General features: G+C 47.0%; 1 protein-coding gene and 1 pseudogene across 1 annotated transcript; one reads left to right on the top strand and one right to left on the bottom strand.

Annotated features, from left to right (window-relative positions):
• The first annotated feature begins 553 nt into the window (after positions 1-553).
• Positions 554-12,085, top strand: KCNH2 (potassium voltage-gated channel subfamily H member 2). Its single transcript, XM_075550788.1, has 11 exons — positions 554-661; positions 3,777-4,205; positions 5,616-6,003; positions 6,280-6,479; positions 6,929-7,181; positions 8,436-8,629; positions 8,824-8,920; positions 9,302-9,574; positions 9,659-9,845; positions 10,182-10,359; positions 11,608-12,085. The coding sequence occupies exons 1-11, from the start codon at positions 554-556 to the stop codon at positions 11,755-11,757; spliced, it is 2,457 nt and encodes an 818-aa protein (XP_075406903.1). The 3' UTR covers positions 11,758-12,085.
• Positions 12,086-26,899: 14,814 nt separating this feature from the next.
• LOC142449313 (ATP-binding cassette sub-family F member 2 pseudogene) lies at positions 26,900-27,399 on the bottom strand (annotated as a pseudogene).
• Between the last annotated feature and the right edge of the window lie 44,690 nt (positions 27,400-72,089).

The raw sequence follows: 72,089 nt of genomic DNA on the forward strand, positions 1-72,089 counted from the left end.
CTCCATCTGACTCTGGCTCAGCTCTCACTCAGACCAGTAAGGCGGGTGTCGGGGAGACCATTAATCTGCGGTGACAGGCCAGCTGCGGGGGGGGGGGGAGTTAGAGGGGGAGCAGGGCTGCAGGAATGGCTGCAGCAGCGCCCTGGAGCAAGCCGTGGGGGAGGGGGCCATGGTCCTGGCACAGGGCTCAAGGGCGGGCATGACGGGCTGGCGGCGGGGGCGGCGGGAGGAAGCCTGGGCGGCGGGTGGGGGTAGGGAACCGTGGAGGAGGAGGGGCTGGCTGCTGGAGCGGAGGTTCCGACTGAGGACTGTGGCCGCCGCAGCTGGGCTGGTGGTGGGGCCAGATCCCAGCACCCTGGCAGTGAGGCCCACACAAGGGGCCCATGAAAAGAGTGAGCTGGGTGGGCTACTGCCCACTCATTCGGGCAGGGTGACCCCAGCTCTAGGGGCCCACCCCCAGCCAACCTGGCTTTATGCCAGAGGCTGCCCCGGGGGCTTCTGGGGGGCAGCCTGGCCTGGGACTGCTGAGCGGGCTCTGGGGGCCAAATCCCCCATGGCAGCCACAGCAGGGAAGGCCAGTGGGACAGGGACTCTGCCAGCCCGGTCTCAGAAAGGCCGAGTGAGGCGGGCTGTACGCATCTCCAGCCTCTTGGCCCAGGAGGTAGGTGACCCCCTCTCTTCTTCCTACCTGGGTCAGGTTCCTGAGCCAGGAGGCCCATAGTTGGGCAGAGGGTGGAAGCAGGCTCGGAGAGGGCTTCTGAGAAGCAGGCTGTTCAGGGGCTTGGGGTCTGCGGTCACTCTTGGCTTGCCTTGGACTTTCTCCAGGCCCGGTGGCTTCCGGGGGGGCAGCCTTCCAGGGCTTCACTGTGTCGTGGTGTTCATGACCCCTAGCCCCCTAGCTCAGACAGCGAAGGGAGGGGAGGACAGGAACGGAATGGGCACAAAGTGGTGCAGGGAGACTGAGGGAGGGCTGGCAGGTCAGGAGAGGTTTGCGGCAGCAGACATGGGGGGGTGCTTGAGCCCCGGCTACTCCTCATGCCATAGTGGCAGGTGGGCCCGGGCACAGGGGGCATGAGGGTCCAAGGTTTGGAGCTGGAGCCCAGAAGGGTTGGGTCAGAGGCCTCTGGGTGAGGGCATGCTAAACCAAAACCCTTCTGGACCTCTTCTAAGGAGTCCGGGAGTGGGGGTGGGGGGCTGGTAGCTGGGTTGTGTTCCCCAGTCTGATGACTCTGAGCACGTATGGGGAGGCCCCTCTGCCTCCAGCTGCTCTCCAGGAACCTTTGGCAGAGAGAAGAAGTAGCAATACTCCCACCTCCCCCCCCATCACTACCACCTCCACACCCCAACTCTTACACCTGAGCAGGCCCCGGTGCAGGTGTTCCTCCCTGTTGGGAGACAAGTACAGGCAGGGGTTGGAAGGAGTCTTGCGCCTCTCAGGTGAGGATCCAGGATGTGACTGTATTCTATAGGGAAGTGGGTCAGGAGGGGTTAAGTGCCTGATCCAAGGCCATATGGGCAGCAGGTGTCGCAGAGCTGGGACAACGCCTGTGAGATTGGGGTCAGTGGGCCTATGCTGGGCTTGTGGGCCCATGCTGGCCTCTGTGTGTGTGTATGCGTGTGTGTACCTGTGCAGGCGTGTGTGTGCTGATGTGCGCTGCCGGTCAACTTGGAGGTGGGTCCCTGATATATTTGCTCTGGCATATCTCCCAGGGAGCCTGGGCTCTTGGGAGAAATTCTGTTCTAAGGGCCAGGACCATGGTCTACTCCTTTAGCTGCAAGGGTCTTGGCTGATTCTTACTCTTTAACTCTCACTGAACTCCCAAAGACCACACACCACCTGTGAAAATGTTTCCTGCCTTAAGGTGGGGCAGCTTGGGCTGCAGGCAGGTTAGGGGGAGGAGCCTGTGAGCCTTCCCACAGGCTTTTCCTGCCCAGTGGCTTCCTCATGCCTTGTCTCCAGCATCCATTGCTCGAGGTGGCAGGTCCCTGATATAGTCCATCTCAATGTATTTCTTCCTTTAGGGAGTGTCCTCCAAGTCACTCTCTTTGGTGAAGCCGTGTCCAGAGATCCCTGGCATGTGTGTTCGTGGGCGAGCCCAAGGCTGGGTCCCTGCCAGGTGGGGCTCTGGAGCAGTGCTGGCCTCTGTGGCTCTTGAGGGGGCTAGGTGAGGGTGAGATTCCAGCTCAGACCCGAGGAGTTTGGAGCAGAGGGTTCTTGGGTCAAGTCACAGGTCATGAGAGAGCTGCTGAGGGGCAGGCAACTGCGCTAGGGGCCAAGTGGGGGCGTCAGCCTCGCGGCTCATTGTCACACTGTTGTGCCCATCTGTGTGAACTGTGCAGGCTGTGCCTGCCTGGCTCCTTAGAGCTGGCATGAGTCCCTGTCCCTTAGCTGGGTTAGGTCTTCTTGTATCCTTCTGTGGGGCTGGCCAAAGTCTGCTCTGGGTCAGGGTGGGCTGGGAGGTCAGAGAGCAGTTCGTATCTTGCTCTCTCCTACTCTGGGAGGCTAAGGGGTCTGAGCAGGGAGCTGATACCGTGGGGCCAGATGGGCCTCCCATCATCATACATGCTGAGATACTGGCAGTTGTGTAGGCTAGGAGCCTCTGTTCTCCAGTCACTTGCTAGGCTGTGGCAATCATCTTGGATGGGGAAGGTCGCATGGGAGAGCTGTAGCCTGTGAGCACGGACTTGCCTTGCTTGTGGGGACATTTGCTTTTGGGTGTTATTGCTTAGTGTTCTGAACTTGTGTGCTGGCACTGCCAGTCTGGCTGGGACCAGCTGGGGTCTTCAGGTTGTATGGCTTTCTGGGAAGTGTACTCCACATTTGGCGGAGAGGTAGACATTCAGATTGAACCTCCCCCCACATTTTTTTTTGGCTCCCTGCCATGCTTGCCCTCTTCTCCAGAGGACTCAGCAGAGATATCACCCTTTCTGACATCCCATGGCCTAGCCGCCTTCTGGGGTACCAGCCCCCACAATGAATGGGTCCAAGGGGGTGGTTGTATAATTGAGGGGTAAAATTAGAGACATCAGACAAGATAAGGCATGCAAGTGCTTACCTTTGCAGTCTTGACTTCATGAGCCAGGTCTGCACAGAGAGAGCGAGCAATGCAATTTCATGAATCTATGTAATTGGGGGACGCTCAGGCCACGCTAAGCACATATGTAAGAGGAAGGGGTTGTACAATAGGCATACGCATAACAGTGGGGGGACAAGCTAGGGACATACATGCAACAGCAAGGGGAGGCACTAGAGGCACACATGTGACAGGAAGGCGGACATTAGAAGCAAGATGGCAGCCTAACCTTGGTCGACTGTCTGAGTTGGCTTGACCTTAGGTGTCTTTGGGCTCTCCTTCAGGGGCACCCTCCATTATCCTTCTCAGAAAGGAGTGGGCCCTACTTCGGGTGGGGCAGACAGTAAGGTCTGTTTGCTCTGGATGGCTGACAACCTTCAGGCAGATAACCTTCAAGCAGTTGACCCTCCGAGTGTGTAGTCAGGGACCATGAGTTTGCAAACAGCACCTTAGATTTGGCATGATTATTGGGGGACATCGTGGGGGGTAACTTTTACTTAGGAGAATGTGAGTGGGGTGTAACTCCAACCCATGGACATGAAGGAAGGTTTCCTCCATGGGAGTCTTGGCCTCTCAGGCTCCTTAACATATCAATGTCGAGAGTTTGTCCACATACATTCTCTTCCCGGGTCTGTTTCCCACACCGACTCAGTCCTGCAGTCTGTGGGATAGCACCCCTCGATGCCCTTTCCCTGCACGCAGGTGCTGTCCCTGGGTGCAGACGTGCTGCCGGAATACAAACTGCAGGCGCCGCGTATCCACCGCTGGACCATCCTGCACTACAGCCCCTTCAAGGCCGTGTGGGACTGGCTCATCCTGCTGTTGGTCATCTACACAGCCGTCTTCACGCCCTACTCTGCCGCCTTCCTGCTGAAGGAGACGGAGGAGGGTCCCCCGGCCCCTGACTGTGGCTATGCCTGCCAGCCTCTGGCTGTTGTGGACCTCATTGTGGACATCATGTTCATCGTAGACATCCTTATCAACTTCCGCACCACCTACGTCAACGCCAACGAGGAGGTGGTCAGCCACCCTGGCCGCATCGCCGTCCACTACTTCAAGGGCTGGTTCCTCATTGACATGGTGGCCGCCATCCCCTTCGACCTGCTCATCTTCGGCTCTGGCTCTGAGGAGGTGGGGCTGGCAGGGAGGCAGAGAGGGACCAGAGCACATGGTGACAGTTGGGAAGGTGGTAGGAGGGAGTTGGAGGGCGAGGGCAGAGAGAGATGGGGAGCTGAAGGGGCCAGGCAGTGCACTACTCAATCTCGCTTCTTTCTTGACTCCACCCTCAAAGACCCATCATGTCTCCCCGCCATCTACCGTGCCACCCGGTATTCCTGATAGCCCCTTGAATCAGTTATTCTCTCTATGCATCCACTCCTCCTGTGCTTCATGGATGGGCCACCCAACAGAGAGCAATAAAAAACTCACGCTAAGGTGGTAAGGATAAAAACATAAAGATACAAATAATGTGTAAGAAGGGACAGACCCCAACAACATTAAAAAAAACCTGGGAAGAAATTTTCGTCATGGAACCAGTAAGAGATACTTGTACCCAGAACAAATTCAGGTCCTGTCAATTGGGTAGTCAATTAGCCAAGTGTTGAGTTTGACCCCCGTATAATCCAGATTACAATGGTCTCTGCCTGATCGTAAGGCTGATAAAGACTTGCTGTTGGGCTCTCACCATCCCCCACAGCCCTCCACAAATTGGGCGTTCCTAATTTCTCTGATGCTTCTCTCCTCACCATATTAGAATGTTTCAATTGTCATCTCTGGATCCCACAAGCTGGTGTGCTTTTTCTGCGTGGACTTAGTTGGCTCTTCGCTTAGACAGCCGCGTGTGCGAATATAATCCCTTAAGACCCCACACACTATTCTGACTGATAGTTGGGCACAATCAGCTTTCTTCACTACACTTTGCTATAGCACCCTTATCTTCAGTGAAGACCCATCAAGTCACACAAAGGACCCCGTAAGCTATTAGGTGTGCCTGTGACCACCCTACGATCCTGTCCTCACCCTGTCCCTCTATCACAGTGCTTCTCAACCTTCTCAGGCAATATATCTGATGCAGATCACATCTGCATCCTTAGCCTGGAGTTCAAGGCTGTTATCAGTCTAGAGCAGTGTGTCTCAACCTTCCTAATGCCACGACCCTTTAATACAGTTCATGTTGTGGTGACCCCCACCATAAAATAACTTTTGTTGCTACTTCATAATGGTCATTTTACTACTGTTATGAATCGGACAACCTCTGTGAAAGGGTCGTTTGACCCCCCCAAAGGGGTCGCGACCCACAGGTTGAGAACCCCGGCTCTATCAGACACTAGCACAGACCTGTAACACCACCTCTGCCCTGGCCTCCTTTGCTTCGTAAAAGGTCGTAGAAGTAGGTTTTGGGAGGAGATTTGTGGGCTCTTACCTCAATTCTCTCCCCCTTCCCCCCTCACCCCCCCACCCCCACCCCCCGCGGATGAGGATAGTAGAGCTACTTAGCCCACTGTCAGTGTGCCCTCACACTGGCGGTCCCTCTCCCTCCAGCTGATCGGGCTGCTGAAGACCGCCCGGCTGCTGCGGCTGGTGCGCGTGGCGCGGAAGCTGGACCGCTACTCGGAGTACGGCGCCGCGGTGCTCTTCCTGCTCATGTGCACCTTCGCGCTCATCGCCCACTGGCTGGCCTGCATCTGGTACGCCATCGGCAACATGGAGCAGCCGCACATGGACTCGCACATCGGCTGGCTGCACAACCTGGGCGACCAGATCGGCAAACCCTATAACAGCAGCGGCCTGGGGGGCCCCTCCATCAAGGACAAGTACGTCACGGCCCTGTACTTCACCTTCAGCAGCCTCACCAGCGTGGGCTTCGGCAATGTCTCTCCGAATACCAACTCGGAGAAGATCTTCTCCATCTGCGTCATGCTCATTGGCTGTGAGTGCGCCTGCGGGGAGAGGAGGCTGGGGTGCGCGGTGGCTGCCTGGAGGGTGGGGAGAGGGAAGGGGGTGTGTGTGTCATGGGGCAGCCAGGCGGGAAAGTGAGGTAGGGCAGGAAGAGAGATGAGCGTGCTTGGTATGTTTGTGTGCATCCTCGCGCTTCTGTGTTGCCACCCTGCGCATATGCCACGAGCGAGCGGTGGGTCAGCGCAGGGGCTGAGGGCGGGCCCTGCAGGTACCGACAGGCCTGTCCCTCCCCGCTCCCTGTCCCCAGCGCTTATGTACGCCAGCATCTTCGGCAACGTGTCGGCTATCATCCAGCGGCTATACTCAGGTACTGCGCGCTACCACACGCAGATGCTGCGCGTGCGGGAGTTCATCCGCTTCCACCAGATCCCCAACCCGCTGCGGCAGCGCCTGGAGGAATACTTCCAGCACGCCTGGTCCTACACCAACGGCATCGACATGAACGCGGTGGGCCACTGGTGGGGGCTGGGGCGCGAGTGGGGCAGGGAGGGCGCCCCTTGGCCGAGCCAACTTGCCATACCTGGCGGTCTAGGCGGCCTCTTAGGAGCAAGGACATCCTGAGAGGTGTGATGCCCACTTGCCCATTGGGCACGACAAGGAGCAGAAGGGCTCCCGTAGGCAGGCACTTCCTGAGTCACAGCTTTTACATTTAATCCTCATCACCTTAACCCAGAGTGGGTGCAAGTGGACAGGGAAAGGGCGACCTAGGGTGGTAAGAGGTGGCACGGCTCAAAGAGAAGGAGCCAGAATCCTGTCTAGCTCATCCGGCATGGAGTCTGGGAAGGGCCTGGGCCCTCGGAGTTTCCCAGAGGAGTAGGCTGGGGAAGGGGGTGGGGTTCCAGGGCTGTGCTCCAAGAACTGCAAGTGGATGCTGCGTTTCCTCCCCCTCCCCCCAGGTGCTGAAGGGCTTCCCGGAGTGCCTGCAAGCAGACATCTGCCTGCACCTGAACCGCTCCCTGCTGCAGCACTGCAAGCCCTTCCGGGGGGCCACCAAGGGCTGCCTGCGGGCCCTGGCCATGAAGTTCAAGACCACCCACGCACCACCTGGGGACACGCTAGTGCATGCGGGGGACCTGCTCACTGCCCTCTACTTTATTTCCCGGGGCTCCATTGAGATCCTGCGGGGCGACGTCGTGGTGGCCATCCTAGGTATGGAGGGGAGGGAAAGTGCTAAGGCAGAGGCATTAGGAATGTCCCAAGGCAGGCAGCGAAGAGAAGCTCCATCTTGGTGTGTGTGTATGCGTGTCTGTATGTGTGTGTGTCTCTGTGTGCATATGTGCATGCATGTGTATGTGTATTTGTGTGTGAATGTGTGTATATGTGTATGTATACATGTGCATGTATATGTATGTATATATGTGTGTATGTGTGTGCTGACCTCTGCCTCATTCTCCTTCCCAACAGTCTCCCCACCAGCAGTGAGCCCCCTCCCCGACTGCTTCTTTAAATCAGGGTGAAACCAACCCTCTCACGGGGGTAGTTGGTGGCAGGAGAGAGGCCCATTTGGGGATGTGAATTGGGTCTGTGAAAGGAGAGCTGGTGGTGCTGTGAGTTAGACTTTGGACCGCTCACTGCAAGGTCAGCTGTTCAAACCCAGAAGCTGCTCTGTAGGAAAAAGATGAGGCAAGGTGCCACCCGATGTCCGGTCAAGGTGCTGTGACTTGTAATGGGCCCATTGGCTGGCCTTTGGGCATTGAGTCTGTTGGGGGCTATGGGTGCCACACCTCATGCTGCAGCCCTGTCACCCTCCAAGACCAAGTGCTCTGCCCCTTGCCTCTCACCGCTTCCACCTCCCCCATATCTGTGGACAGGTGGGCCTTCTCCCCGGGGAGACCCTCCTTTGCCGGCCTTAGTCCTTAGGGAAGGTTCATCCCCTCTCTTGTCTGCATGGTCAGATCCCATAGAATTTCATATCGCAGGCAGCAGAGACGCACTTCCTCTACGAATGTACCCCCCCCGCCCCCCGTCCCTGAAACGGAAGAGTCCCAGCAGTCCTTGGCCCTGTTCTGTTAGAGCCAGTGGGCCCGACACATGCTGACACTTTCTGCCTGGCTCGCTAAGCTATGCCACCCTGTCTCCTTTCACTCAGCTGATGTGGTCTGTCGTTCGGGAAGTACAGCTGGTGGCTGGGAAGGAGGGTGTTTCTGATGCGGGGTCTTGGGGGTAGGAATCCAAGTAGACTGGAACCCTTGCGGGGAGCGAGCCCTGTGGGCAGGCCCCGGTCACCAGGAAAGCCCTGACTGCCCAAGGCTCCCGCCTGGCCTCCTGAAAGCTGAGAAGGACCCAATAGGTTGGGTGCCTGATTGGGTTGGGGATGGACCCAGGAGGGAACACTGGGGGAGGGGAGTGGTGGGGCAAGCTGTCTGCCATCCTCCCCTTGAGCACACCCCACTTTTGCGGCAGGGAAGAACGACATCTTTGGGGAGCCCCTGAACCTGTACGCGCGGCCTGGCAAGTCCAACGGGGACGTGCGGGCCCTCACCTATTGCGACCTGCACAAGATCCATCGGGACGACTTGCTCGAGGTGCTGGACATGTACCCCGAGTTCTCTGACCACTTCTGGTCCAGCCTGGAGATCACCTTCAACCTTAGAGATGTGAGTGGCTCCCTGCTGGGCTCTTGGTCCGCTCCCAGCAGGGTGGCCCCTTAGCCTCCTTCCTTGTCCCACCGTCCTGAGGCCAGACCCAGCCAACTGCCAGCCGCACCCCTGGCTGCCCTGCGTGAATGAGGGCCTGGGCTTGCCTGGCCGGGTCCAGATGTAACAGGTGCTGAGCCTACTTTTGGTTGCAGACCAACATGATCCCTGGTTCTCCGGGCAGCGCAGAGCTCGATGGCTTCAGCAGGCAACGCAGGCGCAAGCTGTCCTTCCGCCGGCGGTTAGACAAGGGTGAGGCAAGGAAAGGAAGGGCTGCTGCCCTGCTCATGCCCGCCCTGCAACCGTACCCCCTCTTGTGTCCCCTTCCCCTCCTCCTATCCGTATCAGTCCAGCTCAACTTCACCTCCTCTGGCCGGCCAGTTCCCAGGCCTCTCTAGTCCTCATGGGGCGGGTCTGTGGATGCTGCATGGCAGAGAGGTGGTGGTCTGGGCAGTGGGCCCGCAGGCCCTGGGGTAGCCATGCTACTATGAGTGGAAGAAGTCCCACCTATCCACTCTGGTTCTGGGGCTCAGTCAGCTTGGGGTGGGTGGGTGGGGTAGGTCACAGAGGAAGCACCCTGCGCTCTCCCACGTCACCTACTCAGAGGCCCTTCTTGTTCTTTGTTTCTTGCAGATATGGAGCAGCAAGGGGAGGTGGCATCCCTGGGGCCTGGCCAGGCAGGGGCAGGGTCCAGTGGCCAGGGCCAGCCAGGGGGAATGTGGGGGGAGACCCCATCGAGCGGTCCCTCCAGCCCTGAGAGCAGTGAGGATGAGGGCCAGGGCCGGAGGTCCAGCCCACTCCGCCTGGTGCCCTTCTCCAGCCCCAGGCCCCCTGGAGGGCTGACCAGTGGGGAGCCCCCGAGTGAGGACGGTGAGAAGCACAGCGACACCTGCAACCCGCTGTCAGGTATGGGGCCATCCAGGCTGGGCAGGGAGCCGGGCTGGGGAAGGTAGGGATTGACCTAGGGTCATCTCCACTCTCTGGCTCCAGGTGCCTTCTCCGGAGTGTCCAACATCTTCAGCTTCTGGGGGGACAGCCGGGGCCACCAGTACCAGGAGTTGCCTCGCTGCCCTGCTACCACCCCCAGCCTCCTCAATATCCCCCTTTCCAGCCCAAGTCGCCGGCCTCGAGGCGATGTGGAGAGCAAGCTGGATGCCCTCCAGCGGCAACTCAACAGGTGAGGCCAGGAAGCCGTGCAACCTGGTCTCTCTCTTTCTGTGTGTACAGGTGTAAGAGGGACTGAAGTAGGGCCTGAGTGGGATCTTGGTGTCCTGGTGTGGGTTGCTGGCAGGGTTTAGGCCCGTATGTGTGTTCGGAAGCTGGGTCTTCTTCTTCCATCGGAGCTGAACGGCAGCAGCCACCACAGTGGTTACAGGGAGCTTAGGGTGGCCAGCTGGCTCCTCAGGAGAGTGGCCTCGAAGTTACAGAGAACAGTCTCCTTTTCTGTTCAGACTCAGAACACCTCCTTCCACCTGGCCGGCGCGTCTATCTGCCCTGTTCCTTCCACCCTCAGACTAGAGACCCGGCTGAGTGCGGACATGGCTACTGTGCTGCAGCTGCTACAGAGACAGATGACACTGGTTCCGCCCGCCTACAGTGCTGTGACCTCCCCGGGACCCGGTCCCACCTCCACCTCCCCTCTGCTGCCTCTCAGTCCCATTCCTATCCTCACTCTGGACTCGCTTTCTCAGGTACGAGTCAAGGCTCTAGCCCAGCCTCTCCTGGCCCGAGCCCGCCCCCCATGGCGTCTGCCTGGCCTCTTGCCTCTGCTGTCAGCCCCCCCCCCCCACCCGCCCCTTGCCTTGGGCTCTATCCCTGAGGAGGCTTCCAGCTCTGTTTGCATGCTTGCAGAATGGACCACGGTCTAAGGACCACAGTTCCTAGTCAGACATGGTATGGGGGTGGGGTGCTGCCTGCCCGTGTAGCTTTGGGACAGGACTTGGCTACACAGGGTCTGGCCTGCCTTGCTTGTTGAGGCCAAACTCACAGGGGTGCTTCCTGGGCCCTCCTCTCCACCTTCCTGTTGGAAAAGGGGCCTCAATTGTGTGTGGGGGCACCTCTGACTCATTGCCCAGGGGCCCCGAGAAAGGACTTCTCCAGCTTTCTGCTTTCCCTTCCTCCTTCCCTCCCTCTCTCCCTCCCTCCCTGCCTCCTCTGGCATCTGCTCCCCCTCCCATATGCTGCCTGCTCCTGTTTTCAGACACCAGGGCCCACGTCAGCCAATGTGCCAGTCTCCCCTCACAGCCTCCCTCACTGAGATCACACCAGCATGCTCACAGCACACACGTACCCTCTGCCTGCGTCTCTTCTTGGCCTTCGCAGCCCCGGCCCTTTCTAGGTCTCTGGTTCTTGCTCGACTGTAGGAAGGAGCCTTGTTGCTTTTTCTGCCCCAACTCAGGGCTGTGTATCCTGGGCTGAATTTGACCTCAGTCGTGTTCATGTATGTGTGTTCAATTAAATCTTTAATTTGGAAAATGTTTTTTGTTCCAAATACCCAAAGGGTTTTTTTTCCCCAAAAAAACTTTTTGGAAAGACCATTTTTTCCCTTTTTCCAAAACCATTTTGTTGGGAGCTAATGCAGATATCATATCAGTTCCATAATTCAACCAAGCAGTATTGTACAATGGCTCCCACAATCCATTTCTCAGTTGTGTTCTCTAGGGAAGGAGGAGGAGGCCAGGGTCTGGAATGTTCCTGGGTCCCAGGCAGGGTATTTTGAGTCAGACTGCAATGCTCTCTGCTCCCCTTCTTGGCTCTTGCCAACTGGAAACGAATGTCTCTCATCCAATCTTAACACCTTTCTTGGGGTGGAGGGTGGGGGGTCTCATCTGTCTGCCTTGAACTTTCTCTGTCCCAGATTTAAGACCGCCTCTGTGTCCCACCCTTCCTGTCCTGTCCTCTGTGGGTCCTTGCTCACTAACACTCAGTGTTCTTTTCAGGTTTCCCAGTTCATGGCGTGTGAGGAACTCCCCCCAGGACGCCCAGAGCTCCCCCAAGAGGGACCCACCCGACGCCTTTCCCTACCGGGCCAATTGGGGGCCCTTACCTCTCAGCCTCTGCACAGACATGGCTCCGATCCAGGCAGTTAGTGGGGCTGCCCAGTGTGGACATGTGGCACATCCAGGCACTGGGTCTGGCCCGGGGCCCCTTCCCTCCAGTGCCCAAGTGCTGGTGGCCGTGGCTATAGCCCAGCTCCTCCCAGCCCTCAGGACCATCTCCTTCTGCAGTCTCCTGGGCCTCAGTGGGAGGAGCAGGGGCAGGGCCGGGCAGTGGAAAGGGGGCCTGTGGTCCCACCCTGTCCTGGGGGCATTAGCTGGTCTAACTGCCCAGAGGCACCGGCCTGGACCGTAGGCACCTCAAGGACTTTTCTCCTATTTACTGCTCTTATTGTTAAGGATCATAATTAAGGATCATATGAATAATTAATGAAGTTGCTAATGACTATGAGTAATAAATAATTATCCTGAGGAAACTCCAGTGGTACTGGGTGGGAGGGAAGGTACAGCCTTTATCATGCTGGGCTGAGTGTCTGCAGTCAGGATATACTCTATGTGTGCAAGCGCATATGTGTATACATACCTGTGCACTGGCCATCTGTGCTGGAAACCAGTGCACATGGCATGGGCTCCCTGTAGGCCTTCCCAATGCTGGTTCTGCATTGACTGCAAGAGTCCACTATATAGTTGTCCCCTTACCCAACTCAGAACCCCACCCCACACTGACCTTGACCTGGTGGAGCTGAAGCCCTGATCTACATGCCGCCTCTCAAACTTGGCTTGATTTTGATCTTATTCCAGATGCATTTTGACCCTGGATGATTGGGTCTCGGTGCGGAGTCACCTTTGGGCACACTGGTTTTCCTTATTATGATCACACTTTGGCAGATGCCTGGCTGTATACACTGGATCACTGGAAGATTTACACTAAAGAGGGAAGGGATTTCCTATTAGTGGAGAAACAAGTCTCACAGATGGCCCGGGGGGTAGTGAAAGGGTTTGTGTTGTGTGTGGTTGTGTGTGATGGGTATGTATGTGGTATGGTATGTGGATGGAGTGTGTGGATGTAGTGGTGTGTGGTGTGTGTGTGTGTGATGGTTTGTGTGCATGTGTATTGTAAATATAAACAAATATGCTGGGTTTGCATAGCTGGTCCTGTGAGGACACAGTTCCGGGGAAGAGTAGTATGTGCAGTGGATGCCCTGGGGCCAGCGGATGGCCACTGGGAGGAGTCTGCAGGCTCCATGTGGGCAGGCTAGGTGTAAGTGAGGGTAGGACCTAAAGGCTTTCAGGGTCCGCAGGGCTGTGTCTGTCTCACATGACCCTCACAATCACTGACTCTTCCAGGTATGTTTTGGTAACTTAGCTCTAAGGACAAATGGAATATTTCGGGGAGTAGAGGGAGCTGGTGCCTGAGTAACCTGGAGTAGTCTCTGCAGCCCAGAGAAGGTAAGAGAGATGGGGGCATCTTTTCCCTTAGCTCAGGTGGTTCAGCCTTAGAATCCAGCTCCCTTACCCTGTGGGTCTGAGCTTGGAGGCCTCTGCTGGAGCTCCTCAGGTGTCTTGGGGAGCAGGGGAGAGTTGGGATTAAGGAGGCCACAGGGGGCTGACAGAAGAGCAGCTTTGCATGAGAGAATACTTGTGTGAATGCCATCTTCTCATGGATGTGGGGCTCACCACATGGGCCTCTTTTGGCAGTTGATGTGGGCTACATGGGGCAGACTGTGCTCATGGACGATGGAGGGCAGGAATAGCAAGAGGCTGACAGACATGAAGGTATAGCCAGACTTCAAGCTCACTTGGCACTCTGGGGATATGTGAGCAAGGTCAAAATCTTCACTCTCTGGTCTTGGCTCTGTCTTTGTTACCATATGTACTTAAAATGCCTTCATTCTGTGAGCTGCAGCCTGAACTTCACACACAGTCGTGTCTAGGAGCAGAGTGCGGCTGTAGAAGCCAGACTCTGTGGGTGGGGGTGGGGGAACCACATGAGAGAACCAGGACTGGGTGTAAGTTGGGCCATGAAGGGAATAGAGAGACCTTTTTCTGCACCATCTATGTTTTAGATTAGCCACAAAGCTGCTCAGTTCTTTTTGGGCCCCAGGCCCCAAACCTTCCTCTTGCTGTCCCTTTATCAAGCATGATGTCCTTCTCCAGGGACTGGTCTCTCCTGGTAATGTGTCTGAGTACATGAGATGTAGTCTCACCTTGTTTTGCTTTTTATAAATACCTTTATTGGGGCTCTTACATCTCTCACCACAATCCATACATTCCTCCAATGTGTCAAGCATATTTGCACATATGCTGCCATCATCATTTTCTTTTTTTTAGGGAAGAGGCATTTTTATTTTTTTATTTTATTTTTTAAATTTTAACAATTTATTGGGGCTCATACAATTCTTTTCACAGTTCATATATATACATACATCAATTGTATAAAGCACATCTGTACAGTCTTTGCCCTAATCATTTTTTCTCTTTTCTTCTTTTACATTTTATTAGGAACTCTTACCACAATCCATACATATACATACAGCAATTGTATAAAGCACATCCATACATTCCCTGCCCCAATCATTCTCAAGGCATTTGCTCTCCACTTAAGCCCCTTGCATCAGGTCCTCTTTTTTTTCCCCCCTCCTCCCTCTCCATTCCCCCCTCCCTCATATGCCCTTGGTAATTTATACATCGTTGTTTTGTCATATCTTGCCCTATCCGGAGTCTCCCTTCCCCCCTTCTCTGCTGTCCCTCTCCCAGGGAAGAGGTCACATGTGGATCCTTGTAATCAGTTCCCCCTTTCCAACCCACTCACCCTCCACTCTCCCAGCATCGTCCCTCACACCCTTGGTCCTGAAGGTATCATCCACCCTGGATTCCCTGTACCTCCAACCCTCATATGCACCAGTGTACAGCCTCTGTCCTATCCAGCCCTGCAAGGTAGAATTCGGATCATGGTAGTTGGGGGGAGGAAGCATCCAGGATCCGGGGGAAAGCTGTGTTCTTCATCGATACTACCTCACACCCTAATTAACCCATCTCCTCTCCTAAACCCCTCTATGAGGGGATCTCCATTGGTCGACACTTGGGCCTTGGGTCTCCACTCTGCACTTCCCCCTTCATTTAATATGATATATATATACATATATATACATACATATATACATATACACATATATACACATACATACACACACTTATATCTTTTTTTTTTTTGCATGATGCCTTATACCTGGTCCCTTGGGCACCTCGTGATCGCACTGGCCGGTGTGCTTCTTCCATGTGGGCTTATTTGCTTCTGAGCTAGATGGCCGCTTGTTCACCTTCAAGCCTTTAAGACCCCAGACACTATCTCTTTTGATAGCCGGGCACCATCAGCTTTCTTCACCACATTTGCTTATGCACCCATTTGTCTTCAGCGATCCTATCATGGAGGTGTGCAGTCAATGATATGATTTTTTGTTCTTTGATGCCTGGTAACTGATCCCTTTGGGACCACTCGCTCACTCAGACTGGTGTGTTCTTCCATGTGGACTTTGTTGCTTCTGAGCTAGATGGCCGCTTGTTTATCTTCAAGCCTTTAAGACCCCAGTCACTATCTCTTTTGATAGCCGGGCATCATCAGCTTTCTTCACCACACTTACTTGTTCACACACTTTGGCTCCAGCTGTTGTGTCGGGAGAGTGAGCATCATAGAGTTCCAATTTAATAAAAGAAGGTATTCATGCATTGAGGGAGTGTTTGAGTAGAGGCCCAAGGTCCTTCCGTCACCTTAATACTTGACCTATAAATATAGACACATAGATCTATTTCCCCATCCTCCTATATATATTTGCATGTACATGTCTTTGTCTAGACCTCCATGAATGCCCTTTGACTCCTAGCTCTTTCCTCCATCTCCCTTGACTTTCCTCGTCATTCTCAAAATTCCACTTGGGGTTCTGGAATCAGCTCGGTTTCCATTTTTCCCTCCCCCTCCCTCCCCACTCCCCCTTCCCCTTCCCCCTACAACCTTAATAGTTTTAAAATAATTATTTTATCTTATCTTACACTGCCTGGCATCTTCCCTCACCCACCTCCCCATTGCCCATCTCCCAGAGAGGAGGTTACACATAGATCTCCAAGATGGGTTCTCCCTTTCTGCACCCACTTCCCTCCCAGTGTCGCCATGCCTACCGCTGGTCCTGAGGGGTTCATCCATCCTAGATTCCCTGTGTTTCCAGATCCCTACTGCACCACTGTACATCCTCTGGTCTAACCAGGTTCGCAAGGTAGAATTGGGGTCATGATAATTGGGAGGGAAGGAAGCGTTCAAGAACTAGAGGAAGGTTTTGAGTTTCATTGTTGCTACACTGAACCCTGAGTGACTCATCTCCTCCCCACTACCCCTCTGGAAGGGATGTCCAGCTGTTTACAGATGGGCATTGGGTCCCCATCACGCACTCCCCCTCATTCATGGTGATGTGATTCCCCTCCCCCCTGCGCCTTTGTTGTTTGAGACCTGGTCTCCTCTTCCCTTCCTGATCACACATGTTGGTGTGCTGCTTCCGTGTGGGCTTTGTTGCTTCTGGGATAGATGGCCGCTTGTCTGCTTTCAAGCCTTTAAGTCTCCAGACGCTATATCTCTCAATAGCCGGGCACCATCAGCCTTCTTCACCACACTTGCTTATGCACACATTTGTCTTCAGCGTTTATGTGAGGAAGGTGATCACACAATGATTTTTTTGTTCCTTGGTGTCTGCTACCTGGTCCATTCTACACCTTGTATTCACTTAGGCTGTGTGCTTCTTCTCTGTGGGCTTTGTTGCTTCCGAGCTAGATGGCTGCTTGTTTGCCTTCAAGCCTTTAAGACCCCAGATGCTATATCTTTTTGATAGCCGGGCACCATCAGCTTTCTTCACCACATTTGCTTACACACACGTCTGTCTTCAGTGATCATGTCGGGAAGGTGGGTACCACGTTCAGCCTTCATTCTGGTTTCAGTAATTCCTCTCAGTTACCTTGCCCTTGGTCACTCCCTACCAGTCCTCCCATCCCCCCCACCCTCCACTGGTTTTGAACCACTTGTTGTTCCCTTGTCCCTGTGTTGGCCAACACCTTCTCCCTTCTCCTACCTCCCACGCTCTCATGTCCCTCCAGGACCGTTGGTCCCGTTATTTTCTTCTCTCATTGTTTGTCCAGCCTATCTTGTCTAGGTGGACCTGCTGACATAGTAATATATGCATACAAATGCAGATGGCTTTGACAGCGTCCAAGTGGCACATAAGAACATGGTTTCAAAAGCAGCAACACCAACATGCTGATAAGCAGAAAATCCATTAACATACAAAATTTACAAGGTTAAAAAAAAAAGAAAAGACAAACAAAAAGATAGCAAAAAAAGAAAAAAATTGCTAGTAATTCAAGGTCTGTTTGTTGGCCTTTAGGAGTGTTTTCCAGATGAATCTTGTGGGGTGCCACATCCTGGCCCCGAAGTCCATCCTTTATACTCCCTCGGGATCTCTTTGCTCTGCTTCCCCTGTTGCTCCATCGCACGCCTCCAGTGTTTGCCTCAGTGTGGTGGGGTCAGCTCAGTCGCACATCCCCCACTGTGTCTCAAGTGCTGTCCCTTGTAGGGCCATGGGTCGGTGCAGGATGTCGCATCTCGCAGTGTGGCCAGCTGTATGGTCCTCTCTGTACGATGGGCCCTTTGAGCCAGGCTATCATCCTGTGGGCTTGGTGGGCCCAGGTGTACTCCACTACGTCCTTCCTCCTTCCTTTGTTTCAGCTTCCTTCTGGGTGTGGTGTGGTGGGTCAGTTCATTTCCCACACCAGACGATCTATTTTCATTTTCTGTGGTATTCCCTTCGAATGTGGGGGTTGGGCTAATTCTGGATTGGGCCAGTGTATGGTCCAGCCTCTTTGAGTAGTCCTCTGTACTTTATGTTGCCCTCCTGGTTTGGTGTGTTGTGGTGGGGTCCGCCATCATCATTTTCAAAGTATTCGCTTCCCATTTGATCCCCTGATACAACTCCCCATTTCTTCCCCCCTCCCCTGCCCTCCCTCCCTCTGAAACCCTTGATAATTTATAGATTATTATTTCCATATCTTACACTGTCCTCTGTCACCCCTCACCCACTTTCCATTATTCAACTCCCCTGGGAGGGGGTTCTAATTGATCCTTGTGATCAATTTCCCCCCACCTCCCCTAATCATCCTGGTATCTTGACTCTCATTGTTGGCTCTGAGGGGGTTATCTACACTGGATTCCCTGTGTTGCAGGCTCTTATCTGTAGCAGTGTGCATGCTCTGGTCTAATCTGATTTGTAAGGTAAAATTGAGGTCATGATAGTTGGGGGAAGGAAGCACCAAAGAATTAGAGGAAAGTTGTGTGTTTCATTGGTGCTATACTGCCCCCTGACTGTCTCATCTTTTCCCTGTGACCGCTCTGTGAGGAGATGTCCAATTGTCTACAGATGGTCATTGGGTTGCCACTCCATGCCCTCCCCTCAACCCCCCACCATTCACCTTGGGTATGGTTTTGTTCTGAGTCTTAGATGCCTGATACCTGATCCCATAGACACCTCATGATTGTACAGGCTGGTGTGCTTCTTCCATGTGGGCTTTATTGCTTCTCAGTTAGATAGCTGCTTGTTCAAGGTTTTAAGACCTCAGGCGCCATAGCTTTTGATAGCAAGGCACCATCAGCTTTCTTCACCACATTTCGTTTATGCACCCATTTTTTCTTCAGCGATTGTGTCGGGAAGGTGAGCATCACAGAATGATGGATTGTTAGAACAAAGTGTTCTTGTGTTGATGGAGTACTTGAGTTGAGGCCCAATGTCCATCTGCAACCTTAATTCTTAACATATAGATATAAGTATATAGATCTATCCCCCTCTCATTATATATATATTTACATATGTACATACCTGTATTTAGGCCTCAATAAATGTCCTTTGCCTCCTGGTTCTTTCCTCTATTTCCTTTTAGTTTCCTCTTGTCCACCACCATGTTCCACCTTCATTAGGGTTTAGTAATTCCTTGATGCTACATTGCCCTTAATTAAACTCCACTAGGCATCCTACGACCTTCCTTCCATTGATTTTAGTTTACTTGTTGTTTCCCTGTTCCTGGGTTGGTTCTGCCCTCCCTCCCCCACTTTCTCCTACCTCCCTACTCCCGTATCCTCCTGGAACTATTGGTCCTGTTCTTTTCATCTCTGAATTATTTATCCTATCTTATCTAGATAGACATGCAGATACATTAATAAGTGCAAAACCAGGCAAAGCCAAATAAAACAACAGAGGAAGTCAAACCCCCCCCAAAAAAACCAAAATGACAATAACAAAAAGAAAGCCACTGACCAAAATGGAAAAGCCTATAAATAGTTCAAGGTCTGTTTGTTTTCCAGTTGAGTCTGATGGGGTGCCACACTCTGTCTCCAAAGTCTCTTTTTGGTATTCCCTGGGGATCGCATCACCCTGCTCCCCCTGTTGCTTACTGCATACCCTCAGTGCTTCACCCCAACGTGATGGGACCAGACCATGCTCTATTCCCGCACTGTGTCTCCAGTGCTGTCCCCCGCAGAGCCATGATTCAGTGAGGAATGCCATGTCCCATGGTGGGGCCAGCCCTATGGACCTCCCTGTGCATTGTCTGCTCTGAGCAGGAGCATCGTCCTTGGGGCTTGGTGGACCAGGATGCCCTCTCCTCCCTCTCCATCCCTTTGCATTTCTCCATGTGCTCTAATCCGACTCACCTTTCTCCCCAAGCTGTAGCCCCAGTGCTGTCTTCTGAAGTGCATTCTTCTGAAGTGTGGGGAGGGGTGTCCACATAATTGGGATTGAGGCTGGCCCTGCAGACCTCTCTATTGGCTTCCTGGTACCGGCCCGTATGTTGTATTCATGTCTTGGTGCATTGCGTTGAAGCCTGGTCTCTCCTCTCCTGTGGAGATAGAAACAATACTCTACCCTTGGGTGGGTTACTGCCCTGCTCCCCCACTGCCCATGCCTTTCCCCCCCTTTTCTTCCTTTCCCCCTCTTAGTCAGTTGGCTGCCGTATGTATCCCTGCACTGGGTTTGGCCCCTGTCATAGTTGCTGGAACCATCCTTGTTTTCAAGGAGCATGCTGGCTGTACTTCCGAGACAGATGAGTTTGTTCGTTTGGTAGGCCAGGGCACTTTTGGCCTTCTTTGCAAATGCATCCGTCCTTCCTCGGTCCTCCTTATTCAAGGTACAAAATCCCGTGGCTTGGGTCGGGCTCACCTTAGTCCTCAAAGTAACATCCTTGCTTTTCAACATTTTAAAGAGGTCTTGGGCAGCAGATTTACCCAAAGCAACACATTAAAAAAAAAAATCTCTTCTTTGCTTCTTCCATGAGCTTTGTGGATTCAAGGAAGATAAAAATCTTTGACCATGTCAGCCTTTTCTCCATTTATCATGCTGTTAGCTACTGGTCTAGTTGGGGGGATTTTGCTTTTGTTCACATTGAGTTGTCATTCCATACAGAAGGCTGCCGTCCTTGCCGTTCATCAGCAAGTGCTTCAAGTCTTCCTCACTTTCAGCAAGCAAAGCTGTACCATTTGCATAACACAGGCTGTTAATAAGCTTCACTCCAATCACGGTATTGCAATCTTCTTCATATAATCCAGTTCCTCAGATTAGTTTCTCAGCAAATAGATAAGTATAATGAGAGGATGCAATCCCTTCTTGATTTTTTTAAACCTTTATTGGGGGCTCTTACATCTCTTATCACAATCCATACATTCATCCAGTGTGTCAAGCACATTTGTATCTATGCCGCCATCATCATTTTCAAAGCATTCTCTTCCCACTTGAGCCCCTGATATCAGCCCCTTCTTGATATTTAACCCACACAATATTCCCTTTTCTGTTTGCACAACTGTCTCTTGATTCATGTACTAGTTCCGAATGAGAACAATGAAGTGTTGTGGATTTCCTATTCTCTTATGGTCCAACTGTGTGTAGACCATAGTTGTTATGGTTCACACAATCAAATGCCTTTGCGTAGTCAATAAAACACCTTTCTGGTATTCTCTACTTTCAGTCAAGATCGATCTGACATCAGCAGTGATACCTTGTTCCACGTACTCTTCTGAATCTGACCTGAACCTCTTATAGCTTTCTCTCAATATACTACTGCAAAGTATAACAATGCACTGTAGTTGGATGATCTTTAGCAAAATTATACTTGCATGTGATATTAACGATACGGTTCTGTAATTTGAGCATTCTATTGGGTCACCTTACTTTGGAATGGGTACAAATATGGATCTCTTCGAGTCTGTTGGCCAGGTGGCTGTCTTCCATATTTTTTGGTGTCAAAGAATGCATACTTCCAGTGCTTCCCCAGCTTGTTGAAATGATTCAATGGGTGTTCTGTCAACTCCTGGAGTCTTGTTTTTGGCTCATGCCTTCAGTGCAGTTTGGATCTCTCCCTTCAAGACCATTGCTTCTTGATCATATGCTACTTAAAAATTAATTGGGATTAATAACTATATCAAATATTTCCATATTTCAATCACATCCATCAGAATTGTATACTTGCTACCACAATCAGTTTCCAAACATTCTCTGTCTAGATGGACCCCTTGATGTCATCACCCCTTCACCCCACTACCACCTCTGTGTCCTCCTCCCCTCCAAACCCATATTCCATTTGCTGACTCTATAGGTTCATCAGTCCTGGTTTTCATACCCCCCAAAATGAAAAACATATACTGCAATTTCAAAAGGGTGACCCCCATGACATAACACTCCAAGATACCCCCAAATATGTACAATAAACAAACAAACCAAACAATACACCCCCCCAAAATATAAAATTTTAGAAACCAAAAGAGTAAATCAGTTCCAGCATGCATCCTAGGGGAAATCTGCTGACAGATTTTAACTGTTCAAGTCAGGCTTCTGCCTTTGATCTTCTGGACTCCACTCTCCAGTGCATTCCGTTTAGTAACCACCTACCCCTCAATTGTGGACAGAGGGGGTTCATCGGGGGTTTATTTCCTATCTAGTTCCACCAATGAATCCTGAAATGCTACTTTTTGAAGTGGTAGGATGTCAATGAGTGCCTTTGGCACAGTGACTCTGTGTACTCTGTCCGTCTTCTTTGATGCTTGCTGCATCATGCAGTATTTTGCCCATAGAATAAATTTTTCAAAATTGCAACTCAAAGTTTGATTGTTTCTTTAGTTCTTTCAGTTGAAGATATGCTGATCATGTTCTCCCTTGTTTTTCTAACTCTAAGCCTTTGCACATTTCATGATAGTACTTCACTTTGTCTTCTTGAACTCTCCCTTGAAATTTTCTGCTCAGCAATTTTGCTTATTTTTTTCCCATTTGCTTTCGCTACTCTACAAGTGTCAGAGTCTCAGCATCCATTTTTATCCTTTTCTTTTCCGTATCTTTTGAATGGCATTTTGCTTTCTTCATGCATGATGTTCTTGATGTCCTCCCAGACCTCATCACGTCTTCTATCATTAGTGTCCAGGGCGTCAAATTTGTTTTTGAGATATTCTCAAAATTCAGGTGGGGCATTCTCCAGGTTGTATTTTGACTCTCGTGGACCTGTTTTAATTTTCTTCAGTTTCAAACGGGCTTTACCTGTGAGCCACTGATGGCCTGTTCCACAGCTGGCCCTTGTTTTAGCTGCTGATAGTGCGCAGCTCCACTGCCTCTTTCCACAGATGTAGTCAATTTGATTTCAGTCCCGTGTATTCTGGACCGAATACCTTTTGTGTTGTTAAAAAAATATTTGCCGTGAAGGAGTCGTTGGTCTGGCGAAACTATATCATGGATCTTCAGCTTGGTGTCTATCACCACGGCCATAGTTTTCAATGACTCTTCCTTCCTCTTTGTTCCCACCTTTTGCTTTCTGATCACCAGTAATTATCAGTCATCATGACTGCCCGTCTGATCAAGTTCAGACTGAAGATGCTGGTCAAATTCTTCAATTGTCTGCCTCACCAGCTTTAATGGCTGGTGCATCAATTGGAATTATAGTTGTATTGACTGGATAGATATTAGTTGTATTGCGGATAGATATCATCCTATCACACTCAGTATTGGACTTCAAGATGGATCTTGAACTTTCCTTATTGATGATGAATGCAATGATATTCTCTTGAATCTGTCATTCCCGGTACATCTATGGCTGCCTGGTTCAAAAATGGCCCATACCCGTCTCTTTCAGCTCCCCAAACACCTGGGATATCGATCCTTGTGTGTTTCATTTAGTCTTTAATGACTTCCAGGTTTCTGAGATTCGTCTTTCATCTATACCATGTTCCAATTAGTAGTAGATGTTTTCAGCTGTTTCTTTTCATTCCAAGTTACGCCTCCTTAGCAATGCAGGTCTTGGAGGTTTTACTCCATCCACATCATTATGACCCACTCTGCTTCGAGAAGACAGTTTTTCCTCACTCACAATCTGAGCACCTTCCAGGCTGTGGGGCTCATCATCTGGCCTGATCTGCTGCAGTTCACGAGGCTTTCAGAATCTGACGGTGCCCCTCTTCCATCCATATGGTTTTCAGTGGCGAATCCCTCTGAAGTGGACAGCTTCTCTGCACTCCGTTCTTAGCCTGGAAGCTCTGCAGTTACCTGTTCACGTTGGGTGACCCTGCTGCTATTTGAAAATTCCAGGGACATAGCTTCCAGCATCATAGCAAGACACAAGCCACCGCAAGTGTGGCAGACGGGCAGACAAGTGGTGGGTTAGAAGTTAGAAGCCCTGAGATTACTTTTTTTGGTCAGGCTTAGCCAAGCACTCTATCTGTTGAGTGAGGTGGTTGCACTTAATTCCTACTGCATGCCTGCTGGAGCTTGGCGCTCTTGCTATTAGGTTGTTCAATCTTCATAACACCTCAGATAGGTGGGCATTGTGATTCTATTTGAGGAAATTAAGGCACAGTCAAGCTCAATGACTGGCCAGAGGTCATACGACGCATAGATGCAGGGTCTATGTAACTCTGAGACACAATTTTATGAACACATTGGCTGCCGGCTGCCGATGGTGGGTTCAGACCTGGGCCTTGGAGCCTGAGCAGTAGGCAGGGATGCAGTGGGTGAGGAGGGCAGCCCAGTTAGAGAAGGTGCATTGAGACTCCCCTGATTCTCATTCCTGGTCTGCTTAGGCCCTCCCCACACCTGGCCAGGTGACAACTCACTTCTCTGTCAGCTTGGTGGTAATGAGTAGCACCATAAACGAGCTGGACCTGTGACATTGGAACAATCTCTTGGACTGATGAAGCGCAGGCTCTGGAGAGTGTCTGCCCAGTGCAGAAGACTGGCTGGACCTTCCATAGAAGGCTCCAGCCCCTAGGGGGCTACCTCCCTGTGTTAGTCTGGGTAGACCAGAGAAATGCATAAACACGCATATGTGTATAAGAAAGAGCTTTATATACAAGAGCAATTGAATATTGAGAAAACATCCCAGCCCAGTCCAGCTCAAGTCCATAAGTCTGATATTAACCCATATGTCCAATACCAATCTATAAAATCCTCTTCAGACTCACAAAACACATGCAATGACACAGAATGCAGGGAAATCACAAGCCAGTGGGTGAGAAGTCTTGGGGATCCAGCGTTGTTGTAAGCATCTCAGTGTTGGCAGGGGTCTCCACGTGGCTTCTTCATCTCCTAGAGCTCTGACTGCATCAGGGTAGGCCCCTGTGGTTTCTTTTCAGGGATGTCTTGCAGGGAGTGAACTGAGAGAGAGTATCTCCTGCCTCCAAGGAGGAATACTGGAATTCCCAGAATCCTCAGGGGAAGGTGATGCCCACACAGTGGTCTCATTGGCTATCACTTGATTGACAGGTTAGACTCCACCCTTTCACTCATAAATTGACAAACGATTTTATAACTACCACATTCCCAATCCCCACTACATCTCTGGGATGTGGAGGTCCTTGGGTATGTTTGGAAGGAATGGGTGGAGCTCCACCTTTTGTAACTCTGTAACTCAAGAGGTATGTAGGAGCACAAGCTCCATCTCAGGCTATTTCCCCAGGAGCAATCCTGTTCACTGGGCATTGACAGCTGCTGGGGGTGGTGAGCCTCGGACACAGGGTGGTTCAGCAACATCATGGTCCTCAGTAAAGAGAAGGACAACAGGTCAGGAGCCACTCTGCATCCCAGGCAGGTTCGGAGATCAAACAGAAGGGATTGCTTCCTCCAGGAGCCTGAGGCAAAACTCTAGAACATTTGCTCCTTTAGGGGAGAGATGCACTTATTATTTAGCAGGGTTTTCAAATAGTGTCTGACTCAGGCATGTGCTCAATAACTACTTTTGGATGAATGAAAGAATTGCTCTACTCACTAGGACAGCGACCTTGGGATAGACCGGGCAGGTGGTAGCCATAGAAGTGAGGCTAGAGAAGGCCTGGCACGGCTGATGGGAGAAGAGCCCATCCTCCATGGCTGCACCCTGGCCCTCTAGTTCCCATGTGCCTGCCTTGCTCATCCTCAGGCCTACTCTGCCCTGTATGCCCTTGCGCTCCATGTCCTCCACATCCTGGCCCCCCATAGTCACAGGAATTTTGATGGGGAAAGGGGGGCAGGGGCGAGCCATTGAGTGCAATCTCTCCTCTTCGTGTAGCAGTTAGACACCCAGTTCGTAGGTGGCCCCGAGGCAGAGACTGGCCCACCACAGAGCTCTCTTCTGCCAGAAGACTGGGAGGAAGCAGGAAGGGACCGTGGAGGGAGAGGAGAGAGGACCCGTGGAAGACCTGGGGCAGAGTCTAGGGACTCAGTAGTCAGAGATGGAGTGGGAACTTAAGGAGAGACAGGCTGTGTGTCCTTCCCCACCCAACCTACATGTTAGAAGTAGGGTCGGGAGGGGTGGGGTGCGTAGACCCTTTTTCTTTAGATGTGCTGCTCCCGGCTGCACCTCCACTTGTGAAGCACCGCCTCTCTTGACTAGTCCGGGCTCTTGTCCCTGCTCTGCCCAGCAAGGGAAGCTCCCACCTCTCCCCGACAATAAGGATGACTGGCATTCATTGAGTGTATCCTTGGTGGCAAGTATTGCTCCAACACCTAAAACCATCCAGGAGACCGAAGTCACTTGCCCGCGCTGCAGGGCAATGCCACAGAGTGTGCTTCAAGGGAAAGCAACAAAGGTTGACCGTGGTCCGTTCGCATCGTTTACATTGTGCTGTGATCCATACGGAAGGCTGCAATCCCTGATAGTCAACAGCAAGTGCTTCACGTCCTCCTCACTCTCAGCAAGCAAGGCTGTGTCCTCTGCAGATCACAGGTTTTCAATCATCCTTCCTACACTCCTGATGCCACATTCTTCTTAACATAATCCAGCATCTCAGAATATTTGCTAAATATATGGATCGGATAAGTATGACAAAACAACATGACCTTGATGTACACCTTTCCTGATTTTAAACAATGCGTATGTGATAGCCTGTTGAACTATGTACAGATTCTATGTAACAATGAAGTATTTTGGAATTCCCATTCTTCTCAAAACCATTCATAGTTTGTTGTGATTCACTTAGTTGAATGACTTTGCATAGTCAACAAAAACTAAAGTAAACATCTTTCTAATATTTTCAGCTTTCAGCCAAGATCCATGTGATGTCAGCAATGATATTTGTGTTAGGCAGGGTTCTCTAGAGAAATAAAACCAGGACATGTATGATTACATATGTGTAAGAGGATAGGTTTACACAGCAAGAAGGAATATAACAGCCAATTAGTCCACACAGCAGGACAGAGGACTCAGTTCAACTCACTTCCGTGGAACAGTTAATGTACTTCAAGTCCTTCAACTCACGAGGGCTGCTGGTACAAAGTCAAGGATGCAGGCAGCAGAGTCCTCCCTTGGGCAAGGCAGGCAGAGTCTGCCCACAGGCAGCAAACAGCAGGATGGGTCACCAACAGTCGAAGCTCAGGAGCGTAGAGAAGCAGACCCAGATTGAACACAAGCAATGCAAGGTGACAGGATCTACCAGCCTCAAGCTCAAGCAGCGTGGTGAAGCAGGTCTTGAGCCTACTAATCACCAGGACATTGAAACCATTGATGTGCTGGCCGACTCCAGCAGTGAATTTAAGGGTGCCATAATGCTGGTCTGCTGTGATTTCAGATTCATTCAGCAGGTGTGAGGAACATGTGGGATTAATAAAGTCGCAGTTTGATTGGAGGGCAGAGATTAAATGGCTCAGCAAGGCACCCCCCCCCCCCCTTGCTCTCTGGGGATCAGACAAGCATGCAGTTGCTTTAGCTAGTTCTCTGCCTCTAGGTGCTCATACAGCTCCATCAGCTTCTCACATTCCGCTGTGGGGGGAGATGCCCATGAGCCTCCCGGAGGCCTTCCCTGGAGTAAGCCTGCACCTGCCTCCCCTCAGTCTCAGTCCTACCATCCTCGTGCGCCAGCCGCTCGGCCTCCCTCTCCAGCATGGCCCGCTCCGTGTCCACCTCCATCACACACTGCAAGGGTGTCTTGTCACTAGGGGGCATCTCCCGGGTCAGATGGTAGATGTCAATATGCTCGGGGATGGGCACTTCCCGTTTCCCAATAGCAGAGAGCAGCATGGACTTTCCAATTCCGTTTAAGCCAATAAGACCATAGCATCGGCCTGAGTTTAGTTCCAGTTTGGTGTCACTGAGCAGCTCTTGGCCATGAAAGGTGAGCGAGAGGTTGATGATGTGGACGTCAGTGCTGTTGGGGTGAGAGGCGAGGACCCCAGTGACAGCTCGAGCAGCAGCCTTCTTCATCTCAAAGTCCTCTCGCTCCTTGGTCAGCAGATCCACTCCTGGGGTCTCTCTGCCACCGGACTCCTCGTTTTTCTCCTCTGCTACCCATGCTTCTGGGACAGCATCTCCGTTTTCTTCATGAAACTTGCTGGGTCACTGCCAAGCTTCAGTAGCTTCCATCGTTTAAAACACTTTCTTTTAAAAAATTCTTTTATATAGTTCAACCTTATTAAGAGGGTTTTGCAATCAATTTTAAAGCGTTGTCTTCTTTCTCATACGAATCTTTGTTATTTTCCCCAACCTCCCCCTCCCCCCCCCGCCATGCCCCATAGGGAATTATTAATCCAGTTACTATCTCTATAGATTTCTCTATCCTGGAGTTCATATACAGAAAATCATACAAAACAACAACAAGAAAGAAACAAAAAAATGAAATCCAATCTCAAAATGGCAAAACAGAGAAAAATCCCCATCAAAAAGAAAGCAGAAAATATTAAAAATGGAAACTTTGAAATGGGTCAAACAACAACCACCTCCACGAAAAAGACCAAACTCACAGCCAAAGCGTTGACTCCGACTCTTGGCGACCCTAGAGGACGGGACGGGTGGAACTGCCCCTGTGGGTCTTTGAGTCTCTTTACGGGAGCAGAAAGCCTCCAGTGTCTCCTTTGGGAGCGGCTGGTGGTTTCAAACTGCTGACTCTGTGGATAGCAGCCCAACACAGAACCACTACACCAAGAGGTCTCCAAACGAGGCAAAAGGAAGATCAAATGATAAGGTGTTACTTTTTCCCTTTTAACATTTTTAAAATTAAAAGATCATTTTATTGGGGACTCTTACAACTCTTTTTTTTTAACAATTTATTGGGGCTCATACAATTCTTATCACAGTTCATACATATACATACATCAATTGTATAAAGCACATCTGTACAGTCTTTGCCCTAATCATTTTTTCCTCCTCTTTTCTTTTTTTTACATTTTATTAGGGACTCATACAACTCTTATAACAATCCATACATCAATTGTATCAAGCATATTTGTACATATGTTGCCATCATTCTTTTATAGACATTTACTTTCTACTCAGCCCTTGATATCAGCTCTTCTTTTTTCCCCTCCCTCCACACTTTTCTTCTTCAGGTGTTGTGCTTTAACTGACTGTATCAGCTACGATTGGCTTCACAGTGCTCTCTGATACCAAGGCTGTTCCTGTCCCCTGGCTCCTCTACAACGGCCAGAGGGGATTCACCGAGGCTTAATCCATGTGGGGACCCTGCTAATGGATTTTGGGCTTCCACTGTCATCGATAGCCTTCTGCCAACTGGGTGTTCACAACTTCAGATTTGGATTTTATTATTTACAATCTTTCGATCATACCACTGGTGTGCTTTTTCCATGGGGACTTAGTTGATACCTCTCTCAGATGGTTACTTGTCTTAAGACAAGCTTTTCTGACTCCAGATGCTATTCTGTCTGCTGGCCGGGTATCGTCTAATGTCTTCACCACACCTCGCTACAGCACCCATATCTTCAGTGATCTCTTCATGAGGGTGTGTATCCAGTAGGGTCGTGTCATACGAACTAATTGGTCTTAGGTTAGGGCTATGATTAAGTGTGAGCTCAAAATCCATTCATTTATCTATGATTTATATATGCATCTGGTTCACTCCAGAGACATCCTTATCATTTTATATTAGAGAACGTTTTAAATTATCCCCTTGGCAATACAATAATGCTATGGATAAAAACAAAGACAAACACACTGCCCTTGAGCTAACGCCAATTCATCACCATCCTATAGGACAGGGTAGAACTGCCCATGTGAGTTTCCGAGCCCATAACTCTTTCTCTCACAGAACAGCTAGTGGTTTTGAACTGCTAACCTTGCAGTTAGCAGCCCCACGTATAACCATGACACCACCAGGGCTCCTATTTTATTGACAGTGTCATTTAAATAAACATCATTTTATTGGGGGCTCGTACAGCTCTTATCACAATCCATCCATCCATCCATCCATCCATCCATCCATCCATCCATCCATCCATCCATCCATGTGTCAAGCACATTTGTACATTTGTTGCCATCATCATTCTCAAAATATTTTCTTTCTACTTGAGCCCTTGGTATCAGTTCCTCATTTTCCCCCTTCCCTCCCCCAGCTTCTCATCCTCACGAACCCTTGATAATTTATAAATTATTATTATTTTTTCATGTCTTACACTGGCCAATGTCTCCCTTCACCCTCTTGGGAGGGGGCTATTTGTAGATCATTGTAATCGGTTCTCCTTTTGGATAGTGCCATTAATTTAGCCAATGGTACGGAACTGAAAACGCTTTTGAGAGGAGGAAATGATACACATATGGTCTGGATTCAGGTAGCAATACATGAATCACTGACCTGTACAGATCAAAAGCTCACTGGACACTATTTACACGGACAATGGGAGTTGGGGCTGGGGCAGAACTCTCAATAGCACCCACTCCCAAAGGCAGGGCCATGCTGCCAGACTCGTACACGTCATAAAAAAGCAAAGAGGGCATTACAATAGTAGCTACATGGTAGTCCTGGGCCATCATTCATTGGGAACCCTCAAGCCAGAGTCCAGTGACCACCAATTCCACGACCTTAGGATAGTGACCGTCTGCTTCTTCTCACACTGGATGTTTCAGTCTTAAGTCCAAGGGCATAAGTATGGTGGTTCTTTAAATCTACTACAGGGAGTTTGCTCGGTGGGGTCTCCACACCGAGTCCTTCTGGTGTGGCCTATGAAGGATGGTGTGTGCCTTTAGAGGACACCCTCTTTGTCTATAGCTCATGGACTGGGTCACCAAGGCTGGATAGAAACTAGGTGAAAATTGGCTAATTAGGAACATAATGCCTTGAATTTTTCCCGTGGGTTCTAGATCAGTATTGTAAAGCTTTTTTCTCATTGGCAGCTTGTCACACCTGGTTTACCCACCAACAGAAGTGTAACCCCCTTCTCGGAGACAGGTGTGTCCGTCCTTCCCATCCTACCCCTCCACCCTGAGTCTTGACTTGAGTTCTCAGTAAAGCTTGCCAATCCCTTTGGAGGAGTAATTTGGGGTGACCCGAGAACAATGTCGTATGGCAGATATTGAATGCGCTTCTCTGTCTTGAGAAACTGGCTCTGGTTGAGGTAAGGGCTCCCCCGTTGGAGTGGGTTTTCTGATAGACAAAGGAAGGGGGGATACAGCTCATGGGCACCAGGCAGGCTCATTACCTCATTGCTTGGGAGACCAGATTAGACTACCTGTCCTGAGAGCAGATGCCCCCCTTCATTTTGTTGTCTATCCTTACAGAAGTAGAGTCAAACAGTAGTTATCTTTTCGTAATTGGCTAACTTCACTTAGCATAATGGTCTCCAGGTCCGTCCATGTCATGAGGAGCTTCAAAGTGCCATCTGTTTTTTCAGGGATGCGCATGTACCAGAGTAGCATTTGGGCTGTTTCCAACTTCTTGCGATTGCGATCTGTGCTGCAGTGAACATGGGAGAGCGTACATCTGTTTGTGTCCTGTCTCTTACTTTTTTTGGGCAGTGGAGATATTGCTGGCCCATTTGGGCTTTCTATTCCCAGATGTTTTAGGTAGCACCAGATTGCGTTCCACAATGGTTTGGGGTTGCTTTCTTCTTTCTAGGTCAGAGGGCGTGGTGATCAACCACAGGTAAAGGTTGTGCTTTTCAGGCGCTGCCCCACACTATTCCTGTAGGAGCCCTTCCAAAGCTCACTGGGCCTTACGGCTGGGCCCCTGTCTCAATGCAGTGGCCGCTTCCACATTCAGCCACATTTTATTTACTGTGATATTAGTGGCATTGTTGGACAGTTTCCACATTCTGTTGGGTGGCCTTACTTTGGAATGGGGGCACACATATGGTCCTCTCCCAGTCAGTTGGGCAGGTGGCTGACTTCCACATTTCTTGGCATAGAAGAGTGAGTACTTCCAGGGCTTCATCTTTGTGTTGAGACTTTTCAGTTGGCATTCTGTCAATTCCAGGAGCCTTGCTTCTGGCTAATGTCCTTACTGCAGCTTGGACTTCCTTCTGCAGTAGCACAGTTCTCGATTGTACGCTACTTCTGGGAATGTTGCGTGTCGACCAGTTCTTCTTGGCACAGTGACGCTGTGTGGTCCTTCGACCATCTTTTGATGCTTCCTGCATCGTTCAACATGTTGCCCACAGAATTCTTGCAACTGGAGGCTTGTATTGAATTTCTTACTTCACTTCCGGAAGCTTGGGATATGCAGTGTGTTTTCCTTGCTGGTTATCTCAGTCCAGGTCTTGGTGCATTTCAGTATAATCCTTTGTCTTCTTAAGCTGCCCTTTGAAATGTTCTATTCAGCGTTTTTATTTCATCAGGTCTTCTATTGTCTTTAGCTACTCTACATTCGAGGACAAGTTTCAAACCCTCTTCTGACAGCCACTGATTTTTTTTCCCTTCCTTGTCCTTTGAGTGACTGCTGCTTCATGGAGGATGTTGTTGGTGTCCCCCCGCAGCTCATCAATTCTTCTGTCATTAGAATTTGGTGTGTCAAATTTGTTCTTGAGATGTTCTTAAAGTTCAGGAGGGACATACTCTAGCCTGCATTTTGGTTCTTGTGGGCTTGCTCTAGTTTTTTCAACATCAACCTGAACTCACATACAAGCAGTTGATGGTCTGTTCCACAGTCAGCCCCTGGTCTCGTTTTGGCCGATGATTTTGAGCTTTTCCATCATCTCTTCTCACTGAGGCGATCAATTCAATTTCTGTGGATTCCATTGGTGAGGCCCATTTGCATAATTGTCTATGTTGGTGGAAAAAGGCATTTCCCATGAAGAAACTGTTGGTTTTGCAAAATTCCAGTGTGTGCTATCCAGCTTCATTTCTATTATCAAGGCTATATTTTCTTTCTGTCCCAACAGGTTTATTGACATCAAATTCATATATCATACAATTCAGTAGTTTAACATGCCAAGAAGAGTTGTACAGTCATCACCACAGGCAATTTTAGAATATATTCTTCATTCTCGTACTCATCATTATTAGACCCCCATTTCCTGATACAACAACCCGAACTCTAAGAATAATAATAATAAAAAAGAAAATAGAAAAGGTAGAAAATAGAAAAGAAAGCAGAAAACATTAAAAACTAGGACAAAGTAAAATAGATAATAAGGAAGATCACATGATAAGGTGCTAGATGTTAACTGCATCTGCGAGAATCCACTTTCCAATGTAGTCTACACATTGCTTAGCAACGCTCTTCACAACGCTGGCCCATGGTCAGAGGGGATTCCCCAGGGGCTTAGCCCTTGTATATTTCCCCTTCCTCCTTTTTTTTTTTTTTTTTTTTTTTTTTAGTGAAACATCTCTAAAATTGGCCAAAGGGAGATCAAATGATAAGATATTACATTTGGACCCAACTACATCTGTCATCATCAACTTCACAATGCCCTCTGCCTGATAACAGGGCTCTGCACATCACCCCACTATGGTTGGAGGGGTTCACTGGAGGCTAAGCCCATGTGGGGACTCTGCAAATGAAGTTTGGGCTTCCACTGTCATCCACAACCTCCTGCCAACCAGGTGTTCACAATTTAAACTCTGATGCCATTCCTTTCTGTAGATTTCGGTTCTATTATTTATAATCCTTGGATCACACTGACTAGTGTGCTTCTTCCATGTAGACTTAGTTGAAACCTCATGTAGATGACTACTTATTTGAACAAAAGCCTTTAAGACCCCACATGCTATTCTTTCTTTTATTACTATCATTTAAAAAATTCTTTCTAATAGCTGGGCACCATCATGGTTCTTAAGCATATTTTGCTAGAACACCCATATCATCAGTGATCTCATCATGAGGTCTAGCGTGAAGCAGGGTCATGTCATAAGAACTAATTGTTCTTCGATTGTAGCTAGAATTAAGTGCAAGGCCAAAATCCATTCATGCATCTATGACTTATATATGTCTCTGGTTCCTCTTAGTTGGTTCCCCTCATTGTGGTTTTCTGTTAGAGAACATTAACAATCATCCCCCTGGGACATCATTTCCACTGCCATCACGTCAATGCCGACTCACTCACAGTGACCCTTTAGGGCAGGGTAGAACTGCTCCTGTGAGTCTTTGGGCTTGCAACTCTTTAAAAGAGTAGAAAACCCTCAACCGATTACAAGGATCTACAAAAAACCTCCTCCCTGGGGGATGGACAACAAAAAAGCAGGTGGAGGGAGACGTTGGACTGTGCAACACATGACAAAATAATAATAATTTATAAATTCTCGAGGGTTCATGAGGGAGGAGGAGTGGGGAGGGAGGGGAAATGAGCTGATACCAAGGGCTCAAGTAGAAAGCAAATGTTTTTAGAACGATGGTGGCAACAAATGTACAAGTGTGCTTGACACAATGGATGGATGTATGGATTGTGATTAGAGTTGTACGAACCCCTAATAAAACGATTAAATGAAGAGTAGAAAAGCCTCATCCTTCCCCTATAAGGCTATATTTCTAACTACCATTCCTTCCTCTTTGTTTCCAACATTTGCATTCCAGTAATTACAAATGCATCTTGATTGCATATTTAGTTAATATTGGACTGAAGAAGTTAGTGAAAATCTTCAGTTTGCTTCATCACGAGCTTCAGTGGTCAGTGTATAGCTTTGAATAAAAGATGTGTCACCATAAACACTGATACAATCTAACAAAATAATTGATTTGTTGGGGGGAAGATGACAGGTCAAATGCTAAAGATATGTTAGAAAGAGCAAATATTAGTACAAAAGATAGGTTCTAGGTCACAAATGACTTTACATGGCTTAATTTTGAGAGTGCATAGACTAAGCTATACTCTAGGTTAAACAGATTTGGGGCAAGAAGTGGGAAGCCTAATACATTCATCAGCTGTTGGAAAGTAGTTGGGAGATGCGGAGAGATAGCACACGAGACCAGACTATGTTCTGGGTCATGAGGTTTTACGATGTGGAGAAGTGGAATAGGTGATTAAGGGGGGCAGGTGTCTCCTTGTAGGAGGAGTGGATATGTCTGGAAAGAGACCTCTCCTTCTATACCAGAGGAAAGGAGGAAGGGGTGGGTGTACAGGAATAGCTTGGCGATTCTGGGGTGTGAGACATATTTTGGCAATTTGCTAAGTGCAATGTCTCTTTAATCTAAGAATTTATGGGTGCTATGAACCACTACTAAGAATCTGACTCCCCAAGGCCAGGGTGTACTGGTCTCCTGAGGTGCTTTATGGCGTAAAGAGCAAGGGAGTAAAGCAAGTCACGGAATGTAATGTTCTTTCATCTTTATGTTTTACATTGTTTCATGCTCGCTACTTTATAATATTTCTGCTAGAGAACAGAGCAATCTTGTGCTGCAATTCTTCTCACAAGAGCAAGAACACTGACTTTATTGTCATCACTGTCAATTTGGGCATAAAAAGAAGAATTCAACTCACCTCGGTGGAGAAAAGAATTGACTATATTATATCTGTATTTTGCTGTGGAGAAAGAATTCTCTTGTCTGCTGAACTGAAGCAGTTCTGCTGTGCAGAGAAAGGCAAGAGCCACGGAAGATATCTTTGATGATTGCTGAATGAAAATTAGGCATGTGCTAAAAAGCACCCACTCTATTGTTGTTCTTCAAAAGCGGAATCTCTTATACTCATAGATGACGTTACAAATGGAACCCACAGAGAGCCTACCTTAAAAAAAGAAAAGACAAAGACAAAAGCAAACAAACAAAAACCCTTTGCCAGCAAGTTGATTCTGACTCATGGCGCCTCTATATAGGGTTTGCAACCCGCCTCCCCCTCCCCCAAACTCATTGCCATCCAGTTGATGCTGACTCATAGTGACTCTATTGGGCTTTCGAAATGGTTAACTGTTTATGGGAGTAGAAAGCCCAGTCGTTCTCCAGCAGAGCAACTGGTGGTTTGGAACCGAAGACCTTGCGTATCCGAGGCTGTCGATCTTTAGGGGAGCAGATAGCCTCAACTTTCTCCTTCAAGAGTGACTGGTGGGCTTGAACTGCCGACCTGGCGTTAGCAGTCCAATGCTTACTCAACAGTGCCCCCAGGGCTCCACCAAACAAGAAGGACGTCTGTGATCTTTGGCCACAGATTCTCCAAACTTTATTTAGTGACGATGGGAAGGAGATATCAGGCCCCCTCCTTTTCCAGAGAAGCAGGAGGCAGAGGCACAGACAGACAGTGGTGTCAGGAAGGCAGAATTAGGTGGAGTTGGGAATAGACATCATCGCCATGCAGCAGGAAGTGATCAAATGACTGCCAAGGAGTCCAGCTTAGTGCCTTTGGAGAGCGTGTCTGCACAGAGGGACTGGCCAGTGGCCAAGAGGCAAACAAACACTGAGACTCCTACACCATCAGACACCCAATGAGCCAGCAATTTCACTTCTAGGGATTTCTCCTTAAGGATGGCAAGTTTTACAGAGATTACAAGTTTTTCATTGCAGGCCTACACACACCATAAAAAAATACGCAACAGCTTTAATTGAGGATTGGTTAACTCGATTACAATATATAGGTATGCGTATGTCTGCTTGTGTTATGACTCCTGCTTCTTTAGGATACGTACCCAGAGTAGGATGGCTGGCTCTTATAGAATTTCTATTCCCAGGTGTTTGCAGTAGGGCTGCATTGCTTTCCACAGTGGCCGCCCACTTTTACAGTCCCACCTGCGGTGTAAGAGGGTTCCAATCGCTTTGCAGCCTCTTCAGTATTTGCTATTTATTTTGAACTTAGCTGCTTTTGTTGGGGTAAGGTGATATCTCATTGTTGCTCTGATTTATATCATCTGGATGGTTACTGATCATGAGCACTTCTTCATATACAAAGGGGGTACCCCTTCCCTGCAAAATAAAAACTGGAATAAAACTCTGCTAGGTGGAGCTTTTGCAATACGTATCCCCCACACCCCTATCCCCGTGAGGCACACATCAAGCGACTCTGAGTTAGTGCACACAGTGGTGTCATCTGGGAAAGTTCTCTCTGATCACAGCGATGTTTTTTTGCCATAAAAGCAGTTTTACTCAAACCTTGGTTTTTAGTGATAGCCAATTTAAGAGAACAGTTTGCGGCTGTGAAATTTTGTTTCCTGCTTGGGAAAAATGCCGCAGGCACTGTTGTGATGCTGAACACATCTTACAAGGACAGTGCTATGGGGAAAAGTGGCTTTCCTCATTTCACAAAAGGTGAAATGTGGATTGATCACAAGCCTTGTGCTGGATGTCAGCCAAGTTCCCAAATGGAGGAAAATGTCAACTTGTCATGCATTTGGAGTTCATTCCACCAGGCTAGACTGTTAATCAAGCTTTCTATTTAAAGATTGTGTAACAGTGTGTGTCAAAAAAGTCCTGATTTGTGGCAGACGGGGGACTGGTTTTCCCACATGACAATGCACCTGCTCAGGCAGCCACCTCAGTGCACCTGTTTTTGGCATGCCTCTTTTTCCCCACACACCTGCCTCACCTGACCTCACTCCGTGTGACTTCTTTTTGTTTCCACAAATGAAGAGGGACATGAAAGACAGCAGTGTGACAACATAGAAGAGGTGAAGAAAAAAAACAAGAAAGGTGCTGTCAGCCATCCAAATCGATGAGTTTGAAAAATGTCTCCAAGAACGGAGTCACAGATTTCACAAATGTATTAAGTGTCAGGGAGAGTACTTTGAAGGTGATAAGGTTGTTTTGTAAAAATATTTAAATACATAGCTTTGAAAAAAATTCTGGTTGGGGGGGTATTTCTTGGCCATTTGTATGATTCTTTGGTGATCTGTCTGTTCATGTCCTTTGCTCACTTTGTAATTGGGCTATTTGTCTTTTACTTATTGTGGTGTGGCAGCTTTTGATAGATTTCAGGGGCTGGTCCCTTGCCCACGTGTCCTTGCTAAGGATTTTCTCTGCCCTCATGGATTCTCCTTTCACTCTAGTGATGAAGTCTATTGATGCACACCAGGGTCTTATTTCCGTAGGTCCGTCCCAGTTGTCCCTTTTATCATGCGTTTTGTTCATTGTGTTTGATAGTGTGTCTGTGCTGTAATAGGGCCTTTAGCGTTGTCTCTTTTCTCATTGATGATCTTTTAGCTCTAGGATTTGCAACTAGGCTTTTAATCTATCTTGAGTTCAGTTTGGTTTTTTTTTTTTTTTACATAGGGTGGATAATGGGTCCTGTTTCATTTCTTCCTAGATGGAAATCCTATTATGCCAGTCTAATTTGTTAAAGAAACTATGTCTATCCCATTTTATGTTTTCTGGTCCTCTGGAGAAGATCAGTTAGTTTTCTGTAGTAGTTGAATTTATTTCTCGGTCTTCTGTTAGGTTTCATTGGTCTGTGTATCTTTCATTGTACCTGTACCAGGCTGTTTTAACTACTATGGCTGTGTAAGAGGTCTTGAGGTCAGGCAGTGAGAGGCCTCCTAGTCGGTTCTTCTTTTTAAGAAATTCTTTGATTATCCTGGGCCTCTTCCCTCTCCTCATGAAGCTAGTAATTGCTTTTTCCATTTCTTTAAAGAAGGAGGTTGGAATCTGGATCAGAATTTCATTGTACTTGTAGACTGCTTTGGGCCATATTGGTGTTTTCATAGTATTAAGCTTTCTTACCCATGAATATGTAATATTCTTCCATTCGTGTAGCTCTGTTTGGTTTCTGTAACAGTGTTTTTGAGTTTTCTTTGTACAGTCTTCTATTTCTCTAGTTAGGTTCATTCCTCACTATTTCACGTGTGTGTGTGTGGTTATTTTAAATGGTGCTTTCTTGATTTCTTTTTCAGAGCTCTCTGTTAGCATAGAGGAATTCAGTTGATTTTTGTGTGCTATGCTGGCGAATCTCTTGATGGTTTCCAACTTTTTTTTGGTTGAGTCTTAGGGATTTTCTATTTATAAAATCATATCATCTACCAACAGCGAGAGTTTGGTGTCTTCTTCGCCAGGCTGGATTCCTTTGATTTCTTTTTGTTGTCTAAGAACTCTGGCTGTGTGTGAATGCCACACTCTGGCGTGGAGGAGGGAGCCAGTGGAGAGGTCTGGGAGGCTGGCCCCAGTACTAAAGATTAAGTGGATGCCTGCCCCTCCCCTCAGAATAATTTATTTCAAAGGACAACATTGATTCTGCAGCTCCCAGAGAGGGACATATCTGATCAGAGCACACGGGAGCAGATGAAGGGGAGGAGGAGAGAGTGGAGCACAGCCTGGCCCACCAGGCCATGAGGAAGATGCTCCTGATTAGAGCAGCCAGTCCACAGAGAGGACAACGACAACATGGCTGGCCCCACTATGAGACATGATGCCCCTCACTGACCCATGGCGCTACAGGGGACAGCACCGGAGACACAATGTGGGAATTGCACCTGACCTGATCCCACCACACCGAGGCAAATCACTGGGGGAGTGCAGCGGAACAGCAAGATTACTGAGCGGCAAGGTCCCCAGGGAATGCTGAAAGTGGACTTTGGGGCCAGGGCATGGAGCCCAACAGACTGGACTGGAAAACACTCCTAAAGGCCAACAAACAATCCTTGAACTAACTACAGGCTTTTCTTACTTGATGTGTTTTGTTTTGTTCTTTGTCAGTGGTCTGTTGTTGTTTTGTTGTATACTGTTGCTTTGTTTTCCTCTGTCTTGTTTTTGTGCATGTTATTATCTCCACAGGTCTGTGTAAATAAGATAGGCTGGATGAACTATCTGGAGGAAAAACAACGGGACCGACAGTTCTGGGGGTACGTGGGATAGGGGGAGGTGGGGGAGTAAGGAAGTGGTGTTAACAAACCCAGGGACAAGGGAACAACATGGGATCCAAATTGGTGGTGAGGTGGGAGTGGTAGGCCTGGTGGGGAATGATCAAGGGTAAGGTAATGTAACGAAGAGGTATAGATGTAACCCAGGTGGGGACGGAGCATGATAGTGGAGCAGGAGGAAAGTCAAGGGAAATAGAGGAAAGAGCTAGGAGGCAAAGGGCATTTATAGAGGTCTAGGCAAAGACATATACATGCAAATATATATATGAGGATGGGGAAATAGATCTATGTGTCTATATTTATAGGTTTAGTATTAAGGTGGTGGAAGGACCTTGGGCCTCTACTCAAGGACTCCCTCAATACAGGAATACTTTCTTCTATTAAATTGGCATTCTATGATGCTCACCCTTCCGACACAACCGCAGAAGCCAAAGCGGGTGAACAAGCAAATGTGGCGAAGAAAGCTGATGGTGCCCGGCTATTAAAAGAGATAGCGTCTGAGGTCTTAAAGGCTTGAAGATAAACAAGCGGCCATCTAGCTCAGAAGCAACAAAGCCCACATGGAAGAACACACCAGCCTGTGTGATCACGTGGTTCCGAAGGGATCGGTTATCAGGCATCAAAGAACAAAAAATCATATCATTGGGTGCACACCTCCATGATAGGATCGCTGAAGACAAATGGGTGCATAAGCAAATGTGGCGAAGAAAGCTGATCGTGCCTGGCTATCAAAAGAGATAGTGTCTGGGGTCTTAACGGCTTGAAGGTGAACAAATGGCCATCTAGCTCAGAAGCAACAAAGCCCACATGGAAGAAGCACACCAGCCTGTGCGATCACGAGGTGTCAAAGGTATCAGGTATAAGGCATCATCACACACACAAAAAAAACTTACCATAGTGAATGAAGAAGGAAGTGCAGAGTGGAGACCCAAAGCCCATTTGTCGGCCACTGGAGATACCCTCACAGAGGAGTCTAGAGGAGGAGACGAGTCAGTCAGGGTGCGATGTAGCACCGATGAAGAATACAGCTTTCCTCCAGTTCCTAAATACTTCCTCTCCCCTACTATCATGATCCGAATTCTACTTTGCAAGTCTGGATAGAGCAGAGGTTGTGCACTGGTGCACATAGGAGCTGGAGGCACAGGGAATCCAGGGTGGATGATACCTTCAGGACCAGGGGGTGAGGGGCGATACTGGGAGGGTACAGGGTGAGTGGGTTGGAAAGGGGGAATCGATTACAAGGATCTACATGTGACCTCCTCTCTTGGGGATGAACAGCAGAAAAGGGGGTGAAGGGAGACGCCAGATAGGGCAAGATATGACAAAATAAGAATCTATAAATTATCAAGGGCTCATGAGGGAGGGGGGAGCGGGGAGGGAGGGGAAAAAAAAGAGGACCTGATGCAAAGGACTTAAGTGGAGAGCAAATGCTTTGAAAATGATTAGGGCAAAGAATGTACAGATGTGCTTTATACAATTGATGTATGTACATGTAGGGATTATGATAAGAGTTGTATGAGTACCTAATAAAAGGTTTAAAGAAAAATAATTATGATGCTAAAATAAAACATAAATACATGTGTAGAGAAAAAAAAAGAACTCTGGCTGTGACTTTCAACACCATGTGGAATATGTATGGTGGCACATGCGTCTTGTCTGACTCCTGCCCTGAAGGGAGGGCTTCCTCCCCCAATGGGTGGGATGTTGGCCCTTAGTTTTTTGTGTATGGCCTTTATTGTGTTCCTCATTTGCTGGGTGCTTTTAAAAAAAATCAGGAATGGGTGTCGGTTATTCCCATATACTTTATGCATTGATATGATACTATGTGTCTTCTTCCTGCCATGCCCCCTCTCCTCTCTTTGATGGTTTCAAGTTCAGTGCCTTGAAGTTCATGGACAATTTCCATTATCTTTTAATTCCATTTTCTCCCCAGTTTTTTGAAGCCCCCTCAAATTTACTTAATCCATTTTACTGATGTACAATTCATGCCCCATACAGTTTAATGGTTTAGATTTATTAAAAAGTAGGGCAGTCATCGCCACAATCAATTTTAGAACACTTTCATTATTGCTGTATCCATTATTATCAGCTCCCCATTACTCCCCAACACCCCTGCCATAACCATAAGGAACTACTAATCTAGTTGCTGTCTCTATGGGTTTACCTATCCTGGGTTTTTTTAAAATTTTTAAATTTTTTATTATTTTTTTTATCCTGGGTTTCATATAAAGAAAACCATACAAAAAACCCCAAGAATGTCAACAAAATAAAACACGGATAATCTAGGAGGAAGCACAAAATAGTAGAAACTGGAAGAGAGGAAAAGTAGGTCAAAAGGGAAAACAAATGATAGTATATTGAATTTTAAACGAACTATAACTGCAGTAGGAGCCCTGGTGGCACATTGGTTATGCATTGGGCTGCTAATCCTAAGGTCAACAGTTTGAAACCACCAGCCACCTCGTGGGAGAAAGATGGGTCTTTCTACTCCCATCAAGAGTTACAGTCTTGGAAACCCACAGGGGCAGTCCTACCCTGTCCTATGAATTGGCAATGACATGATGGGCATCCGTTGGCGTTTACTTATGTTGTAATCCACTTTCTAATGTGCTTTGTTTGAGTGCTACGCTATTCATATCTCTGATCAATGAAAGGGAATTCAAAGGAGGACTAATCTGCATGATAATTCTGTAAATGGGTTTTGAGCTTTCATTGTCATCCATAGCCTTCTGCAAATTGAGTGCTCAGAATTTAAGTTCCAAAAGAATTCCCTCCGCCGACTTTGGATTTTTATTGTGTGTAATCTTTGGATCATCAAGGGACTTAGATGATACCTCATTTGATGGAAGCTTGTTTTAAGACAGATTTTTTTTGCCTTTTAAGGAAATTAGTTTGTTTATTTTAATAATTTCATCAACATACAATTCACAAATCGTACATTTCTGTAGTTCAATCACATTCAGCACCACAATCAACCCCAACAGATTTATTCTTCCTTGTACTCCTTGTTATTAGTGCCCTGTTTCCCACCAGCCTCCGCTGCCACATTGCTTTGAATCTACTAATCCAGTCGTTGTTTCTATGGTTTCATATCTATGAAAACATATGATGTCCAAACAAAATATGAACAAATGACCCAACAACGACAGAATGAAACAGAGAGAAACCTCAATAGAAAATAAGTAGAAAACATGAAAAATTGGAGCAATTATACATTGGCTCAAGAAAGATATCAACAAGATTTCACACTTGGACTTAACTACAATGAAAGTAACCCATCCTACAATGTACTCTGTTCGACAACAAGGCCTTTCCCATCGCTGGTCCATCGTCAGAGGGGATTCGCCCGAGGCTGAATCCACACGGGGGAACCTGAAAGCCGCTTTTGGATTTTCACTGTCGCCCACAGCCTTCTGCAAACCAAGTGTCCAGAATTTAAGCACAAATTCCATTTCCTCTTCTGTGTTTGGATTTATTATTCACAATTCTGGGAATCACACAGGCTGGTGTGCTGCTTCTATGTAGACTTAGAAAACATCTCACTTAGATGGCTGCTTGTTTTAAGCCAGATGCTTTCTGAGTGCCAGGCCCAACTGATGTCTTTCTGATAGCCAGCCACCATCTGAGTTCTTTACCACACTTTGCTACAGCACTACATCGTAAGCCATCACTTGAGAGGCCAAGTACTGAGCAGGGCCACATTTCCACATTGTTAGGAACTAATTGTTCTTACATTAGGGCCTATGGTTAAATGTGAGCCCAAACCCCATTTGTGTATCTAAAGTTTATATATCCCTTGATCACTTTAGAGACAGCTTTATCAGTTTATTGAGAAATAATGGAAGCAACCTCCGTCAAACATTTGGCAATTCTAATAATAGTGTCATTAATCTAGCCAATAATCTAGGATTTAAAGTACTATTGAGAAAAGAAAAATATACGTCTATAGGAAAGCTTTATAGACTAAAATTTATGGGATATTCACTTACCTAAGTTAGAAAATAAGTAATGGAACACTTTAAGGAAGCAATGATGGTTGGAAACTAGGCAAAAATTTCAATAATACTCATTCACTAAGGAAAAGCTACGTTTGTTAGGATAAGACATGATCATATGATTCTTATCTTCTGTTTATGGGTGGGTTACATTGTTTTTTTAATATTGAGCCATCTTTGTGTGCCAGATACAAATCCTCTTTGATATGGTGTGTGTGTGTGCATGTATGTTTTCATTGTTAGAGTCTATTGGCTGGTATTTTATTGATAATTCTTGTACCCATATTCATGAGAGAGACTGGTCTGTAGTTTTCTGTGTAGGTATTGTCTTTGCCTGGTATTGGTATTAGGGTTATTTTCACGTCATGCTATAAGTTTGAAAGAGTTGTTCTTATATTCTGGGGTAGTTTGTGTGGAATTAAAGTCAGCTGTTTCTGAATGAATGGGTAATTCCCTGATGACGCCATCTGGCCCTGGTATATATATATATATATATATATATATATATATATATATATATATATATATATATATATATATATATATATATATATATATATATATATATATATATATTTTTTTTGCTGGAAGTTTTAAAAATGACCTGATATAGTTCTTCTTTGGTTATGTACATGTTGAAGTTTTCTATATCAGTCTGTGTTAGTTTGGGTAGATCGTACCTTTCCAGAAAGGTATGTATTTCTTCTAGGTTTTCAAACTTGTTGGAGTACGTTCATAATAATGTGTTTTTAAGAGATTTCATTTGGGTCAGAGTGGATTTAATGGCACCTGACCAGAGGTCAGGTGCTTTCCCACAAAATTTTTAATTCTCAAAAAATGGTTTCATCTCCTTTCTTCCATTTTTCCCCCGTGAGAGATTTAGAAATATTTCTTAGAAATGCATTTTCTGGTGCCAGCTTTCCCATCACTGTCCTGGCCTCTAGGTGACCTCAACTCTGGTCCTTCCTCAACTCCCAGCCTGAGTGTGAACAATCCCCTGATATCGGAACTGATGCGACCTTGGGCTTCTCTAAAGGACCTGCTATGAGAAACCATTCAAAGAAAAGTGCACAATCCAAGTGTTCACGTGATGCATACCATTCGCTAAAAGAAACTCCCTTGGCAGAGTTTCAAGCGATTTCCCATGAGATCAGAAATTAGAAATGCCATTTTAAAAAACCAGATGGTCAGAAGATGCCAACACACAGAGAGGTAAAAACCCTCTAAACTGCAGGCCATCGCCCTGGAGACATTAGCATAGACAGCTGGGTGGAGATTTAGTATTGTAATGAAACAAACGCAAGGTCATCTTTGTATCGTTTGCTGAGCACACTTAGCCTGTAATAATATAAAATTGCCTGTCTAACACGATTATGGTGAAGTCCTTACCCTATGAAAGAAACGCGAAAAACTTGTAGAGGCAGACAGAATCTGGGGAAGGACCCTCTGTCTCAGGCCTGTGATACAGTTACCATCTTCCCTTTCGATTTGGACTCAGTACGTCTTTATTTAGGATCCTTGGTCGTGCAGTTGTTCGGCTTTGCTAACCTCAAGCAGTTCGAAACTACCAGCTGCTTGAAAATAAAAGAGATGCGCTTTCCGCTCCCACGAAGAGTTACAGTCTCAGAAACCCACCCAGGGCGGTTCTTCCCTGTCCTCGAGAGTTGCCTACAGGGTCGAGAATCAACTCGCTGTCAGTGAGTACTAGTAGTCACGGTATGTCTTTATTGGCTTAGGTCCCTCCGGCCATGAACCCAGCGCTTTGCTGGTGACAAGTGGAGTCAAGAACTACGATGAGAAAGCCTGCAACCTGCCCACGCCCCAGGCTCTGCTTGGCAGTGATTACTGAGCCCAAATATTGAGAGGGCAGGGCCTCCATACTTGGCAACTCAACCCGCCACCGATGTCCCGGGAGAAGAGCCACCTGGGACTTTGAATGAGCAAGAAAGCAACATCATGTTAAACCTCTGCGACTAGGGGGTTGCCGGCTGTGCTGCCAGCAAGGCTCACTCTCATCAACAAGTTGCCAAGCTTTTTCACACATCTCTAAACATTTCAAACACCACATGGAGATATCATATGCCTTTCCATTCTAGAGACGCAGAAATGGAGGCTCTGAGATTTGAAGGACTGGTTTTTTTTTTTAATGAATTGAATTGTGCCTGCCAGAAATTTGTGTTGTCAACCCTAATTCATATACACGTGGAGATATTCCTGTTTGGGAATTGTTCTTTGTTCTGTGAATGAGGCCATACAGTAAGGGGAGTGTCTTAAAGCCATTTGTTTTAGAGATCTAAACAGAGCAGACTAGGAACAGAGACAAGAAAGCACAGATGGGGCAAGAGAGATGCCACACCACATGAAGACTGCCAAGACACCAAGGAACAGAAGCTGAAAAAAGACAAGGAGTTTTCCCAGAGTCAACACAGAGAGAAAGCCTTTCCCTACAGCCTGTGCCCTGAATTTGAGCTCGGAGTTTCCTAACAAGATTTCTGTCATTAAAGTCACCCACTGGAGGACTTTCTGCTAGATGAGCACTAAGTCATTAAAACAGTCCTGAAGGTCACACGGCTAGTACAGATTGGAAGTCATATTTGCATCCCCCAAATGTCTTAATTCCAAAGCAAGTTTCCAGCACTCCATGTTAATTCCCGTTCTGGAAAGAGTGTGGTCAAAGTGATTCTGTTTGTGGAAGGTTCTTTTTAACTCCAAACCCAGCCTGCAGAACAGAACCCAAAAGAACCTCTTGAAATCTTGAGAGTTTCCCTTCTTAGTCTGTTCCTATAAGTTTCCAAACCCAGCAGCCACAGTGCAGCAGGAAGAGCAGGTCTGACTACCGTCTGGATGCATAATGGTCAACCAGAGAAAGAGCCAGGGAGAGAAATATGACCACACACTCCTTTACTCAGGCACCTTCACCCCTTTGCTTCTTTTTTTTTAAATTAAAAAAATTTTTTTTCACCCCTTTGCTTCTTAAAGTTTAAGGCTCCTTCCCACAAGCACAAGCTGAGCTAGAAAATCCCTGAAGTCTCATTCGAATGCCCTAAGCCTGTGATTTCATGAAGTAGCTGAAGAGTCATGAGACTTTAAACGCGGTCATAACAGAGCCAATGGGCTGGGTTAAGTTAGGAACGGAAGGACAGCTGGAGTCTAGAAAGCGGCTTAGAGGTAAGTAATGGCTAGAGGAGAGACAGGGGCTCTGAACTGCAGCAAAATGCCAAGTCTTGGGTCTCAGAAGGCTGGCGGAGCGAGAGAAGACAGGACTATCAGGAGATGGATGGAGATCGGCGTTGTTAAGTTCACTGTAGACGTGTGTGTCACAAGGAATAGGTGGTTCACCTAGGAGTGGGGCTGGGGCCCAGAGGCAGTAGCTCGGTGCTGGTGTGTACTTCAGTGAGTGAGCATGAAGGCTGGTATTGGGAGCAAGAGAAGGTTATGACCCAACTGTCTTGCTAAGTGCGACGGGAAAGGTGGGAGGAAGTGACTGTCCCTTAGAGAGTGACTTGAATGGAGCGGTGTGGGTTGGTTTCCTCCTTCTTGGAAACCACCCAAGAGCCTCCAGCCCAGTGAAAAACAGAAACACGATGACCCTATCTGATTAAACCATCAGGGAATTCAAACTCGGAACGACCCAATCCCGGACACAGTGAAAACTGAGTCGGGGCACAAGGGCGGAAGGACCGCTACAGAAAAATCCCAGTAAGAGGAGGTGACACGCTCACAAAGAGAGCTGACGCGCTTGTCTGACCCGGACAACCCAAACTTGCAGCGCAGCTTCCTGATACGGAACTGAAGCCCAAGAAGCAGAAGTGGGGGTGAGAGGGCAATTGTCCTGACAAGCTCTCTTTGGAGGAAATAATCTGTCTCTGTGGGTGGCACCTCTCCAGACCCGCTTCAAGGACAGACTTGCGGCCCCATCACTGGGAGGCTGTCAGCGAGCAGCCTGCACAGATTCCTTCAGCTTTCTACCTCTCTGGCCAGGGTCCCTATCAATGACTGATAGAAGCCAAAGGACAACTCTCACGTGTCTCTCAGTTCCAGAACTCTCTCTGGGGTCAAGTCAGGCTCCCGGGCCTGCACCACAGCTCAACTTCTCTCTTTGTCCAATCCTGCCGCTACCCTGACCTTCCAAAGGCAATGAGCGTCCCGAACATGAACTTCATTGCAGGAGGCTGCTCTCTGGAGAACAGCCTGTGAGACTTTGCGGTGGGCAAAATAATGGACCTCTAAGTTCTAGTCCCTAGAACACGTGACTAATCTACCAGACGCGGCTAAAGGGACTTTGCCGACACAATTGTCTGAGTGGGGAGATGATTTTGGATTATCCAGGTGAGCCCAATTTAACCACAAGGTCTACCTATTGAGATAGTTCTACAAATGAACATAATAGTGAAAGGGCTCACTATGTATGCCAAGAAATTTGGAAGACTGCTACCTGGCCAAACTGACTGGAAGAGACTCATTACAAAGAAAGGCAATCTCCCACAGAATGCACAGATTATTCAACACTATCACATGCAAGTAAGTTTTTGCTGGAGATAATTAAAAAAAAGAGTTGCAGCAATACAGTAACGAGAACCTTCCAGAAATACAAGGGGGCTTTATTTGGAAGAAGAAAATCATTCACGAAGAAAGCAAAAGGCCACTAAAAAGACAGGAAAGAAAGAAAAAAAATAACGAGGATGTCAGAAGAGACTCTGAAACTTACTCTTCATTGCTCAAGCAAAGGGAAGAAATGACGAAGTCAAAGAGCCGAACAGAAAATTTCGAACGTCAGCTCGAGAAGACAAAGTAAAATATTATAATGAAATATGTGTAGAATTAGAAAACTTAAGAATAATAGAAAAATGAGAAGAACACACTCAGCACATCTTAAACAGAAAGAACTCAAGAAAAGGTTCAAGCACTGAGTTGCAATATTGAAAGATTCTATGGGGAAAATATGGAATGGTGCAGGAAGCATGAGAAGAAGATGGAAAGAATATACAATCACTAATTGACATTCCACTGTTTCAGGAGGTCGCATATGAGCTAGAACCAATAGTGCTGGAGGAAGAGTTCCAAGCTGCATTCAAAGCATCAGCCAACAACGGGGCTCCGAGAATTGATGGAATACTAATTGAAATATTTTCATTAGCTGATGAAACACTGGAAGCACTTACTGGTCTATGCAAGGACATTTTGGGGACAGCTCCTTGGCCGACTGACTGGAAGAGATTCATATTTGTACCTCTTCCAAAGAAAGGTGACCCAACAGAATGCTCAAATTATAGAACAATATCATTGATATCACATGCAAGTAAAATTTTCCCGAAGATCATCCAACAACGGTAGCAGCAGCACATTGACAGGGAGCTGCCAGAGGTTCAGGCTGGATTCACAAGAGGATGTGGAGCAAGCGATAGCATTGCTGATATCCGATGGATATTGCTGAAAGGAGAGACTACCAAGAGACGTTTACTTATATGCTATTGACTATGCCAAGGCATAACAAACTATGGATAAACTTGAGAAGAGTAGGTATTCTCAAATACTTCCTTGTGCTTCTGTGAAACTTGTACATGGACCAAGAAGCCATCGTGCAAACAGAACAAGGGAATACTCCATGGTTTCAATGCCAGGATTGTATCCTCTCACCAGAGTTCTTCAATCTGCATGTGGAGCAAGTCATCAGAGAAGTTGGATTACGTGACAAATGTGGCCTCAGGATTAGAGGAAGGTCTATTGACAACCTTTGATATGGAGAAGACACATCCTTCCTTGCTGAAAGCGCGGAGGCCTGCAAGCACTTGCTGATGAAGCTCAGGGACTGCAGTCTTCACTATGGATTATGACTATGACTCAATGTAAAGAAGACCAAAGTCCTCACTAATCCATAGGTAACACTGTGATAAATGGAGAAAAAGATGGAAATTGTCAAGGATTTCATCTTACTTGGATCCACAATCCATACTCGTGGAAGCAGCAGACAAGAGATCAAAAGATGGTTTGCATTTGATAAATCTTCCGCACAAGATTTCTTCAGTGTATTGAGAAGCAAGGATGTTACTTTGAGGATAAGGTGCACCTGACCCAAGCTATGGTATTTTCAATGGCCTCATAGGAATGTGAAAGTTGGACAATGAATATAGAAGACCGATGAAGAATAAATGCATTTGAATTGTGCTGGAGAAGAATATTGGAAGTACCATGGGCTGCTAAAAGGACAAATCAATCTGTCTTGGAAGAAGTATGGCCAGAGTGCTCCTTAGAAGAAAGGATGTCCTAATCATGGAGAATTGCAACAAGCTTACAAGGTAGGCATAAAGTTAGCACTCATCAACATTAACTTCAGTCAGGAAGCCTTGCGCCATTGTTTGACCACCTTCCAGCCACAGACCCTCATCTTTGGCTGCAAGGTTGTGAGTTACACAACTACCCGGACTTCTCAACGAGCCTCTTCTGATTCAGCCCTGGGAACCCGGTGAAGTTCCCACCAGCACAAAGCACCTGGACCCCCTGCTACAAGAAGCTCAGTGCTCTTGACAGGGGCTTTACAGATAAGCTCTTCTAAATCTACCCATCAGGCACCACAGAGCTGCTCAAAGCAGCCACTGTGGTGCATAGCAGATACTACTACATGACTGTCCTGGTGCACTAGGGATTCCAAATACGGCCAGATGACATTGTCTATGAGTGCCTCTGTGGTAGTGACACAATGTGTTGTCAATTTGAGACTTGAGTGAATGGGCGGAGTTTAGCTGGTCAATCAGGTTGCAGGTTGATGACCTCATTTGGAGTTGCTAAGGAGACAAATAGCTCACTGGAGGCGGGACACTTGCTCACTCCCTGTGAGACATTACTGACAATGAGCCTGATGGAGCTACACTGATGCAGCCAGAGTCCTGGAGCTGGAGGAGCCACATGGAGACCCACGCCAGTGCTGAGATGCTTCTATTGTCACTGGATCCACAAGACTTTCCACCCACTGGCCTGTGATCTTCCTGCATTCAGTGTCATTGCATGAGTCTGAAGAGGAGTTTATAAATTGGTATTGGACATATGAGCTAATATCAGACTTGATCTGTAATTGCTCTTGTGTACAAAGCTCTGTTTTTGGTTTTTATTTATTTATTTTTAATTAAATCAATTTATTGGGAGCTCTCACAGCTCTTATAACAATCCATGCATACATCCATTGTGTCAAGCACAATTGTACATATTTTTCCATCATCATTTTCAAAGCATTTTCTTTCTACCTGAGCCCTTGATATCAGCTCCCCATTTCTCCTCTCCCTCATGGACCCTTGATAAATTATAAATTATTCTTATTTTTATATCTTACATCATCCACTGTCTCCCTTCATCCACTTTTCTATTATTTGTCCCCCAATGGGGGCATTATATGTTGATAATTGTGATTGCTCCCCTCTTTCTTCCCCATCTTCCCTTACCCTCCTGGTATCTCTATTCTCAATATTGCTCCTGAGGGGTTTATCTGCCCTGGATCCCCTGTGTTGCAGGCTCTTCTCTGTAGCAGTGTACATGTTCTGATCTAGTCAGATTTGTAAAGTAGAATTGGGATTATGATAGTGGGGGAGAAGCATTAAAGAACTAGAGGAAGTTGTGTGTTTCATTGGTGCTACACTGCACCCTGACGAGCATCTCTTCCTTGTGACCCTTCTGTAAGGGAATGTCCAATTGTCTACAGACGGGCTTTGGGTCTCCACTCTTCACCCCCCCCCCCCCCCACCCTTCACATCGGGATGTTTTTTGTTGTTCTGGGTCTTTGATGCCTGAGACCTGATCCCGTCGACACCTCGCGATCACATGGCTGGAGCGCTTCCTCCACGAGGGCTTTGTTGTAAAGTTCTTCCTCATACACATGTCAGTCTCCTTGGATTTGTTTCTCTAGTCGGCCAGGGACTAGCTCAGCAGGCAAGATCCTAAGACGGGCAGCTCTTGTTCCGTAGCGTCACAGGCAGTGATCTGAAAGAAGCTCTCCTCCTCCTAGTTCTGGAACAATTGTGTCAAGTACAGTGATGCAACTGACCGGGCAGTACATCTGTGAGCTGTATTTCTACATTTCAACCAGCCCTGCACCCCATCCCCAGAGCTGCAAAACCAGCACCAGATATGCACGGCCACAGCAACCATCTGGCAGTCCATCTGGACCAAATTTTCCTGTCACTCCCGCATCCCTCAGGTGGCTGAGTTATATGGAGTCTTTAGAGCAACTGCACCCTAGACAACTCTGACAGCGAGGTGGAGGCTTGTGGCTTCCACAGCCACATCCTGTCCTTCCTGAACCCATCTGGCTGGTATGAGTCAATGACACTGTGCAGCTGATCTGGAAGCACGACTTTATCTGCATTCCCTGCCAGCCAGGAGAGCCAGGCCCACTGGTGGGCTACATCATCCAGAGGACATCCTGTGCTCCTTTGACCTAACGCGACCAGGGTGCCAACATAAGATCACTAAGGGCATCTTTAAGAAGGGGGGCCAACCCTACCTCACTGACGATGCGCTGGTGATGGATGAGCTGTGGTTAGGGGTCAATGAGTTCGCTCCAGCCCGCAGAGACCCTCTGCACAAAAGCACCGGTTCTGCACCATCCTCACGATGGTTCTTATGGCTGAGTCCATGGTGGCAGCCGTTGTGTCAATCCATCCTGTTGAGGGTTTTCTTTTTTTTCTACCCCTCCACTTCAGCAAGCATAGTGTCCTTTCCAAGGACGGCTCTTTCCTAAAGCAATGAGACGAAGCCACCATCTCGCTTCCCAGGAGAATTCTGGCTGTACTTCTCTCAAGGCAGATTTGTTTTTTGCTGTTTTGTTTTGGGCAGTCCATAGGAATTTCAATATTCCTCACTAGAACCACAATTTAAATCTATCCGTTCTTCTTCAGCCTTCTTTGCTCAACGCCCAACTTCCACATGCATCCAAGGCAATTGCAAATACGATGCAGTGACACTAGGGTTGGGGAAGGGTCCCGAGTGAGGCAGTGGTTGTGTGTTGTGCCGCTAACTCCAGCGTACGCAGTTTAAGAACAGCAGCCGCTGCACAGGAGAAAGACGAGGCCTTTCCACTCGCATTAAGAGTTATGGTCCATGAGGCTCACAGAGCACTTCGACTTTGTCCCGTCGGGTTGCTGTGATTCGGTATCAACTCAAGGGCAATACGTTGGCTTTTTTTTTTTTTTTTTGGAAAGGGAGTGGGCCAGGGAAAGAAAAGTGAAAGAGAGAGAGAGAGAGAGAGAGAGAGAGAGAGAGTTCTGATAAAATGGTGGCCCAGACAGACACACTACCTAAACCATCTACAACAAAGGTGGAAAAATACAAACAGCTATAGAGGAAAAACTTGGAGTCCTGAATCATTAGCAAAACAAAAAGGCAAGTGAGCCAAATGGATAGAATTACAGGCAGAACCTGTCCTCACAGACATCAAGCAAACCAGTGAAGCCTTCATCCATGGGGCCAAGCCAAACAACCCCATCCACAGCACAGGGTGGGGTCCACCCAGCACCTGGCAATGAGAAAAGTGGAATACCTTCAAGCTGCCCACACTCTCCTGATAAACTAGATGCACCCCTCAGACTGTTGTATCCCTGCTCCATATCCTCAGGGATTCAAGTGGGGCTAGGAGATGGCACAGGCAGGTTGGGTCCATGGCACTGCACAAGAGACTGTTGTCGGGTGTACTGACCCATCTGCTATCCCCTATCCTCATGACTCCCAGACACATGGAGTGGCCATGGGCCACAAATTCCCATGCTCAACTGTGGCTGGTGCCTGTGACTGAGAGACTCAGTGTGGGACGTTTCCTTTTTGTGAAATGAAGGAGCAGGACTAGAGGATTGGGGCACAGGCACTTAGCCAATGAGCAAAGTTGCGGGAGTCAACACAGGCTTTTAAAAACCAGCAGAGCGGAACTGGAGTTAGTGCACAACCCACCGGTGTCCTGAACAGTCGCCACCTTCCACTCTCACATCTTTGAGTGCACTTCTATGGTGTGTGCCTGTGGCCCTGCCATGCTCTTATGTCAACTTGAAGGTGTACGACAGTCTAGGAGAGGAACCCAACCTGTCAATCAGGCTACTTGCTGATGATGCCTCCTTACAGATGTGGCCTTCTTATAATTGGGGGAACCTAGGAATCTCCCCCTCTCTCTGCCCCTTCACCTGCCTGCTTACTGGGACTCTGCTACTGACCCTGAGAGCTGCTAGAACTCTGTCCTGTCTCCACCAACCTTGGTACCCACCAGCCTGTGATCTTCCTGCATTCTCTGTCATTGGATGTGGCTACATGAGTCTGAAGAGGGGCTTAGGGTAGTCCCTAAGTATTGGACCTATGGACTTCAGTTGGACTGGGATGAGACACTTCCTTGATATATAATTACTTCTTGAAATAAAGTTCTTTCTTATACATAGATGAGTGACACTGGATTTGTTTCTCTAGTCAAACTGACCAAACACAGTAGGCTCTCAGAACAAGGAGAGACAAAAAAGCACAGAGAAAATTGTAGAAATTGAGAAATGAGTTGCTTGAAGAAAAACTCCTTAGCAACATGGAAGAGGAGAAAATAACCATTCAAGAAGCCCAAAGACCCCCAAACAGGATAGACCCCAAAAGAAAATCACCATGACATATCATAATCAAATACAAAATCATAATCAAACCAAAGTCAAAAAAGAATTCTGAGAGGAGCTTGGGAAAATAAAAAGTTACCTTATATGAGAGAGGGGGGAAGGGGGAGGGAGGAGGGGAAAAAAAAAGAGGACCTGATGCAAGGGGCTTAGGTGGAGAGCAAATGCCTTGAGAATGATTGGGGCAGGGAATGTATGGATGTGCTTTATACAATTGATGTATGTATATGTATGGATTGTGGTAAGAGTTGTATGAGTCCCTAATAAAATGTAAAAGAAGAAAAGAGAAAAAAATGATTAGGGCAAAGACTGTACAGATGTGCCTTATACAATTGATGTATGTATATGTATGAACTGTGAAAAGAATTGTATGAGCCCCAATAAATTGTTAAAATTAAAAAAAAAAGTTACCTTTCAGGGAACCAATAAGCTTAAGCTGTGAAGGAAAGAAGGCAATGGTATACATCTATATATCTATATCTGAAAGGATGAACTAGACAGTCAAGAATCTTTTGCCCATCAAAATAATCCATCAAACATGAGGGTAAAATAAGGACATTTCCAGATAAGGAGAAATTAAGGGAATTTGTGAAAACAAGACCAAACTTACTGAAAATGCTTTGGGAAATTCTTTGGATAAAGAATTAATAGCAGATACCAACTGGAGACCATCGTACATGCCAGAAAGAAATCCACCCAATAATTGTAGTTCAAAGAAAAATGCATGTATTAGTCTGGGTTGACTAGAGAAACAAATCGAGGGACACTCATATATATATGAAAAAGCTTTATATCAAAGAGTTATTGTATATTAAGAAAACATCCCAGCCCAGTCCAGATCAAGTCCATAAATCTGATATTAGACCATATGTGTGTTACCAGTCTATAAATTCCTCTTCAGACTCACACAGCACATGGGATGATGCCAAATGCAGGAAGATCACAGGCCAGTGGGTGGAAAGTCTTGTGGAGCCAGTGGCTGTGGAAGCATCTCAGCACTGGCAGGGGTCTCCACGAGGCTCCTCCAGATCTGGGGCTCTGGCTCCATCAGCATAGCTCCATGTAGCTTGTTGGCAAGAAGAAGAAGCAGAGAGAGCGTGTTCTGCCTCTAGGAAGGAAGACAGGAGTTTCCAGAATCCTCAGGAGAAGGCCATGCCCACATGGAAGCCAAATTGGCTATAACCTTGACAGGCTAGACTGCACCCCTTCTAGCCTGATTGACAGGCTAGAATCCATCCCTTTGTTCAAGTTGATAGGAGATTATGTAACTGCCATGGACCACCCCTTGACAACTTGACTTCTACACAACTCTTTTTTAAAAAAATCATTTTATTGGGGGCTCATACCACTCTTATCACATTCCACCCATCCATCCTCTGTGTCAAGCACATTTGTACATTTGTTGCCACCATCATTCTCAAAACATTTTCTTTCTACTTGAGGCCTTGCTATCAACTTCTCATTTTTCCCCTCCCTCATAAACCCTTGATAATTTGTAGATTATTATTATTTTTTATGTCTTATGTGGACGGATGTCTCCCTTCACCCACTTTACTGTTGTCCGTCCCCCAGGGAGGGGGTTATATGTAGATCATTGTGATTGGTTACCCCTTTCTACTTACCTTCCCCTGACCCTCCTGGTATCACTACTCTCATTATTGGTCCTGAGAGGTTCATTTGTCCTGGATTCCCTGTGTTTCTGGCTCTTATCTGTACCAGTGTACATCCTCTGGTTTAGCTGGATTTGTAAGGTAGAATGAGTATCATGTTAGAGGTGTGGGGGGCAAGCATTAAAGAACTAGAGGAAAGGTGTATGTTTCATCGGTGCTATAATGCACCCTGGCAGGCTCATCTCCTCCCCCGTGACCCTTCTTTTAAAAAAAATCATTTTATTAGGAGCTCATACAACTCATCATAATCCATACATGCATCAGTTGTGTAAAGCACATTTGTACATTCATTGCCCTCATCATTCTCAAAACATTTGCTCTCCACTAAAGCCCCTAGCATCAGCTCCTCATTTCCTCTCCTCCCTCCTTTCTCCTTTCTCCCTCATGAACCCTTGATAATTTATAAATTATTATTTTGTCAATGTCTCCCTTCACCCACTTTTTTGTTGTCCATCCCCCAGGGATGAGGTTATATGTAGATCCTTATAATCGGTTCCCCCTTTCCACCCCACCCTCCCTTCTCCTGGTATTGCCACTCTAACCACTGGTCCTGAAGGGATTGTCTGTCCTGGATTCCCAGTTCCTATCTGTACCAGTGTACAAATCTAGCCAAATTGGTAAGGTAGAATTGGGATCATGATAGTGTGTGGGGAGGAAACATTTAGGAACTAGAGGAAAATTGTATGTTTCATCGTTGCTACACTGTACCCTGACTGGCTTGTCTCCTCCCCGCGACCCTTCTGTAAGGGGGTGTCCAGTTGCCTAAAGATGGGCTTTGGGTCTCCACTCTGCACTCCCCCTCATTCACAATGATTTTATATTTTTAGTTCTTTAATGCCTGAGACCTGATCCTATCAATACCTCGTGATCACAAAGGCTGGTGTGCTTCTTCCATGTGGGCTTTGTTGCTTCTGAGCTAGATGGCCGCTTGTTTATCTACAAGCCTTTAAGACCCCAGACACGATATCTTTTGATAGCTGGGCACCATCAGCTTTCTTCATCACATTTACTTATGCACCCATTTGTCTTCAGTGATTGTGTCGGGAAGGTAAGCATCATGGAATGCTAGTTTAATAGAACAAAGTGATTTTGCATTAAGGAAGTACTTGAATGGGGGCCCAATGTCCATCTGCTACCTTAATACTAAACCTATAAATAGATGCACGTAGATATTTTCCCTACTGTCATATATAAATATATTTACATATGCACATGGCTGTATTTAGACCTGTATAAATGCCCTTTGCCTCCTGGTTTTTTCCTTTTACTTTCCTCCAGTCCCACTGTCATGCTCAGCCTTCATTTGGGTTTTAATAATTCCTCTTGGTTACATTGGCCACAATCAAGCCCTATTGGGCCTCCTACACCCTCCTCGCCATCGATTTTGGATCACTTGTTGTTCCCTTGTCCCTGGGTTTGTTTTGTTTTTTTCCCCTTTTTTTAAAAAACATTTTATTAGGGGCTCATACAACTCTTACCACAATCCATACATATACATACATCAATTGTATAAAGCACATCCATACATTCCCTGCCCCAATCATTCTCAAAGCATTTGCTCTCCACTTAAGCTCCTTGTATCAGGTCCTCCTTTTTTTCCCCCTCCCTCTCCATCCCCCCCTCCCTCATGTGCCCTTGGTAATTTATACCTCGTTATTTTGTCATATCTTGCCCTATCCGGAGTCTCCCTTCTCCCCCTTCTCTGCCGTCCATCTCCCAGGGAGGAGGTCACATGTGGATCCTTGTAATCAGTTCCCCCTTTCCAACCCACTCACCCTCCACTCTCCCAGCATCGCCCCTCACACCTTTAGTCCTGAAGGTATCATCCACCCTGGATTCCCTGTGCCTCCAGCCCCCATATGCACCAGTGTACAACCTCTGCCCTATGCAGTCCTGCAAGGTAGAATTTGGATCATGGTAGTTAGGGGGAGGAAGCATCCAGGATCTGGGGGAAAGCTGTGTTCTTCATTGGTACTACATCGCACCCTGACTGACCCATCTCCTCTCCTAAACCCTCTATGAGGGGATCTCCATTGGCCGACACTTGGGCCTTGGGTCTCCACTCTGCACTTCCCCCTTCATTCAATATGGTATACACACACACACACACACACATCCATATATCTTCTTCTTTTTTTTTTTTTTTTGCATGATGCCTTATACCTGGTCCCTTTGGCACCTCGTGATCACACTGGCTGGTGTGCTTCTTCCATGTGGGCTTTTTTGCTTCTGAGCTAGATGGCCGCTTGTTCACCTTCAAGCCTTTAAGACCCCAGACACTATCTCTTTTGATAGCCGGGCACCATCAGCTTTCTTCGCCACATTTGCTTATGCACCCATTTGTCTTCAGCGATCCTCTCATGGAGGTGTGCAGTCAATGATATGATTTTTTGTTCTTTGATGCCTGAAAACTGATCCCTTCGGGACCACGTGATCACACAGGCTGGTGTGTTCTTCCATGTGGGCTTTGTTGTTTCTGAGCTAGATGGCCACTTGTTTATCTTCAAGCCTTTAAGACCCCAGTCACTATCTCTTTTGATAGCCGGGCACCATCAGCTTTCTTCGCCACATTTACTTGTTCACCCACTTTGGCTTCAGCAGTTGTGTTGGGAGAGTGAGCATCATAGAGTGCCAATTTAATAAAAGAAAGTATTCATGCATTGAGGGAGTGTTTGAGTAGAGGCCCAAGGTCCTCCCGCCACCTTAATACTTAACCTATAAATATAGACACATAGATCTATTTCCCCATCCTCATATATATATTTGCATGTACATGTCTTTGTCTAGACCTCCATAAATGCCCTTTGACTCCTAGCTCTTTCCTCCATCCCCCTTGACTTTCCTCCTGCCCTACTACCATGCTCCGTCACCACCTGGGCTACAGCTATACCTCTTCTCTACACAACCTTACCCTTGATCATTCCCCACCAGGCCTGCCACTCCCCCCTCTCTACCATTTTGGGTCCCATGTTGTTCCCTTGTCCCTGTGTTTGTTGACACCCCTTCCTTACCCCCTTACCCCATCCCCACCCCAAATCCCCCCCGGAACTGTCGGTCCCATTGTTTTTCCTCCAGATAGTTCATCCAGCCTGTCCTATTCAGACAGGAGACACTAACATGCACGAAAACAAGAGAGGAAAACAAAGCAACAGTATACAACCAGACAACAAAGCAACAAAAACAAATCACTGACAAAGAACAAAACAAAACACTTCACAAAAGAAAAGCTTGTAGTTAGTTCAAGGATCGTTTGTTGGCCCTTAGGAGTGTTTTCCAGTCCAGTCTGTTGGGGCACCACACCCTGGCCCCAAAGTCCACTTTCAGCATTCCCTGGGGACCTCGTCGCTCTATTCCCTCCTGTTCTGCTGCACTACCCCAGTGCTTTGCCTCGGTGTGGTGGGATTCCCACACTGTGTCTATGGTGCTGTCCCCTGCAGGGCCATGGGTCAGTGAGGGACGTCATGTCTCATAGTGGGGCTGGCCATGTGGTCCTCTCGGTGGACTGGCTGTTCTAATTGGGATCATCATCCTCAGGGCCTGGTGGGCCAAGATGTGCTCCACTCTCTCCTACTCCCCCTTCATCTGCTCCTGTGTGTTCCAATCAGATATGGCCCTGTCCTAGAGCTGCAGATTCAATGTCGTCCTTTGAAATAAATTCTTCTGGGGGGAGGGGCAGGTGTCCACTTAATATTTGGTGCTGGAGCCAGCCTCCCAGACCTCTCCAATGGTTCCCTATTCCATGCCAGAATGTTGCATTCACACCTTGAGGCACTGTGTTGAAATCTGGTCCCTTTTTTCCAAACCACTTTTAAATAACATTTTAATCCATTTGTTGGTTTTTCTCAGAAAAACAAACCCGGTGACCCTTGTATGTGTTTGTAGATAGGAAGAGGTTACTGTTGAGAAATGGCTTATACACTACATTGTCCAAGGAGGTAAGTCCAGTCTGGTTCAAGTCCCACTTCTCCTGACTCAAGGAAGCTGACAAACAGGAAACAGGATGATAGTGTGTGGACGGGATGGTGTGTGTGTGTGTGCGCGCGTGCGCGCGCAGGCTGGCACATGCAGAGGTGAATGAATCCAAAATCGGCCAAATTAATTCGCCTCTGATAGTCTGTTGATAACTCCTGGGATTGTCAGGGGCCTCAACAGGAGATCAAGGAACCAGGTACAAAATCCTGCTCCAGCAGTAGCCCTGGTGGTGCATTGGTTATGGGTGGAGCTGCGATCCTCACGGTTGGCAGTTCGAAACCACCAGCAGCTCCGCGGGAGAAAGACTGAACGAAATATCTACTCCCGCAAACAGTTAGTGTTGGAAACCCAGTGGGGCTCCCTATGAGTCAGCAATTACTCAATAGCAGTGAGTGTGGGGCTTGAGAAGGCGAAGGGAGAAGAAGATGAGACTCTGCTTGGGTCTGTCTCAAATACAGAAGACCACACCCCAAAGGAGGGGTCCTTAGGCCGCGACTTGATTGATCAGTTATGAGCAGCGGGACCCATAATTACCTAACGCTCTTTGACATTTTCGAATGCTTGGTTTATTCACTGCAAACACACATTAAACAACCTAATAATCTTAAAATTAACTCCAAGTATTAAGTATAGGAATACCAGGGCAAACACCCGAGTGTCATGGAAACACACACACTTATTATTTCAACACCACACTCCCCATTAGCATTGCCGTCATCGGCGTACTCACCCGGCAGAGTTGGAGAGAGCAGGAGTTGATGTCTCCTTGGTTCCCAGCTCTCTGAAAAGTCAGGGTCTCTACCCGGGTTTATAGGCAGTTCAGCTGGCCTTTTGACGTCATTCTGGAAATTCCACAGCGTTAGGTCAGGTCTTATGGGGTTGCCCGGGCTTTCTGGGGTGGCTTTTCGGGCCATCTGTTGGCTTTGGACAGTGGCTCAGTATGGAGGTTGGGCCTGCATCTTATACCTTTCATTTCTCTCCCAAAACGGAGCTTCTCGGGTCCACCTCTTATAAGGCAGCTCAACGTCTTGGAAGAAAGCTCTGTGAGGCTGCAGCCCCACCCTGACCCGCAAGTGTCTAATTGACACAATCCCTCATCACCACACCATTCCTGATGCATTTTACTATACATTTAGTTAACTTTTGTCCTTAAGTCATTTTAATAGCACGCACATGCACTCTTAACCTTTAAAGGCAAACAGCAAAGCTAAATTAATTAATCACAAGCTAAATTATAGAGGCCATCAAAATGCATGAGTTTTAGCAGTTGAACAAGGCCTCATTTGACTCAGCTATTTTGACATTAAAACTTCAATGGACTATTCCTTATCAACCATATAGCATGACTGAGAAAACAAGAGGAATCAACTTGACCCTCAGTAGGACTGAAATAGTCACTGACATCTGAACCGTGGTTGAGCTTATAGAAACTGTCAAAGCGAGCTGATACCAAACAAACAAGCTAAGCCCACTTAAACAGGGATGACCATACACAGAAATGGCTTCGACCGTGCTCACCACTCACCAACTCCTCCCTTCGAGACCGCAGGCCTCTACCATTAGCCTGTTAAGACTCACAAGACACATTACCTGTTCTCACTTGTTATCCTATCAAACCTGGAAAGCATCAACATTTCTCTGTCGCCTGGTGAGAGCAAGCCTCGTTGCTATTTGGTCAGGATTAATGAAACATGAACACATTACAGGGACACATCGCGCCGGATTCAGCAACTTACCAAAATGCTTAAAGAAGTAATTAATGTGATACCGGCAACAATTGTAATGAAGATATACTGGGGAACGAAGAGGTGAGCCGTGAGGTGGCTATTCAAAGAAACCTTTTTTCTTTCACAGCTTGGTCCACTTGGTTGTTCACTTAGTTGAGAGTCATGAGCAATATTGAAACAAATTCGGAACACTCCTGCTTTATGCCTGCGCTCTACGAAGTCTCCCATGGCTCAGTTTCCTCAAAGCCACCTCTCTGAATTGTGGCTGGGCCTGAAAGGGGGCATTCAGAGCCTCAGCTCTGGTGAAGGCCCACTTATAAATTTTACCATGAGCTCTGATTGCTCTTGCTGAGGGGACAGATACATGAAGAGCCTGTGCTTAATAAATAAAGATCCGGTTGTTAGCCACAACCATTTCCCAAGTTCCCTAGTTACATGAGTATGTGTTGTGTTAATAAAGTACTAACAAGGGGACAGGTGCATTGCCAACCGTCTAACTGAGCATGGCCTTCCTAGGGAAAGTGCAGGAATATAAAATAATAATAATAACAACAATAAAAAGCTTGATTCCCCAAATGGTCACACAGAGGGAGCTCAACACAGGCATGGCTATAAACGGCTACTCACACAGCTTTACATTCTGAATGGTTGTTTCTCTTTAACTTAAGGCACGACTGCTGGTCATCTGAAAAGTCAACAGAATGGGAAGAGCTGGTAACTGGAGACACCTGGACGGGATACGCGTTTTATTTTACTTGTCCCTTTCCTTCCAAAAACTACGGGGTTAGGGAGAAGGTGGGGAACCGACCATCACCCCCTGCCCCCGCCCTCCAAGGGGGACAAACAACCGAAACTATGGGGAAGGGGAGGGAGACAGCGGTCAGTGTAAGATATGAAAATAATAATAATTTATCAAGGGGTCACGGGGGGAGGGGGGAAGGGAGGGAAAAAAGAGGAGCTGATAGCAAGGGCTCAATCGAAAATAAATGTCTAGAGCAGAAGGATGGCAGCCTATGTACAAACATGCTTGATGCAACTGATGTGTGGATTGTGATTAGAGCTGTAAGAGCCTCCAATAAAAAGATCATTTAATAAAACAAAAAATAAAAACCACGGGGTATTAATGCTCCCTTTTGATGCCCCTGGAGCTGTGGTCGTGCAGTGGTTCTGTGGTGAGCTGCTAACCCCAAGGTCAGCAGTTCGAAACCACCAGCTGCTGTCCTCCCATCAAGTCACAGGGGGCAGTTCTGTCCTGTTCTCTGCGGTTGCTCTGAGTTGGCAGTGACTTGATGGCAGTGAGTTTGGTGGGCTGGTTGTTTGTTTGTTTTAATGCTTCTGATGCCATTACTAACTGAACGACATCATCTGCTTGGTTAATTGGTTTTATGCATTAATTAGCATTCTCTACATTTATCCAACATTTCCGACATGCTCATTTTTGTACAGGTGTCCTTTCATGAAGGAGTCCCAAGGGTGCTGGGGGTTATCCCTTGGGCTGTTCACAGTGAGGCTGGTGATCCAAACCCATCACCTGCTCCTCAGGAAAACGATACAAGGCTGTCTGCTGCTGTGGAGAGCTACAGCCTCAGACACCCCACGGAGGGGGCCTATCAGAAGGGACTTCATGGTAGTGTGTTGGATTTTTGTTGTGTGTGTTATCTCATTAAATTCTTAAAATAAATCCACCGGGTAGATGCCACTACTCATTGTATCTTAGAGATAAGAAACGTGGTAAAGTAACCTGTCCCAAGTTACATTGTAAATATACTAGGGGCTTAAAAAAGAGACAGATAGGAATATTATCTCCAGGGGGGAGGGGGGTTTGGTGGGGGGGGTGAGGTAAGAGGGAGACAATGTCAAGGAGCCCATGTAGAAGAAGGCTGTTTGGGAACGGGTTGTGGGCGCAATGGTACATTTACTTGACATGGTATGAGATATGCATTAACTCCCAATGAATAATCATTTTTTTATTTGAAAAGAAGAACATGTTCTGGAATCTGTTGTGGTGAAAATCACACACATCTTAATGTAATCAAGTGATTACATTGTCTGATAGGTGAAGTATATCCCAACTGAAAATAAAGAGAATATGTTCTCCGCTTTACGATGATGGAACCAAGACTCATAGTATTAACTAGGTCAAGGGCACACAGCTGCTGACACATCCATTGGTGCCAGGATTTAAATCCGGCTAATTCTTTTAAAACACAGAGCTTTTCTGGAGGAAAAGGGGTCGGCTCAAGCTGGAGGATTGCGGTCGTAAAGAGCGGTGTGCGGACTTTCAGAAGGCGTGCGGGCTCTTCCTTCAGGCGCTCTCAATCACAAGCACCCTGCCCCTCTGACCTTTCACGCTGACACATTTCCCCTCTTGATTATTTTAAACGAAATCCTGGGATCACACTTGCGTTGATGTACTTCTTCTGCATGGACCGGTCCTTGGCTCCTTTAGATAGCTGCATGCTTGAGGTCAAGCTTTTAAGACCCCAGGCATTCAGACACAACCTTTTCTGACAGCCAGGCACCAACTAATTTCTTCACCATACTTTAGTATAGTGCACAATTTTCAGGGATTCTTTTACGTAAAGCTAGTATGGAGTAGGGATCATTAGAGAAGATTAGGGATCATTGATGTGGATCTCGGAAGCCTTTAAGGTCGGGGCTTAAGTCTATTGACAGTAAGTGTCAGTATAGTGGCCAACACATTCTTCATTTTTAGAGAGAGTCCAGGCAGAGTCTGCTGGCTCTGCACCTCCCATCCCACCCCATTCCTCCTCTTCCCAGAGCCAGGCCAGGACTGAGATGGAGAGACCCCAGAGACAGAAAAGCCTGGCTGACGGATAGTGTGCAGCTACTTACTTTTATCGGGTGGCTTCGATGTTCTCAGCTGCTCTCAAAGACTGCTTATTCAGCGACAGTTGCCTCCTTTAGCCAAGCCATGGACAAAACAAAAAAGTTCTTAGTTCAATCTTTGCTTGTTTTGCTTCCTCAATATGAAAACATTACCCTTTAGCTGGGCAAGAGTTCGAGATTTATTATCATGCAAGACTCATTGAAGTTTGAAGCAAATTCAGATTTGTGTAAGGGGACCTTGTAAAGCAACCAAACCTTGGTATGCCATGCCTCATACAATCCATTTCAAACCATGAAGAAGCATACCTTCCCATGTGCCACTGTTACAAGAGACGAGGAACCAGTTTGAACGGCTAAACATCTTACAGAAGCACCAAGGCTTAGGAAGTCTCAAATAAAGCGTGGATTTTCTGTTCTCCCGATCCAATGACATCATTTCCTGTACCCCCCTACATTCCACTGGCAAATCCATCTTCTTATTTTCTTTCATTGCACCTACACTGGCTATGAGACCCACAGAAGGACTTGGGCAGCTTGCGCTTCCTCTCCCGAGACAGTGACCAGCTTTATCGTTCCAGAAGTGGAGAGTGGGGGGGCTCATGATCACCAAGATGAAGAGATGGTGGCGGAACACATCCTTTGACCCAGGAGCCCTGCCCTGTGAATCTTTTGGACTCAGAAACCAGAGAGACCTGTAACACTGGAGATGGCACAACGTGGCAGGAAGCATCACCGGGCAATGGCAGCAGGAGAACCAGGAGACCCGTAGGAGACGGTGCCATCAGTTTTTCAATGCAGGGAGTGAGAGAGCTGAATGCCTTTGGGCGGGAGGCTTGCTGGTGGTGTGGGGCCCAGCGACACTTTACTAACGAGCTCTGTGGCAAGCAGGCTGAGCTTCGGGGCCCAGGATCCCTGGGCCAGAAAAAGGTCTGCCCGTGAGCACAGCTGACATCAAAGAGTCCTGGTTGAAGAAATGTATCCTGAATCATTCCTGATCTTGAATGGCAACCTGTTATTTTCCCTAGTAAACTTCATAACTATCTGTGAGTTCTGTGTGGTCATTGCAATGAATTACTGAACCCGGCAAAGAAGTAGGGATGGTTGGTGTCAGAACTGGTTAAAAAGATTGGAGAAAGGAGGTGTGTCTGACCTCTGCCTCAAGGAATCAGCCTTGGGCTGTTTGATCTGGCGCCTCCTCCTCTGTGAAGTTAGAGGAGACCTAATGCCCCACCAGGGCATTTACTTTTACAAAGAGAAAGACAGAGCCAAGGTCCACCTCACCTGAGTTGATGCAATACCTGCAGAGGGATGAGACACCTGTTCCAAGATCTGACTGCCCAGTGACTCAAAAATAGGGAAAAACTCACTGCCATCGAGTCTATGCCAGCTCATAGGGACCCTATACTCAGAAATAGACCTGGGTAATTTGTGAAGAAGAGCACACATCCCCTATTAGCCATAAATGGGGTTCTCTGCAGTACAATGGGGTTCTCTACACACAGCATTTCTGGGATGGAATTTACATATTTCTGTCAAAAATAGTTCATTGAGTGTCAGCATGTCCTGTGATTGGCTTATTTTATGGCCCTAGAAGGGACTGGTCAATTTGCTATGCAAATAGGGGCATGTAAAACCACTCAATAAGATTGAGTGACTTGTGGTAATTGATTGGGTCGTGGTTCTGCTAAGAACTCCCTGACATGAGCTTGCTTATGAAACTTGCCAACCATACAAAGTGGAGGGGACCTCACTATCATCAAGAAGAGTCTGCAGCAAAATATATTCTTTGGACCAAGAGTTCTTATACCGAGGCCCTCCTAGACCCTGAATTGTTCTGTTGCAGACAGTGCAGGATGACACAAATCTCCAGTATGCACAGCAGAGCCCGCATCTGGGACATGGTGGCATCAGGGTGAGCAGTGGGAATTCACAGATAGGCAGGCCAATGTGGTGAGCTTGTTGATCCACAGAAAGAGTTTAACATGTACCTCTCCTCATCCCACTCCATGCTTGCCAATAATCTCATCTTCTGTCCCCAGGCGGGAGGGCAAAAGAAAAGAAACTGCCCTTGGTCCCTCATGCACATCATGAGTGAGAGTCTTTTTTTTCCAAACAGCCCTTGTCTTCACTTCCGCTTCACTCTCAGCCCCATCTTCAAGAAATTTATAGCCTTGTTAGGAAGACAAGCCGAACACACTTTCTGTCTTATTTCCCCAAAGGTGAAGAATGACACCTTCTCTGTAACTGCCACCAGTAAGATTTGTCCCCCAAAATAACTTGGTTTATATTAGGTCTGTTTCATATTTTTTACCCGTAACATGAATTTTAAAATTCTCTTTTAAAGTAGGAAAAGGGCAAGCTCATCCATGGTTCTCTTTTGCCAAAGGGCATGTGGATGCTGGCTCCATGGAAGGGCATGTTGGGGGTTTGGCTTGAGTCCTCTTGGCCCTGAGTCCCTTCGGGGTGGGCACTCATTGTTCACAACACCTACTGTAAGCGCCATCTCACTCACACAGCTCCTAGAGCTGCCTCCACTGTTCAAGTCTTGTGGCAGCCATTTCCAGTGGTCTGACTCTATTGACTGCTGTGCAGGTGCTATTGTGCATCAGTCTGTGACTTAGGTTGAGTTTCCATCAGATTGGCCTGTCTGAGAGCCTACGGGTGCAATGGGACCCTGGCAGACTCAGGTTTCGATCGATGAGTGCCTTTCCTAAGTGGATCAATCTTACCCCTGAAAGAGTTCTGAAAAGAAAACCAACTTTGATATGTGATAGTCATGTGGCTCCGAAGTCCCCTCTTTGCAATCTCCTTTCCAGCAAACAATACACAACATGAAAATTGCAGAGGGAAGAAGACATGGATCTGCCTCCAGTCCAGACAACTCTTGAGCTTTCTGAATTCCCCAGGAGGAATGAGAGCTTAGTCCTTTCCACTTTACAGGTTGGCCTAGAGTTAATCACATCGAGCAGTATTGTACAATTGCTACCTCAGTTCCAAAACATTTTCTTTCTTCTTGAACTCCTTGATATCCATTCCCTTTATCCCCTCCCTCCCCCATCATACCTCCAGAACCCATATTATTAATTTTCCCCTATCATAGTTTTTATTCCCATATCTTACATGATCCAACATAACATTCACGTACAATCTGTTGTTCGATCCTATCCAGTGGGGTTACACCATCATCAATGCCATCAGCTCTCTATGTTCCCCTTCCCCCCTTTCTTCTCCTACCGCCAGGGAACCATTACTTCTGTTACTGTTTCCGAAGGGTTATCTATCTTGGCTTTCATGTACCAAACAATCTTAAATATACAAATGAACCTATGCAAATCTGACATGGTTTAATGAGATGAAACAAATGAAAACCATAATAGTAAGTGGAGGAAATATTAAAGAACTAGAGAATAATTATGTGGTTCATCAGTGCTATACTACACCCTGGATTTTTTTTTAATCCCTTCTGTGTGGTCCTTCTGAGAAGGGGTAATACTTAAAGAAAACCCCCAAAAGATCTGTATGAGGAGAAGTACAGAACACTATTACAAGAAACCACAAAGGACCTTCACAAATGGAAGAACATCCCAGGCTCAGGGATAGGAACGATTTCTTAATTGAACTTACCTAAGTCTATGCCCAGACGTTTGATCTCAGAAGTTAAGCAGGGTCAGGCCTGGTTAGTACTTGACTGGGAGACTGTCTGGAAATACTGGATGGTGTAGGCTGAAGCCACCACTTGTCTGTCAGTTTGTCATGTTGTGGTGGCTTGTGTGTTGCTGTGATGCTGGAAGGTATGGTACTGCTCTTTCAAATACCACAGGCTCACCCAAGTGAACAGGTTTCGCTGGACCATCATCCCTACTAAGAAGAGACTGTGAAGAAACATCGGTTGTCCACTTTGGAGCAATTGCCTACTGAATCAAAACATTGTCAGATACTGATCCTTAATGAGGGGAAGCACAATATCATCAGAGATAGTGTCAGCAGGGACCTGAAATATGACTGAAAAGGAGCTGTCTTCCCAAAGTAGGGTTGACTGTGATGACATGAATGGAGTAAAGCCTGTGGGAGGCAAGCCTTCCGGATCTTCATCTGCTGCAGAGGCACAACTCAAGAGGAGAAGAAACAGTCACATATATTAATTAATAATTGGAAGTTGGAATGTATGAAGTATGAATCTAGGAAAATTGGAAGCTGTAAAAAATGCAATCAAATGCATAAAGATCAATATCCTAGTGGTTAGTGAGCTGAAATGAGCTAGTATTGAATCAGATAATCATATGGTTTACTATGTCAAGAATGACATAATCAAGAGGAATGGGGTTACATTCATCATCAATAAGGATATTTCAAGGTCGATCTTAAAGTACAATGCTGTCTGTGATAGGATTATATCTATCCACCTTCAAGGAAATCCAATCAATACAATTATTATTCAAATTTGTGCACCAATGCCAAAATCTAGTGATGTAGAAATTGAAGAATTCTACTAATCCTTTCTGTAAGAAATTGATCAAACATACAATCAAGATGCATGGATAATTAATTGGCTACTGGGATGTAAAAGTTGGAAACAAAAAGGAAGGAATAGTAGTTGGAAAAAATGTCTTGATGACAGAAATGAAGAGGGAGATCAAATGATAGAATTTTGTAAGACCAACGACTTGATCATAGCAAATATCTATCTCTTTTCAAGAACACAAAAGGTGACTATACACATGGAGTTCTCCAGATGGGATACACAGAAATCACATTGACTGCATCCTTGGGAAGAATTGATGGAGAAGCTCAATATCAGTAGCCAACACCAGGCCAGGAGCTGACTGTGGAACAGACCATCAATTGCTCATATGTAAGTTTGGATTGTGGCAGAAGAAAATTAAAACAAGCCAATGAGAGCCAGAATATGACCTTGAGCCTATTCCACCTGAATTTTGTGAACATGTCAAGAACAGATTTGCTACATTGAACTCTAATGTCCAGAGATCCGATGGGCTGCGAGGACACCAAGAACATCATTAATGAAGAAAGCAAACAGTTGCCAAAAAAGACAAGAAAGGAAATATCAAAGTGGATGCCAGGAGAGACGCCGAAACTTGCTTCCAATCACAGAATAGCTAAGGCACATGGAAGAAATGATGAAGTTAAAGAGCTGAATAGAAAGTGTCAAACGGGGTCTGAGGAGACAAAGTAAAATGTTATAAAGAAATGTGCAAAGACCCAGATTCAGAAATCCAAAAAGGAGGAACATACTCAGCACATCGAAACTGAAAGAACTCCAGGAAAAAGCCAAGCTTGGAGTTGCGATCTGGAAAGATTCTAAGGGCAAAGTATGGAATGCTGAAAGACGCACCAAAAGAAGATGGAAAGAATATACAGAGTCACTGTAATAAAAATGACTAGTTGATATTCAATCATTTCAGGATGTAGCATAAGAGCAAGAACCAATATTACGGAAAGAAGTTCAAGTGGTGTAGAAAGTATTGGCAGAAAACAAGACCCCAGGAATGCATGGAACACCAAGTGAAATGATTCAACAAGCTGATGAAGCACTGGAAGCACTGACTCATGTATGCCCGGAAATGTGGAAGACAGCTGCCTCAGTCTGGGTAGACTAGAGAAACAAATCCACAGAAGCTCATATATGTATGAGACAGTTTTATAGAAAGAGCAACATTAAAAAGCACCCAACCAGTCCAGTCCAAGCCCATAAGTCCAACATTATTCCATATGTCCAACACTGATCTACAAAGTCCTCCTCAAACTCACAAAACACACGCAATGATGCTGAATGCAGGACAATCACAGGCCAGTGGGTAGAAAGTCTTTGAATCCGGTGGCGGTGTAAGCATCTCAGCGCTGGCAGGGATCTCCATGCAGCTTCTCCAGCACCCAGGGCTGCATCAGGGTAGGTCCACGTGGCTTCTCCTCAGGGCTGTCTCACAGGAAGTCAGCCTTGCCAGCTGAGGCAGAGAACTAGCTAAGGCAGTCACACACTGGTCTGAGCATTAGAGAGCAAGAGACAGAAAGGTGAGGCTCGCCAAGCCATTTATCTCTCTGCCCTTCAATTAAGCTACCCTTCATTTAATCTCACATGTGCTCATTGGCCAGGTTGGCACAATAAACCTAACTATCACACAGCTACTTGGCCAACCAACTGGAAGAGATTCATATTTATACCCATTCCAAGACTCGACAGAATGTTCAAACTATAGAACAATATCATTGATATCCCATGCAAGTAAAAATTGTGCTGAAGATCATCTAACCCAGCACATTGACAGGGAGTTACGAGAGGTTGAGGCTGGATTCAGAAGAGGACATGGAACAAAGGATATCATGGCTGACGTCTGATGGATCTTGGCTGAAAGCAGAGAACCCCAGAAAGATGTCTACTTGTGTTTTACTGACCATGCCAAGTCATTGAACTCTGTGGATCATAACAAACTATGGGTGAGCTGCAAAAGAATGGGAATTACAGAACACGTCAGTGATCCGGGAAGCCTGGTGGTGCAGTGATTAAGTATTGGGCTGCGCTCCACATAATCAGCCATTCAAAACCACCGGCAGCTCTTCTGGAGAAAGACTGGGCTTTCTACTTCCGTAAATGGTTACAGTTCAGAAATCCACAGGGGGTGGAGGGAGGCGTCATTCACGGTCAGCATTGACTCGGTGACAGTGAGTTTGGTTTGGGTTCATTGTGCTCATGACTTGTGCATGCGTCAAGAGACAATTGCACCAACGGAACAAGGGCATCCTGCATGGTTTAAAATCAGGAAAGGGGTGTGTCAGGGTTGTATCCTCTCACCATACTGATTCCATCCGCATGCTGAGAAACCGGGTTAAAAGAAGAATGTGGCACCAGGGTTGCAGGAAGGCTTATTAGCAACCTACGATATGCAGATGACACAACCTTGCGTGTTGAAAATGAGGAGGACTCGGAGCACTTGCAGCCTTCGATCTGGATGACGCCTCGATGCAAAGAAGACCCAAGTCCTCACAACGGAACCAATAGGTAACCTCATGCTGAACTGAGAAAAAGTTGAAGTTGTCAAGGATGTCTTACATACTTTGAACATGTTGTCTGGTGAGACCAGTCCCCGGAGAAGGGTATCATATTTGGTAAAGTGGAAGAGAAGCGACAAAGAGGAAGGCGCTTAAAGAGATGCATCGACACAGTGGCTGCAACAATGGGCTCTGGTGTAGAGCCAATTATGAGGCTGGCTCAGGACAGTGCAGTGTTTTGATCTGTTGTGCATAAAGCCACTACGGGTTGGAGCTGACCCAGTGGCACCTGACAACAACAACTGAATTGTGTGACTCTGGCTTACATAGTTCTTTCTGGGTAGAGCTCCTCTCCAGAAATGGCATGGGGACGGAGGAAGCATATACATTCCAGCCTTGGGATACTTTTGGCCCGTTTCCCTCCATTGAACAATGGAGCAAAGAGATGTTGCTTTTTGAGGACCCTTCCTGAGTTTCTGGGATTCTAGGTGATGCCCAAGGGAAAGATATTTTAATTGCAAACTATTCTAGTCTGGGCTGTAAAGTGAAGATAGGAGAGCTTGGAAATGTAAAAAATTGGGTTGTCATGGTCTGTGTATGGGGATTTTTCATTGTTTTGATTCACATCTCTCACATGGGAAGTAATCACAAGCATTTATAAATGTGTTTGTTAGCCACTTGAATGCATTTTTTGTGAACTGTCTCTTCAAGTCATTTTCCTACTTTGGGATTGTATCGTACGTTTTCCTTGTGAGATATTTTAGTGTTCTATAAATCTTAGAGATTAATCCTTTGTCAACTGTGTTGTTGCAGAATATATTTTCTCTTTTTACTCTTTTGATGTGTGTCTTTTTACTCTTTTGATGCACATAAGCGCCTTATATTTAGTACATCCCAGTCATCTATTTTGTCTTCTGCAGTGTGCACTTCCTTTATTATGCTTGATAGGATGTCTATGCCTTGTCCCGGGGCCCTTACGTTTGTCCCTATCTTGGTATTGGTGACTTTTGTTGATCTGGGGTTTACATTCAGGTCTTTGACCCACCTTGAGTTCATTTTTGTTATATGGAGTGAAGTCTTGCTTCATTCTTCTGCAGATGGAAGTGCAATTTTGCTAGCACCATT

Source organism: Tenrec ecaudatus, chromosome 5, assembly GCF_050624435.1.
Source record: "Tenrec ecaudatus isolate mTenEca1 chromosome 5, mTenEca1.hap1, whole genome shotgun sequence".
Taxonomy (NCBI): domain Eukaryota; kingdom Metazoa; phylum Chordata; class Mammalia; order Afrosoricida; family Tenrecidae; genus Tenrec; species Tenrec ecaudatus.

What these genes read in the sequence shown, in the direction of transcription:
- KCNH2 (XM_075550788.1), top strand. Translation starts at nt 554, where the DNA reads ATGGCAGCCACAGCAGGGAAGGCCAGTGGGACAGGGACTCTGCCAGCC. An exon ending in TCGGCTCTGGCTCTGAGGAG is followed by an intron (nt 4,206 to 5,615) that starts GTGGGGCTGGCA and finishes CTCTCCCTCCAG; the next exon opens with CTGATCGGGCTGCTGAAGAC. An exon ending in CGTCGTGGTGGCCATCCTAG is followed by an intron (nt 7,182 to 8,435) that starts GTATGGAGGGGA and finishes CTTTTGCGGCAG; the next exon opens with GGAAGAACGACATCTTTGGG.